The 72,089-nt window shown below is 41.9% G+C and overlaps 1 protein-coding gene across 1 annotated transcript; it reads right to left on the bottom strand.

The window, feature by feature from the left end:
• Positions 1 to 34,483: 34,483 nt before the first annotated feature.
• Positions 34,484 to 66,027, bottom strand: TNFSF11 (TNF superfamily member 11). The gene is made up of 5 exons (XM_045867535.2): positions 65,730 to 66,027; positions 59,066 to 59,233; positions 40,166 to 40,211; positions 39,987 to 40,085; positions 34,484 to 36,035 (listed from the first exon to the last, which is right to left on the bottom strand). The coding sequence occupies exons 1-5, from the start codon at positions 65,967 to 65,969 to the stop codon at positions 35,614 to 35,616; spliced, it is 975 nt and encodes a 324-aa protein (XP_045723491.1). The 5' UTR covers positions 65,970 to 66,027; the 3' UTR covers positions 34,484 to 35,613.
• Between the last annotated feature and the right edge of the window lie 6,062 nt (positions 66,028 to 72,089).

The raw sequence follows: 72,089 nt of genomic DNA, 5'->3' as shown, positions 1-72,089 counted from the left end.
GTGGGAGAAAGCTCTGCTTTCCAGGGCTCATGTGACTACACTGGGTCTAACTAATTCAGGGTAATTTCCCATGTGAGGGTCAGCTGATTTGTAACTTAATGACACCTGCAAAGTCCCTTTGCCACACAGCATAGCTATTCAAGGGTGAAACACCAGACGGTGAAGGTCACGGGGGCCAAAATTCTGCTGAACACATCATGTGTCATATAGAATAAGAATATAGGTTCCTCCACTTTATCTGTTACAAATGCGGAATTGGAAAACGGTGTGAAATTACTATGATCACCTAACTGTCCAGCGACAGAACCAAATAGCCCAACTTCCCTCTAAATATTTCTGATAGCCTTGTCATCTCCACACCGAACATTCTGGATCCTACTCTCTCCTCAATCATATTTCCAGCCTCAGCATCAGCCACCCGCTTTTTTATCTGCCATCTTTTAATTCAATTCAATGGCAAGAAAAGTAAAATTCAAGAAATAAAAAACCTCAGTGCCCGCTGTCGAGACCACCGCATACTCTAGGTACACAACAGACAGTGTGCCGAACAGTGGGGAACAAGGAATCTACTCCTTCATCGTGTCTCCCTGCTCTGCCACTTCTGTTCCAGAAGGCAGCCCCCCCACCCCCCAGCCTTGCTGGAGCCGCTGCAACCACAGACAGACAAGAGCCAGGACCCGTGGTGCTGTCGGTCCCGAGTGGCTTGCCCCAGGCCCCTTCTGGCCAAAGCGGCCCGCCCCCCCGGCTGTAGCAGCTTCTCCCCACCCCACATTGCACCCCAACTCCTGCCACCCCCGCCAGCAGCACTAGGTTCCTGGGAACCTGCCTGGAGCTCAAGTGGCTGCTGGGAATGTTGTGGTGTGTAATACTAAGCTGCTAAATTTGGGGCTAATGTGTCATATGACAATAGACAACTAATAGAATGAATAACCTTGCGTGGATTAACAATAAAGTACTCATCCTTTTAAAAAAAAATTCAGTTTTCTTAAATATGATTTTGTCACATAAAAAGTCAAATATCAAATCACCACGTACAATTTTATTTGTCAATTATACCTTGAGAAAGCTGAAAAAATAATGAAGTACGTATTTTCTCTTTGGAGACTCAACACTGGAGATAGATTTCAGGGGTATGACAGAGTCTGTGTCAATGTTCTCCAAATGCTCTTCATGAAAACACTTTCAGAGAACCCCACGTTCTCTGGAATATTTTCTGAAAGTCACGGGGCTGAGGAAGCCCCATTCCCGGTCCTTCCATCCACAACCAACAGCATGGTAACCTCTCTCTGCTGAGCCAGTAAGAAGTCTGAGTGTAAAAAAAGTTGACAACAGGTAAAAAGGGAAGATCTGGGCTAAACACATGGAATCAAAGAGCCCCAGCACTTCGCCTAAACCATAAAGTTGATGTAGACATGTGTGTGCTAGGAGGGTTCCAGAAGCAGGTGACATTTAATTATTCATGAGAAGGAGAAGAGCCCCCCTCCCCCTTTCAGCTCTGTGCCTCTTCAGGAAAACTGATGGCAGGGGCGGGGAGGGGCGTGGGATTTCAGAGATGTTACAAATAAGGTGGGAAATTTCCCAGAAATGTTTACCTGATTTTTGAACTACCATATTCTTTAGGTAGTTCAGGAAACAAGGCCTAAATTGAAAATGTGGAAAGAGGAAATTACCCCTAAGTTCCCAGCATGGAGCCTGGTACACTGGCCTCAAACACTGACTCTCCAAGTGAGCTGTTTGGTTCCTTCAGGAAAAGGGTCTTGGGCTATAAATCTGCTTCGCGAAAGGTGCATTTTACATCTTACCACTTGGAACGCATGTCCGTACTAGCGGACAAAGGCCAGACCAACTCTCTCCTGTTTATTTTCTAACAATACTTTATTCTCTTGGAAAACAAACATCCCCGAAGCCCCCAAGAACATTTGCATTTGGGTTGATAATGTGGTCACTGAGGAATACTCTTGTTTACTTTACAAGTAATTGCTTTGACTCAGAGAACACCTGTCTCTAGAAAAAGACTCCCTTCCTCAGAATATTGTCTGTGTTTCCCCAGGGCATTATTGATAAACCAAGTCACAAAGGCTAGACACCCGGTAGTACAGTGTTCATTCCCCATGGGGAAGAGCTATCCAATGTAAAGCAAAGCTTGGATTTACAAAAGTAGCCCTAGTGATAGTTCCTGAATTTGGAGGTTGTATGAAGCAGCATTTACCAACTACCATTACAAACAAAAAATCAAAAATCAGTGGCACGTGAAAAGAAAAAGTTATATCTCATTCTTGCTCCAGGCTGAAATAGGAATTCCTTGTCAAGTATTTCTCCTAGATGCCTCTCCTTCAGTGAAGACTCGGGGATCCAGCCTCTACCTTGCTTTACCAGCCTCTAAATCCTCAGAGTTCTCCCCACTCAACTGGCAGGTGAAAGAAAACAAGAGAGCCATTGTTTCCAAATTGTGTACCAACATGCCCTGGTGTGTGGCAGGGTATTCACAGGGGGACCACAAGCTATTTAAAAATATTTGGGGAAACCCAGCAAAAATCAGTATGGGCTGGACACTGCAAAAACGACCAGCTTAAGGTTAATTGCAATTTGATCCTTAAATCAGGCTACACTCATTTATACAATGCTACATTATTTTATTGAATATAATTGACATAGAACTTTGTGTAAGTTTTAGGTATACAACATATTGACTTGATACATTTATATATTGCCATCTGATTACCACTGTAGCATTAGCTAATACCTTTACATCACATAATTATTTTTTGTTGGGGGAATACTTAAGATCTAGTCTCTTAGCAACATTGCAGTTTATAGTAGAGTATTGTTCACTGTAATCACTATGCTATGCATTAATTCTCTAGGACTTATTTATCTACTGATTCCCCAGTTTGTACCCTTAAATATCATATCCCCAATCCCTCCACCCCCAGCCCCAGTCCCTGGTACCCACCATTCTTATCTGCTTTTGCAAGTTCAGCTTTTTTAGATTCCACAAACAAGTGATATCATACAGTATTTTTCTCTGACTTATCTCACTTAGCATAATGCCCCCAAAGTCCATCCATGTTGCTGCAAATGGCAAGATTTCCTTCTTTCTTGCGGCTGATTAATATTCCAGTGTGTGTGTGTGTGTGTGACGCACGCATGTTCGTGTGTGTGTGTATAGATATTGATATTTATATCGGTATCTCTCTATATATTACAACTTCTTTATCCATTCATCTATTGGCAGTCACTTAGGTTCTTTCCATAATTTGGCTATTGTGAATAATGCTGTGATAAACAAGGGAGTGCATATATCTCTTTTAGACTTCTGTTTTCATTTCCTGGTTATATATTCAGAACTGGAATTGTTGGACCATATGGTAGTTCTATTTTTAATTTTTTAAAGGAACTTCCATTTGTTTTTCATAGTTGCTGAACCAATTTACATTCCCATCAACAGTGTACTAGGGTTCTCTTTTCCCCACATCCTCGCCAACACTTATCTCTTTTCTTCTTGATGATAGCCATTTTAACAAGTGTGAGATGACATTTTATTGTGGTCTTGACTTGCATTTCCCTGATTAGTGAAGGTTAGCATGTTTTCATCTACCTGTTGGTCGTTTGGATGTCATCTTTGGAAAAAATATCTATTTAGTTCCTCTGCCCATTTTTTTATTGGATTTTTTGTTTGTTTGTTTGCTGTTATTGTTGTTATTGAGTTGTATGAGTTCTTAATGGTTTTGGATATTAACCCCTTATCTGATATATGGTTTGCAAATACTTTCTCTATTCTATAGATTGGGTTTTATATTTTAAAAATTGTTTCTTGACAGATGTTGGCGGGGATGCGGAGAAAGGGGAACCCTCCTACACTGTTGGTGGGAATGCAAGCTGGTGCAGCCAGTCTGGAAAACAGTATGGAGGTTCCTCAAAAAGTTGAAAATAGAGCTACCATACGAGCCAGCAATTGCACTACTGGGTATTTACCCCAAAGATACAAATGTAGGGATCCGAAGGGGTACGTGCACCCCGATGTTTATAGCAGCAATGTCCACAATAGCCAACATAATAACAAAAATAAATAAATAAATAAAAACTGTTTCTTTTGCTGTGCAGAAGCTTTTTAGTTTGATGTAGTTCTATTTGTTGATTTTTGCATTGGTTGCTTGGACTTTTGGCATCATATCCAAAAAGTCATTGCCCAGTCCAATGTTAAGGAGTTTCTTCCCTATGATTTCTTCTAGGAGTTTTACAATATCAGGTCTTATGTTTAAGTCTTTAATCCATCCCTAGTTAATTTTCATGAGTGGTGTAACATAGGGGTCCAATTTCATTTTCCTGCATGTGGCTGTCCAGTTTTTTCAACACAATTTATTGAAGAGACTATCCTTTCCTCATTGTTTTTTGTTCCCTTGTCAAATATTAGTTGGTCGTATATGCAGGGATTGATTTCTGGGCTCTCAAGTCTGTTTCATTGGTCTATGTGTCTATTTTTATGCTGTACCGTACTGTTTTAATTACTATAATTTTGTAGCATTGTTTGAAATTAGGAAGTGTGATGCCTGGCTGCTTCTAAAATTCTTTATTTTTGATTTTTGACAGTTTCATTGTCATGTGTCTTGGAGAAGGTCTTTTTGCATTGAGATAATAGGATGATCTATTAGCTTTGTAAACCCTGATATCCAGTTCTTTCCCCAGGTTTGGGAAGTTCCCAGCTATTATTTCTTTAAATAAATGGTCTCCTCCCTTCTCCCTTTATAATACCAATTATTCAAATATTTGTTCTTTTGATGGAATCTCATAGATCATGTAGGCTTTCTTTGCTCCTTTTCATTCTTTTTTCTTTTTTCTCATCTAACTGGGTTATTTCAAAATTCTTATCTTCTAATTGATTAATTCTCTCTTCCATTTGCTCTACTCTCTGCAGATACTCTGTATTGCATATTTTTATTTCATTCATTGAGTTCTTCAGCTCCAGAATCTCTGTTTGGTTCTTTTTTATGATTTCTCTCTCTTTGGAAAAAATCCCATTTTGATCATGTATTTGTTTCAAGATTTCATTGAATTATCATTCTGAGTTTTCTTGTAGCTTGTTGAATTCCTTCAAAATAAATATTTTGAATTCTTTATGAGCGCGATCATAAAATTCTGTGGCTTTGAGCTCAGCTATTGGAGAATTGTTATTTTCTTTTTGTGATGACATATTTCCTTGGTTTTTCATGTTCCTTATAGTTTTGCCTTGTTGTTTTGCATTTGAAGTAGCAGACACCTCCTTAAATCTTTGCTGGTTACCTTCAGACCGAGTATTCTATTCCATGATTTTGTTATTATCTGGGGTTTTATCTTTGTATGAGTATTCCTGCCCCACTTCTCTTGCTTCTTCCTCTTGTAGCAGGATTCTTAAGCATTTAGGTCTCTGGTTCTCACAAGTCACCAGGCTGGTTACTGGAATCCTCCCTTTGCTTTCCAGAAGGTGGCACTGTAACTCAAATTTGTGGTTTCTCCATTGTCTGTTTTCTAAGCACGCTCTCCCCACCGAACTCTTACCATCCCGCATGGGAGCAGGCACAAGGAGTCAACCACAGAGTGGGGGGAGGTGTGGGTTTAGCATTTGAGGTATTGGAGTGCCTGCAGACCCCACTGGGAGATCCACCAGCATGGTCCTAGCGGGGGCTCATGGGTGGACTTTCTGCCCAACACAGTCAGCTGGAACTAGGTCCTTATCTGCCTCATTCCCAGTCACCACCACCCGTCCCCAGAGTTCCTGTCTCAGGACTCTGAGTGCTGCTGGAGAGAAATGGGTTTCTCCAGCCATGACCAGCACAGCTGGGGTAACTAGCCACTTACAACTAACCTTCTCCCTTGGAGGAGAAGTCACCATTACCAGATAAATCGATCGTGTGCAGTGTTGCCTTGGGGTGATGGGGGCTGGTAAACTCTCTTTTACCAAAATGTTTGCTGTGACAAAGTTCATATATTGTTTTGCTTGAATGTCTTGCTGTTCCTTTGGATGGTTGGATTTCTGCAAATTCTCTCTCCTGCTTATGTATCTGCCCAGGTCAGTACTCTTCTGGTTTTTTCCTGACTGCAGCAAGAGGGATCTGGGTAGTTTTGGTGGCTCCCCTGATTCTGCAGCCTATCCCAAGGTCTGTCTACTTATTAAGTTGCTTGGGCCTAGCCACTTTATAACTGGAACTGTTACATATTTCTTCAACCAAGAAGTAGCATAAAAAATTTACTAAGATTCTAAGAGCACCATGAACTGAGAGTGGAGGCTTGTGCTAAGAAATATTTAAAGGTCAAGCCAGAAGTAGTATACATCACTTCCATCTGTATTCCACTGGCCAGAATGGAAAATGTAGTCTAGCCGTGTCTAGTCTCAGAGACTAGAAAAGGAAAAAAAGGAGAAAAAGGAGAAAAAGGAAAGGAGGAAAACAATCTGATGAAAAACCAGTCATTCTCTACTGCAGAAATGAGTAAGCAAAGGCACAGAAGTGTTCCACATTTATAGTCTGAGTTGCCCTGAAAATTGATAGAGCATATATTCTCAGTAACTCAGCATCCCCACCATCCTTTCGATTCTACAGCTCTTGGCATCCACAAAGCACATAAAAACCATTGTTCCACTTATTTCTCACAACCTCATGAGCTGGGCAGAGCAAGGATTGTCTCCCAGATTAAGAAATAAATTGCAAACAACTGGATTCCTTTAGGTCATCCAGGTAGTGAGGAACAGAAGTCAGACCCAAATCTGAGTTTTATGCCACCTTAAAAGTTCTTTCTACTGTAGTCGACTGCCCAGCCAGTGAGAAGTCACTGGACAGGGGGAACTTGTGTTTAGCCAGAGGGATGTGATATGTTTGGCAGGGGACTGGGATAAGCAGGAATGGGCTCAAGGATTGTCAGACGAGCAGCCCCTGTTCTACAAGTAGAAGATGGTCATGTCCTGAAGGGGACAGTTCTTGGAACAGGAGACACTGTCCTCCAAGGTACGTATGTTCTTTGGCTCCTCCCACACTGGGCAAGCTCACAGAAGGTGTCTGGCCTCACCCTCTCCCAGCTCGGAGGCTTGCACAGGCTTTGTACTGTCAGCTCTCAATTCCAGTGACAACTGATCAGGGAAAGGAGAGAGAACTGTCACCCAAATCTTATATACCAGTTGAATTGCCTTATCATTTGAACAAATTTGTCTTGAGGACTCTTTTCTAATATAGTTGAATTATATTAGAAGTTGTCTTTCTCTTTTTTAAGCTCATCACTATTAATGGGAAAAAAAGGAAGCTGGCAAGAGCAGGGAAAAAACCTTTTTGGGGTCTGGAATCTACCAGTGAAAGACTCAGAATGTGAATAATTTTTCTATAGTTTATATAAACATTTGTCTAACAGAGGCGGTTGTTCAGCCTCTTAAGTTCTCTTCGGCCCCTGTAAACAAGAGGTAAGAAGCCGGAAGCACTGAAGCTGAAGAAGTTTTCTTGCTATGAATGGTGGGCATGCGGCGAGAGATAAATGAACTATTGAAGATAGTCGAGAAGGAATTTTCTTGCATGGCCAATCTTTATGTTATTGTATTTTTTGTTCACATTTATTTTCTTCTTCAAGCTTCAAATGAAAGTCATTAGAGGCAGGGATTTCATCACTGGGTTAGGTCAGAGGCCAATTGACTTTCTGGTATATTCCCTTTTTTGGCAGTCAGCTAAAAGACGCCAGTTTGGGGGTGTGTGCTAAGACATGATTTGAGACCAGGCTCTGGGAAGAAAACTGAGTTCCCTTATGCTTATCAGTGATTTATTGCTACTTGAACCAGAACTAGCTTGCCTGCAAAGCTATACTTACTGCCAGGCCATTGAGTCTGACAGGGCCAAAGCTAAAATTATTGATGAAAGACTAAGAACCACACGTGAGAAGTTTATTCTTTTGCTGTGATTTCTGGATGTGCATGCAAGTGGCTCACACAGAACATTTACACCCTGCAGGTTTCTCTCGTCAAAGACACAAGCACTTTGGGCTGGCGTGTGGAGTGCAGTACAAAGAATTCCCAGTTTTCTTTGCTGCCATTAAAGAGAAATCTTGTAGACATTTTCATTCTTGCAAGATACCTTCACAGGAATTCGATTTGTGGTACTAGGGGTCCACTCTGCTCATAAAGATTCTGGAAGAGCCAGGGAAACAGCATGGTCCTTGTCTCTAAATGTCGAAAAGAAGAATCCTAAAGAGTTCAGCGATTTGCTTGAACTCATTTTGTTGGGAAGAGATGATCACAAACTAGACCAGAGTTTTCAAGGCCTAAAGAGAACTTCCCAGTGCTTTTGAGCTTTGGTATAACCCCATCCCATTTCGCTCATTCCTGCACTCGCTCAGTAATCCATGCTGTTTGAGAACTGCCATTTCCTATTTGCCTGCTGTGTTGCGACATGCTTTACCTGCATTGTGTCATTCAATCCGCACAGCAACATGGAGGGTGATGATGACACCAATGCTCAGTGTGGAAAGTAGTTGCAAGAGAGGCAGATTTGAGCTATTTGACTCCAAAATCCATATTCCAAACTAGCATAAAGCACTGCCTGTTTTGTCAGGCTGAAACAATAACTTTCCACTTCTCTTGGGTTGGTGACATATTTTCTCAAATAACAGAATTTTTGGAGGTACCTTTAAGGGACTTTAAGATTTAAAACTGCACAAATTAAGTCAGAAGTCACTTAGATATCCATATTAGATTATTTCCACGTGTCACAGATTCCAAAGAGAGTACCCACAGTTACCATACCATTCCCCCGGCAGACCTTCAGCCTTGGGTCAGTCAGCGTTTAAACAGAACTGCTGTTGCCCTGACTAAGAGAGCAAGTTCACACATACTCCCAGAAGCACCGGGCTCTCTGATGTTGCCTTGTTCTGCTGTGCCTTGTATCCCGGAGTAAATTACGCTCTGCCCGATGTGTAGCCACACCACAAATACAGCACAACGCTCCCACTGATGGTCATCATTGCGACTGGGTATGTTCTTAGTTGTAACAAAACATTTTTATTATAACAAAAGGTTGATGGCGTTTGGCTGCCTACCTGAGAATGTAGGACTGTGCTCCTGCAGACCAAATAAAACCCACTGGTCTGAGGTTCAGCTGGAAGTCAGCCAGGTGAGCCCTCCTCCTTATGTTGTAGGGCAAACAACTCTGTGAAAATGGCCCTTGTCAAAGCAATGGTCTTACCAACCAAATGCAAAAAACCCAAGTTTAATAGCTGAGTTTGCTTAGTGGAGAGGCGAGGCGTTTCTTTGTAGGACTAACTTTGTCTCTCCATATATGTATATGGGTTTATACCATGAGTATGCGGGGGGTATGTTCATGTTGTTTATACGCCATGCTGCCATGTATCATAGTGTGTTCTTTACATGTGACTTCTAGCTGTAGAACCCTTTTGTCAACTCATGAAGAGAGTAAGAGGTACCTCCATTGCTTTGGCATCCCTCTTTCACCCTTCATCCTAGCCATGATTTACAGTTCGGGGATCCGTATGAGATTCAGGATGTTATTGAAGATTGAATGTCTTTTTAAAAAGATTTATTTATTATTTATTGTAGAGAGAGAGAGCAGGGAGAGGGGCAGAGGAAGAGGGAGAGAGAGAGAGAATCTCAAGCAGATTCCCTGCTGAGTGCGGAGCCTGATCCCACGATCCTGAGATCAAGACTTGAGCCGAAATCAAGAGTTGCTTAAGCGACTGAGCCACCCAGGCACCCCTTGAATAATGTCTTTTAAGGCAGCACAGCATAGTGGGATGGTGAAGACTTAAAGACAATATAGCCCTTTAAATTATAGAACCTTGAAATTCTTGAGACCTGGACGGTTTTGTGACATTAAAATTATTTCATGTCTCTGAGTTGCCATTTCTTTATCTGAAAAAAATAGAAGAAATAATGTCTACCTGGTAGAATTGTAATAGGAATTAGAGTCAAGTGTGATGTCTGTCAGTAGAGTAGTTCTCCAAAAGGATCCATTACTGAGCAAGTGAGAGAATGAATGAAGTGTGATGGGTTCCACCAGCCAAAGCTCTCATGTCCTGCATCATTCTCTGTGATCATCCCTTCCCAGCTAGGGGAGTCCAGACAAATCCCTGACAACAGGGTGAACTGTTCTTGTTTAACTTGAATTTTTTAAATTTTAGAATTTTTCTTCTCAGGAATAAGGACCATCCTGTTTCCCTGGCTCTTCAGGGATCTTTATGAACACAGTGGATTACTAGTAACACATATTGAGTTCCTTTGAAGGTAACTAGTGTGGTAAGTGATAGTAATTCTATTATAATCACAGACTGAAGCTAGCTGAGAACATCTCTGGGTTTAGGGTAGTGATCAAAGACAATAAAAATGTTCAGTGGTTGAAATAATTCTGAGGAGCAAATATTCAGGATTATTTTTGTATAAAAAAATTAGGAAGTACCAATGACTCTTGGTTAGTTAGCAACAGTACTTAATCACTTATGTGTACCAAGCCTCTGGATTTAGGGTGGAAGAAATATAAAAGAAATAAGGATCATGATGACTTCAGAACAGTTATCAAATAACATAAAATACCCTTATTTTATAATACATAGTATTTTATATATATATTATGTATTTCATGTATTTTATAATATATGTTACTCCTATGCATAATATATATATGTAATTCTCATATATACAAAAAATATACCATACTATAATACTGTAATATATACATTATATATATTGCTACATATATTACTATATTACTGTATATTACATATGTATAATATTCCTATGAGATTAGGCAGTGCAAGCCAAGTGGCTATTTATTTGACAGATATTTACTGAGCACCTACTATGTGTCAAGGGCTATGTTACATGGCTGAGATTTGATGATGAGCAAGGTATATCTGGTTGCTGACCTCCCTGAGCCCAGAGTCTAATACAAGATAGAAATAAACAGAGATTTTCTATCTAGGACAATACATGATGCTAGGCTAGGGGTAGAGTAGAATATTGCAGAAGCACAGAGGAGACATGTGTAACCCACTGGAAGGTGGGAAGGTGGAGGGGTTAGGACAGACTTCTTGGCTGAAGTGATCTCTAGGTTGCAACCTAGTGAGTGAATAAGAGTTACCCAGGTTGCAAAAGATGGAAGTGTGTTCTAGGATATCGGAACAGCATATTTGGAGGACCGGAGATAAGGGATCCAACCAAAGGACAATTTGAGAAGATCAAAGATGTTCAGTAGGTGAAAATATTGCTGCAGAAAACCTACACATGAATGTTTATAATAGCTTTATTCATAATCACCAAAACTAAAAAGAAATCAAATGTCTTTCAATAGGAGAATAGATAAACACACTCTGGTACATCCATACACTGGTATGTAAGTAAGTAAGTAAGTAAGTAAGTAAGTAAGTAAGTAAGTAAGTAAATAAATAAATAAATAAATAAATAAATAAATAAATAAATAGAAATGCACTAACAAGTCATGAAAAGACCTGCAGGAACCTTAAATTCATAATACTAAGCCAAAGAAGCCACATAGCATATGTTCTAACTATGTGACATTCTGAAAAAGGCCAAAATATGGAGATAGCAAAAGGGCATTTGTTGCCAGGAGCTCAAGGGAAGGGAAGGATGAATGGGAGGATTCTTAGGTCAGTGAATCTATTTCGTATAATAATTTAACTGTGGATACATGTCTTTGTACATTTGCCAAAACCCATAGAATATACAACACAAACAGCGAACCCTAATGTAAACTGTAGACTTTAATTAATAACAACATATCAAAATTGGTTCATCAGTTACAAAAATGAACCAAACTAACGCAAAATGTTAATAATAGGAGAAACTGTGTGTTGGAGGTAGCAGTTAAGGGCATAAGGGAACTCGGCTCAATTTTTCTGTAAACTTAAAATTGCTCTAAAAATTAAAGTCTATTCATAGACAATTATCATATGATCTCACCGATATGAGGAATTTGAGAAACAAGAGAGAGGATCATAGGGGAAGGGAGGGAAAAATGAAACAAGATGAAACTAGAGAGGGAGACAAACCATAAGAGACTCTTAATCTCAGGAAACAAACTGAGGGTTGCTGGAGTGGAGGGGGGTGGGAGGGATGGGGTGGCTGGGTGGTGGACATTGGGGAGAGTATGTACTATGGTGAGTGCTGTGAATTGTGTAAGACTGATGAATCACAGGCCTGTACCCTGAAACAAATAATACATTATATGTTACTAATAAAAAAATTAAGGTCTATTCATGAAAAAGACATTCAGTGTAGCTGAATTCCTGAGTGCCAGGTAGGGTGTGTTTGCTGGGGTGGAGGGGGTAGGGAATCATGTCAGGAGAGAGATTGGGAATATAGGCACTTTTCAGATCACGAAGGGGCTGTGAGTCATTAGACTTGACCTAGAAAGCAAGACTTATCCACTGGATGGTTGGATAAGAGAGGAAGAGGATTTTGAGCAGATCGTGATAACTGTTTTTAAAATCAATCATAAAAACCTCATATAAAGTGTAAAAAGCATGCTTGCCAAAGAGGCTTCTAGAGGGGGAGAAAATGTAGGCACGTTCTTCAAGAGGCCATTTCTCTTCCCTGTAACTGCCCACTCAGTTGGTCTTCCTGTGCTTCAGCAGCTGCCTGAAGGCCTTCCCTGGTAATTATTCTTCCAGTTTTCCATGAAATGTGAAGTATTCTGATAGACGTCCACCAAGTGTTGAACAGGTCTTACGGCATTAAAAGATAAGAAAAAGCACTTAGAGCTTCCTCCGGGCATTTATTTGGTCTAATGCTCCTGGCTTTGAAAAAGCTGTGGCTATTGGACAAAATACTAAGAGTTAAATGTGAGGAAGGGAAATGAGGGATCCATGCTTATTAATCTTTAAAAGAAAATAGCACATATTGGTGCCTTAATTATAAAAATAATATATATGCAAAGTAAAAAAGTAGAAAATATGGAAAAACACAAGGAAGAAAATACAACTATTTGTATTAACACTATTCAGAAATACATGTTTCAATACTCAGTATTTCAAGTTTTTTCTATGCACCCATGACTTTTTAAAAAAATTTTTGAGTTTGTAATGCACTTATTATTTTGTTTTGTTTTTACCTGAACAACTGAGTTTTTAGGGTAGGTTGAAAGTACTGTACAAAAAGACCCCGAACTATAGTGGTTCCATCAAGATAAAAGCTTTCTTCTCTCTCATGGGTAAATGCAGAGGTGGACAGGAGTTCCTCAGGTCCCCAGGTAGCTCTGCTCCTACGGCTGCCTGGGGACGCAGTCTGTGCACATCCTTGGGGACACTGCTGTAGTCCAGGTTGGTGAGGCAGGCCTGACAGCCCCGCATCACATTTCAGCCAAAGGGAAGGAGAAACAGAGCGGATGGAAGGCAAACCGCTTCCTCTTTTAAGGATGTGACCCAGGAATGGCTCACTTCTTTTCTGCCCACTTGTCATTTGCCAAAATTCAACCACATGGCTACACTTAGTTATAAGGGAAGCTGGGAAACTGGTCACCCATTGCCCAGCCGCAAGCTTGCAAAACCACAGCATGGGAGAGCTTTTACTAAATGCCAGGAGGACTGAATACTGAGAACAGTTCCAGCCTCTGTCTCAAGTCCCCCAGTTACTCATCTGTGCCCTCCTAACCATACATAGAACATACTCCTGCCCCGAGGAGACAGCCTAAAGAGCCACCCAGTTACTAAATCCAACTCAAAGTTTAAGAGTTCTGGGCGACATCAAGTCTTTCCCATCAGAGTTGAAGGTACCCTGATCTGGAGACATTTAAACTAACAGGCATGTTTTCTGGCACCTTCTGCATACTTACTGTTCGATAGTGAAGTCAAACAGCATAGCTGCAATAAAAACTCCTCTTTTGGAAAAAGGGTGAATGAGACAGAATCGTTATGGTCCTTAAGAATGATGACATCTCACTGGGAAGGAACTGTGACAAGTCTGCCATAGCGAATAACAAAAATTCCTTGGCCAACAGACACTGGTTCCCTCCCCTCTCTGGGAGAAGGTCCTTTGTCCACTGACCTCTCAGAGACTCTGCTTGTCCATTCAGTTCTGTGGCCACAGCTACAGTGAGTGTGGGAGAGCATGCCTTCCTTGGGGATGCACAGCTTTCCTGGGGGTTGCTTTAGGGATCAGAAAATTACAAGCTTCTGCGGGCCAGGTTTGTGGTTTCTTTGATCACATAGTACTTGCAAAATTCTTAGCTGTTTTCTGGACTACTTGCTACCAGTCATTTCCATAAACATGTCAGGATAACCAAAGATCTTTTCTGCATAAATCTTAAGTGTATGAGCACTCATTTGTTTACTCATCTCTCTATTTGGACTATTTCCTCTCTAACTCAGTAGCAACTCTGAGGCCATTGGAAATAACAGGCTTGGATGAGTAGACACTATGCCTAATTCTGTATTTGCCAGTGGACTGCCTCCTAGGGTTCAGCAGACCCCGGAGAAAGGTCATAGACCTAGTATTATCGCTTTCTATTCATGGTACTGAAGCTGCTGTTCAATTTCCCAGCTCCACAAGGTCTGAAGTACTGGACTGCTAGTCAGTTCAGACTGCGGTCCCCCGCACAGGGGACATCCCCATCTGAGCTCTGTTTCCTTTCGTCTCCGCTGAGATGCTGATGAATTCTTGCCAAACTTCACCTCTCTTTCTCATTGCCTACTAAAAGCTGCAAGGAACGGCCAACAGAAATCAACATTCTGATTTTGTCTCACTGTTTCCCCCAGAGCTCCAGGCCTGGTAAGCGTGTAAACTGCCTTCAAAGTTATCATACGGACCAGTTTTGGTTTTTTTAAGACTTTTTTTTTTTTAATTTGTTAGAGAGAGATTGAGAATGATCAGGGAGAGGGGCAGAGGTCTCGAGAGGGAGAAGCAGTCTCCTCACTGAGCAGAGAGCGCAGCGTGGGGCTCTATCCCAGGACCCTGAGATCATGATCTGAGCCGAAGGCAGATGCTTAATCGACTGAGCCACCCAGGCGTCCCTCACAGGGACCAGTTTTGCCAAACTCTGTGCTGTGATTTGATAAAGGTCTCCAGCTTCTCAGCCAGCAATATCTGTTTCCTTGCTGCCTATTGTTAAAGGATTAGTTATAAACACAATCAATTTTAACACAATTGTTAAAAGATCACATACTTATTAAAGTGATAGAGTTTACATTTTTTTTACCCCTGCAGGATACTACTTCTGATACCAGAAGTAGTTTATGTTTTGTTATGATTCAGACTAAGCTACTGTTACAAAAGACCCCAAAATGTAGTATTGCAAAACAGATCGAGAACATCTTTATTGAACAGTTTTTAGATACATCTCTGGATGATTTATTTAAGAGAGATATACTTAGAAATGGAAATGTTATGTGTGAACACTTTGAAGGACTGACTATTTGCCTTCTAGAAAGATTGCAGGAGTTTGTAATTGCAGTTGCAGTATGTAGATCTGCCTCCCCACATAATCTCCAATACCTAATATTTTTATATTTTAGAAATCTGCCCCAATTTAATACATTCTTGCCTTTAGAAGAGATTTTTACTGCAAGAAATGAAATCCTGAACTACACATATTTACTGACCACCTATAATACTTTCTCTGAAGGACCAAGTCAAATAGGGTGATTTTTGAAGGCTCTTTGTCTTCAAAGGAAATGTTTTGGGAGGAGAGACGAGTCAGGTTGGAGAATCTTAAATTTTACGTTGTATGTGTTCGTGTGTGAAACTTGTTCTCTGATTTAAAAAATAAATACAATCTCACTGTGAGAAATTTAGGGAAAAAAACCAGAAAAATATAAAGAAAATGAGAAATCGCTCCTAATTACACCACAATAGAAAATCACCTTTTAATGGTTTATTGCCCAACTATTCTTCTTCCTGAGTATTTATACTTACATTCATATTCATATTATTTACACACTTATTTTATTGATGCCTATATCATTTTAGATGCTTTCTTTTTCACTTAAAAACATTTATACATTTTTTCATGATATTAGAAATCCTTCAAAAATCATTCAATGACCACATTATATGGCTATAAATTAACAGAAACTAGTATTTATTAAGTACTTATTAAAATAGAGGCAATTGAACCTCATCATTTGAAAAACAATATAAGGTCAACAATATTATAACCTTCCCAGTGGCAGACTTCATTACTGTACCCAATTCTTCATCCCTCCCTACAGAGTAGTGGTTCTCAAGCAGGGACCAATTTTGTCCCCTAGGGAACATTTGGCAAAGTCGGGTGACATTTTTGGTTGTCACAATTATGGAGGTGCTACTAATATCTAGGTTGTAGAGGCCAGGGACGCTAACAAGTCATAGGCTAGCCCCTCACAAGAAAGAACTATCGGGTCCAAAAGGTCAATAGTGCAAAGGTTGAGAATCCCTGCTGTGGAATCCTAACCTTACTTGTGTGATATTTTTTTACATCTTGACTTGAGGTTTGGTCAATGCAACTTGCTTTAGCCAAAAGAATGAGGTGGAAACTTCAATGCAACCTTGTCTTGTGAGTTTTCACATTTCCCTCTTGTGGCTCTTCTATCACCACATGAAGTACATGCTTGTCTATCCCACTAGGATAAGCAAGAAGGATGAGAGACTAATGGAGCAGGGCCCCCACCAAGCACACGGACCTGCAGGGAGGAATGGAGGTGCCCAGCCCAGCCCCGCCTACACAGGGCCAACCCCAGCCAACCTGTGCTCATGGGAGCTATGATAATTAGTGAGTGCTGTTTTAAGCCACTGAGTTTTGGGGCAGTTTTTTTATTTAGCAATAGCTAAATAATACATTAGATGATAAAACTAATTGCTTCAGGTCACAAAATTAGCAAGCCAGCCCCATTTCAAATTCAGATCTAGTCGACTCCAAAGCCTAGTCTTAAACCTTGAGAGTATATTGTTTTTCTAATACCATCATTTATGTAATCATTCTTCTGTTGGATAAATAAGTTATTTTCTGTGTTTTGCAGTTGTAAATAACGATTCTTTGGTAACCATTTTTTTACATGTATGTTTATCTTCCCTTTGATTTCTCCAGGCTAGAATTTCTCTGTCAAAGGATATGGACTTTGATGAGGAACTTGATGCATTTTGACTGTGTAATTTTTTATAATATTTTTTAAATGATTTTATTTATTTTTATTTTAGAGAAAGTGAGAGAGAGAAAGAGAGCAAGGGAGGAGCAGAGAGAGAGAGGGAGATAATCTCTAGCAGACTCTGCACTGAGCACAGAACCCAACGCGGGGCTCAATCCCAGGACACTGAGATCATGACCTGAGCTGAAACCAAGAGTTGGTCACTCAACTGACTGAGCCATCCAGGTGCCCCTTGACTATGTAATTTTTAAAACATTTGAATCAGCCAAGTAATTTTATTAATTTAAAAAAATCTTAATAATCAAATCACAATATATATCTGTATGACATCATCATATTGTACACCTTAAGCTTGCATATGTTCTATGTCAATAATACTGCAACAAGATTAGAAAAAATAAAATGAACCCCCAGTTCTATTAATTAGAATTTAAATAATATAGCTCATAGCCAGCATTATAATTTTAGATAAAATATACAATGCATAAGAAATTACTCTTAGGCAATATTTATAAAATTTAAACTGGAAGCTTACAGTTCTCTTAAAGATAACCATGCAGTTTCATGCAAGATGCAATATAACTGTGCTTCTAAACTATATTATGCATTATTTGCTGCACCTATAGTCAAATACAAGTTTCTTCTCCTTTTTTTAAAAAGATTTTATTTATTTATTCATGAGAGATAGAGAGGCAGAGGCAGAGGGAGAAGCGGGCTCCCCACTGTGCAGGGAGCCCGATGTGGGACTTGATCCCAGGACCCCGGTACCTGAGCCGAAGGCAGATGCTCAACCGACTGAGCCATCCAGGCGCCCCTAAGTTTCTTCTTATAACTGGAAAAACGCAACCCACTTCTATGGAAATTTATTTAGAGGAACTATTTTTAACAATGAATCAGGACTAAAAATATTTTTTACAAATGGACCTGTCCAAACAAGGCACTCCCTGAAGGTGAAGTTAGCGCAGCTGGATGCCAGCACAGGAGTTAAAGCTGACTAGAGGCTGATGTTTTTCAGCGATCCTGTGTCTAATAAAACACACGTCAAACACAGTGGCACCTGAATAATGTTACTTTGCCACTGCAACCCTGGGTAAAAAATATAGATAGTTGTAAATGGCTCCCTAAAGCCAGCGTGTGATTCCAGTGCTGAAGGCAGGATTTATTAGTGTTTATTTTCACTTAGCATAACGACTTCAACCCTAGAACATCAATGCCAAACCCTTCCTCCCAAAGGGTAGTGGTCAGCAAAAGGCAATGCAAAGACTATCCAGGTCTCCTTACAAAGGGGGGGATGAGGAGGCTGAATCAGAAGCTCGGAGGCTGGGAACCTAATCAACGTTCTTTTGACCCTGGGACTTGGCGTTCTGAAACTCGGGCTTGAATGTTGCTTTTAGAACAGGGCAGGGGCTGGGGCGCCTGGGTGGCTCAGTCGTTAAACGCCTGCCTTCAGCTCAGGTCATGATCCCAGGGTCCCATCGAGCCCCGCATCGGACTCCCCACTCTGCAGGAAGCCTGCTTCTCCCACTCCCCCTGCTTATATTCCCCCTCTCTCTGTCAAATAAATAAATAAAATCTTAAAAAAAAAAAAAAAGAACAGGGCGGAGGCTGCACCAAGCCCACCCCAGCAGCCAAGCCGGCCTTGCTTTGCTGTAGAGCGCCAAGCTCCGCTGTGGCAGGGAGCAGGGTGCACGAGAGCAGCAAGGTCTCACTCACGGGCCCTGCATCCAGCCCACCTGCGCTTGGGGATCGAGGCTCTGCCCGCGCAGACTTCAGGTTCTTAGTAATTGTATCTTTTAATTGCATTGCTTTACAGGGGACGGTTGATGGATCAATGGAGCATGCGCTGGGGGCTCGGAGTGTCAGCGGACCCAGGGTCCCACCTGCCACTGCCTTGCCTCTCCTGTCCCTTCTGCCTGCCTCATCCTCTCCCGCTCCCCACGGGAGACTGCTGCAGCCCCCACCCTGAGGACCAGGTCGTGGAGGGGGTGGATTGGGAGGGAAGGGAAGCCCACTTCTGGCCCTTGGCCTCCACCCCGAGCGAGCACCTGGAGGGGGAAGAGGAGGTTAGCTTGCCCCATTGTCATTTTGTCCTTGGCCGCTGTGTGGGAGGTTCCTGTGGCTCTCGCATCCTCTTCTCACCGCGCTGTCACTAAATTTCCTAATTTGGTATCATCAGTGGTCAGAGGGGTCTGGTCTGAATATTGTCTTCCTCTGCGGGGTCACTGCCACCTCTCCCTGTCTGTCCCAGCAGTGATGCGCCTGTCTGTTCACTCACTCTCTATCCCTACAACCCCACAGCCCTGAAGATAAGTCATTCAGTTAAAGTCCTAGGATCTTCATTTTAGAATTTATCCTGGAGATTAAATGGCGTGTTCAGGGTCACAGAGGAGCGATGGCAGAGCCTAGACCTAAACTAGATCTCGTGAGTCATCCAAATTCCAAATCCAGCCCTCTTCCCACTCCAACATCTGCTGAGGCCCTTGATGTTGATAAATGATGTTGAAGCCTGGCTTCTGCCTGACCTCTCCTGTCTAAACATAGTGACAGCATTTTGCTCTCATTAACTTCTGCTGCTGGCATTTAGCCAGGATATGCACAGAAAATGGGAGAAGTGTGTATCTGGCCATTGTATTGTACATAATAGAGTGTTGAGTAGTTGGCCTCTGGCGTATAACTGCCTGGGTTTGAATTCAGGCTCTGCCACTTACTGGGTGCCCTTGGCCAAGTTGCTGAACCTCTCTGGCCTCAGTTTCCCCATCTATAAGGTGAGGGTAATGATAGTAGTCATTTTGCAGAAACGTTAGACTTGATGGCACTCAACAAATCTCTCAAAGGTGTTAATTATCATTATATAATAATAAATAATTATCATTATAATACAGTCTTCTGCTATTTCATAGCTTGGCGGGGATGGGTAAGTTCCCATACGTCCTTACCACATTTGAACATCGGTATTTCAGATGCTGAAATCTGACCTTGCTGCAATAACCTTCTGCTTGCTCTCTCCACACTCTTCCCCCTCACCCACCCTGTATCTCTACTTACTTAGCCTCTAAAGCGATACCGTGTAAGAAGTGTAGCCACCCTGGGACGGCATACTGTCAAGAAGCCTAGGCCGTTTTGAGAAGGTATTTGAAGATGCTCTAGCCAACCGCCAGCGTCCGTGGCCAGCCACAAGTGAAGGTATTTCTAAATGATTCCAGCCAAGAGGGTGCTTTATGCAACTACGTTTGGGGTGGTTTGTTACGCAGCAGTAATAACCAGGACAGTGGTGCACATATTGAAGTTATCAAACACATCAAACACAGATTAAGCAGTGTAAAAAATAGATGGCGGGGGGGAGAAGTTCAGCAGAAAAGCTAGAACTTCTAAAAAAGAATCACATAAGAATTCTGGAACTAAAAAATAAATCACTGAAATGTGTGTGTTAAATGGGGTGAGCAGCAGGTAAGATGCTGTAGAAGCTAGGGTTAGCGAGCTAGGCAACAGAGCAGTAGGAGATACCCAGACTGATGTGTGGGGACCAAAAAGGGTGGAAAGTACAGAAGAGCATAGGGGGTGCATTTGGGACCAGTAAAAAGGTCTAATATGTCTGTAACTGGCATCTGAGAAAGGGAGGAGAGAAAGAATACGTTAAGAAGCGGATTCGGGAAAAAACAAAAACAAAAGAACACTAACAATAGGCTGATCATCTGACTCCTGCTTTCAGGTTCAGTGTGGTGTGAAAACAGGGGCATTCTCTAGTGTTGAGCAGTGACACCTAGAGTTCAGAAACAACCAAGAACTAACAAGGAGGGGGAGTTTATGATGTGAGAAAAGAATCTGGCATCTGAGGTATCCAGAGGAGAAGACTGAGATAACTAAATTGTAGACTGAAACTACCGAGGGCTGGGCCTAATTCATCTTTTTAAAATATCAGTGACACTTGGCACCTGAGAAGAGAGTCTTGCTAAAATATTTACTGAGTAAGAAGCATCTGTTCCACAGAGAAGAGAAGGTTGTTGCTTGTCTTGAGGCTGGCTAGTAAAGAGCTGGCTGGGGCAGCTGGATACCCTCCAGATGCTACATTTTGGGTCCTCTCATTACCTTTAGACTTCTTTTTTCAAGATTGATTTTTTTTATTTATTTATTTATTTATTTATTTATTTATTTATTTATTTATTTGAGAGAGAGCATGAGCAGGGGAAGGAGCAGAGGGAGAGGGAGAGGGACAGAGAGAGTCCTAAAGCAGACTCCATAGTGAGTGCAGAGCCCTACAAGGGGCTCAATCTCATGACCCTGAGATCATGACCTGAGCCGAAACCAAGACTCAGACCCTTAACTGACTGAGCCACTCAGGTGCCCCTCAGGCATAGTGTGGAGAGGCCCAGGGTAGAGATTCCAGGAGAAAAACTAGGAAAAAGAGGTTGATAAGTACCTCTTGCTCTCCCCACACTCTCCCCAACTTAATCTGTTGGCTCAGAGAAATGATGTAAGGCTTTGGGACGAGTGAACAACATGACCATAACTGTGTTTGATTGATTGATTGATTGATTGACTTTAAATTGTCCTGCCCGGCACCATGGAGGAAGATTGGGCACAGCACAGAGGTGGAGATTGCGTAGGAAGATCAGACTAGGGCTTGACCACATCCACCTGCTGACCCGAAATTGACTGTTGTACCACTGAAACTTGTTTCTTAGCCATTTTAATGACCAGTTTTTGCAGTCATGGAGGCCAGTTATGCAGCTGATCCAAAGCGGCTGTTAAGTCATCTAGGAACGCAACATGGCTATCGATCTCATGTTATAAGTAGCCAAACAAGTTTGGAAGAACAAGTCCTGAATAGGGCTGATGTTAAAAGAACAGAAAGCTTTTATACTGGATCCTCAGTGTATTGGCTCGAGCAGAAAATTTAAGGAGGATTTCAGATTTCAGAAACGTGTGCATGTTAGAAATCCAGCCCCAAAGTGGTACTTACAAGCCAAGTAAGCAGAGTAGCAAAGATTCAGGTGAAGGTCACAAAGCTGTGAGTGGATAGTGCCCAGTGGAGTTTGCTGCAGAGAAATCTTCCAGTTTGAGTTCTGCACACAAATGTGGCATAAAAATCCTTAACAATATGGCTTTCCATAAGCTAAGCATATAGCTCCCTCTGCTCTCGTCTGACTTCTGTCTAGAAGCTGGTTTGTGGGAATTGTAAAACTTACTCTCTGTGCCCCTGGGAGCCCCCCAAGGGCACCGGCGGAGCCTGGGCCAGTTATGCTTATTATTTCTTCCCTTAACATTGTTGTATTGGAATTTGATGCCTGGACCTGCTGTGACTGTTTTGCTAGCGAGAGGTCAACACACGAAGGAGGACAGATCAAAGGGAACCATAAGAAGCAGATTTGGAGTCCTGGTGTACTACACCTGAAGCCTGATTCACCGCTAGATTTCTTATTATGCAAGGAAACAAATTTCCTAATCTCCTGATTGTTCAAGCCACTTTGACTTCGGCTTGTTTGTTATTTAGAGCTACAAGCATCCGAAGCTACACCCACCAAATACACACAGGCACACACGCACACAAAATATCTCTTCCCTAACCAATGCTTGCTGTCTGAAATCCTTCTCCTTAGTGAGCCATTCTTTTCACTGGGGAATTTTCTCTTTACAATATCCACATATCTCTGGAAGATCCTCTTTAAATCCTTTCGTTTTTCTAAAAATTAGTTTAAATGTTGCTTACTTTTTATTGAGTCCTTACCAAATGCTAGACCCTTGGGGTTGTGAGGATTTGAGGTTAAAGGAAGGTGCTAACAGATGGGGATGGTCTTTAAAGACTTGCTTACAATAAATGAAGGAAAATTATCTAGGCCACTGTCTTCTTGGACTCCCCTCACTTTCATGACTAGGCTCACCACAGGCTGATGGGCTCCACCAGCCAGAGAGAAGAAAGCAGAGAAGTGCCCAGTGGAGAGGGAGAGCGAGGTGGGTTTGGCCCTGAGACTCTAATTCATTGCTACTTGCCTGCAGGAAAGAGAAAATGATCCATCACCACCGTGATTAAGGTGTACTTCTTTTGCCTTTCCCCTTTCTCTTCCACTTTAGAAAAGGGAAAGGTTGGAAGAGATAAACTCAATCTCTAGAATGTGAAACCAGAGTTCAACAGGAGGAAAAAGTTTTGAAATGTCAAGTCCAAGTAGAATTAATTTAAAGACTAATGTGTCACCATTGAGAGCAGGGCATGCATTGAGCCCATGACCACTAAAATCTTGCCCAGAAATGCTTGTGGGTATGGGGGATGGCACCAGAAGGGGTATGCTTGAGCTGGAGGAGGAAAGCAGTTTTGGGGAAGATACTAGATGCCAATCAGGTCAAATTGTGTAATTGTTCTGTGTAACTTCAAGAACAAGGACCCTATCCAATCCATATTACAATTTATTCTTTCTGACATGTTTGCACATTTTTTTTACTTGAGGTCTCAAGAACACAAGACAGGTGAGGTACTATGATTATTTGAATTTTGTGAATAAAGAGGTCGAGAAAGGCTAAGTTATGAAACAATTGTTGAAGAGGCAAGTCTAGATCTTTATTCTCCCAACATCAAATTTTCTCATCTTTCCAGTCTGTCAAACTTCCCTGCCTTGGGATTCTATGTAAGAAGGTACTACACCTGAAAAAGCTCATCATGACAAGTGGCCTCTTTGGCTCCATTTCCCCTTCCATCCCTCACCCAATTCTATGTAGCTCCAGCAAGAAATGAGGGCAAAAATTCAAGGGGAATAAAATTAAGAGCTATATGACAAATACTGGGCTGTGGATGCTCACAACTGACAGAAGACACAGGTGAATTCATTAGTCACATGTTCAATAAACTTGTATTGAGTTCTTCTTTTCCCCTGTCATCTGCTAGGCACTTTTGGGAATAGAAGAGAAGCACACCGAACACACTATCCCTATATTGAACAGCACACACTCCTCTTAGAAGGCAAGACCAAGACCTAGGAAGCAATCAAAAGGTGATAGGAGATAAGAGAAATTGGATCATAGGTCCTGTGGTTAAAATTCAAAGAACAATAGGAGCTCCCAAGGAAAATATGCCTGGTGGATTAGGGGGAAGGTGGGGCTCACAAGGACTTGAAGATGGTGAGAATCTGGCCAGGTGAAAAATAGGGAGGATATTCAGGCAGAAAGAACTACATTGTCACATTGTCTGCAGCATCAGGAGTGCAGAAGAAAGTCTGGTGGTCTTACATTCAAATCCCAAACATACACGTGTACACACACACACACTCCAGATGTCACTTATTATTTATGAGTCCATAAAATGGGATAATAGCTGTCAGTACCTAGAATTGTAATGAGGGTTAAAGAGACTATGTGTGAGAACAGCCCTAGCATAATGCTCAGTATATAGGAAGTTCTCAATACCTTTGGCTAAACCTGAAAAGAAGCATGTCTTGCTACTGCCCAATCCACGATTTTTAACCATGAGTTGAATGCTGGCATTGATTTCCTAGAAGAGAAGAAACAAATCTAGATATTTCTTAACCATAAATCCAGGCAAAGAAAAATGCATGAAAATGCATTATTGACTATTGATAATCTTTGACAATTTGATGTAATACAGTCTATCATTATTTTTCGTGAAAAGACTAAAGACTACAGTGCTATGTTTTACAGAGCCATATTGTGTGGGCTGGAGGGGCAGAGACCTGGGAAAGTTGAAATGTAAGAAATAGAGATGGAGAGAATATATTTACTTCTCTGTATGCCAGGAAGGAACTCTTTTTGGCCCCAAGGGGCAGGTTCTTCTAACAAAAGGGAGATGATCAGCTATTTGGGGGGATTGTGATGAACTTGAAGAATCCTTTTCCTGAGTGTGATATGCAACTTTGGGCCAGATCAGAACTGTTCAGGATGGCCCAGAGGAGGCTTAATGCTGCCACCAGCAGCCCGTCCTCTGCCCATGCACATCAATCACTCTCCTCTCTTAAACAAAACTTGAACAGATATGTTTAAATATTCATTTAAAGTGGGATAAATTGGTCTACCCCCTGTGGTGTGGGACCTACAGTATAGTAGGTATAGAACGACTCATTCCTTCCAGGTGCACCAAGGACCCCACAGATCTAAGTCCCACATATAAACAAGATTATGTCATAAAGGACTTTTATTTATTTTTTTTAAAGATTTTATTTATTTGTCAGAGAAAGAGGGAGAGCACAAGCAGGGGGAACAGCAGGCTGAGGGAGAAGCAGGCTCCCCGCTGAGCAAGGAGCCTGATGTGGGACTTGATCCCAAGACCCAAAGGTAGACACTTAACTGATCAAGCCACCCAGGCATCTCTCATATAGGACTTTTAAAAAATAATTTAAAGGCTATTAGGAGAAGGAAGGGATAAATGAAGGGGGGGAAATTGGAGGGAGAGATGAACCATGAGAGACTATGGACTCTGAGAAACAAACTGAGGGTTTTAGAGGGGAGGGGGGGTGGGGGAATGGGTTAGCCCAGTGATGGGTATTAAGGAGGGCACGTACTGCATGGAGCACTGGGTATTATATGAAAACAATGAATCGTGGATCACTACATCAAAAACTAATGATGTATTGTATGGTGACTAACATAACAAAATAAAATTTAAAAAATAAGTTAAAGGCTATAGACATAATATTAACAATACACAACAAATTCTGAAGGATTTGATTGTAAGGCACAAACAAGAACTATTTTCTAGCCATGTTTGCTTGTTTTCCTCCCTTTAGCCATGGTGTTGGGCCAGAAGCCTACCCCTCTTTTCAGTCCAGGAGATGATGTCGACATTATAACTCGCATAGTTGGATTTCTACGGGCCAATATCTGAGGCTTAAATAAGAATTCTTAGGGGTGCCTGGGTGGCTCAATTGGTTAAGTGTCTGACTCTTGATTTCAGCTCAGGTCATGATCTCAGAGTCCTGAAACCAAGCCCCACATCCCTGCTCAGCCAGGAGTCTGCCTGTTTCCCTCACCCTCTGCCCCTCCCCCACCTCATCCTCTTTCTTAAATAAATAAATCTTAAAAAAAAGAATTTCTAGGTTTTGAAATAATAAAGTTTCTATTCTAAAGGAAAGCCTTTATCACCAAACCTTATATCACAAACAAAAATACTCAACTTTGAGTTCCTTTTGACATTTGAGAAAAAAAAGCAACAAAAAACCTTATTAAACAGCCCTGCCATAAGGATACCATCTTTGTCCAAGCAGCTTGCATGCTAAGGGAACATTTCAATTAACTTGTCTCTGTCTGTCAAGCTTACTCCCTTGTTGAGGGCAGAAAACAAGGTGAACAAGTTGTCAAGTCATCTTTAAAAAATTAACTCTGAACCTCTTGGGTTTAAGGTGTTCAGGAAAACATTCTTCTTTGAAACTGTCCTGCTTCTCATCTTGTCTTCTAAAAGCAGGGAGAGTGGTGAAAAGACAAGTGTTAGGAGGGAATGATGGATTTTAAAAAAATTTCCTGCAGGGTTATAGCCCCTAATTCTGAACGCAGTCTAAGTTCAAGGCTGTGAACAGTGAAAGGCAACACTCGGGGGAGAAGTCACTTCTTCCCATTCTAAAAAGCCAGCTTTTCCAGCTGATGCACTTTCCACAAACCTCCAGGGCTTCCTATTTCAAAAGGAAATATGCATATTTCATGCATAAAACAGACTTTGCATATGTGGCTCTAGATTCATTTAGCACCAAAAGGTGCAATATCGTTTCTCTTTTGCAAAGATTAGTTTTAATGCTGTTTATCACTGAATTCAATGGCAATATAACAATAGGGACATTTTAAAAAGAAGAAAAACATCTATGATTTGATTTCCCTACCACAGCAACATTCTCATACATGTGTATCCCCTCTGGGATCTGTCTCATGCATTCACATTTTAAGAAAGTTGCAGATCGAGGGAATTTGTATCATCCAGTAGTTCACTTGTTAGTTGTTTTCCCAGCCTCAGCCTCTTCCTGTTGGCTTCCCTGTCCCTCCATGGAAGCCATAACCCCAAAGAGAAGGGTATCAGGGTGACTGGCCCCATTAATAATTGGTATTTGGAAACCTACTATGTTGAATGGTGGCCTCAGAAAATGTCTACATCCTAAACCCCAGAACCTGTGGATATGACTTTATTTAGGAAACGGGTCAGTGCAGATATAATTAAAGATCTTGAGAAGAGATCTTTTTCTATTATCTATTATTATCCAGGAGGACCCTAAATCCAATGACAGGTGTCCTTATAAGAAACAGAAGCAAAGAAGACCCAGAGAGACGAGAAGGTCACAGGAAGACAGAGGCAGAGCCTGACATTAAGGAACCACGGGAACTTGTGGATCCATCAGAGGCTAGAAAAGGCAAGGAAGGATTCTTCCTTAGGGCTCCTGCTGGTGTCTAGATTTTAGATTTCTTTCTTTTTTTTTTATATAAGATTTTATTTACTTATTTGACAGAGAGAGAGAGTGCGCACATGTGCACAAGCAGGGGGAGCATCCGAGGGAGAGGGAGAAACAGACTCCCCACTGAGCTGGGAGCCCAATGCGGGACTCGACCTCAGGGCCCTGAGATCACCACCCGAGCTGAAGGCAGACGCCCAACCAACTGAGCCACCCAGGCGGCCCTAGATTTTAGATTTCTGATTCCAGAAATAAGTGAGAATAAGTTTCTGTTGTTTAGAGCCATCAAGTCTGTGGTACTTTGTTCAGCCCCTACAGGACACTAATGCAGTATATCAGCCTTTCACAGGGCCAGGGACAGGACTGCATGGCAGCTTCCAGACTCTTCCCCGCAAGGGGAGCCCATCTGCCTGTCAGACCCATTCTGCCCGAGGAACATGGGCACTTGGGGTTTCTTTCCATCCTAGGGCTCCCCGGGGTCTTGGCACCGCCTACCTCCCCTCCCAGGCAGCTGGGATCTGACCCTCTTCTGGGGGTCTTGCCTGTCATCTTTCAGAGCTGGATCCCTGCTTGAGCCCCTGGCCACACACTAAAATCATATCCCTGAACTAACTTGGAGACTGGGCCCAAGGTGCATTCCTGTTTCACTCCCATGGGCCAGATACTCCTCACCCCTCATGCATCACTGACCTGTGCCTGAACTTGGATGGAATTTGCCTTTTGGATCATGGGACACTTGTGTTGGTGATTTTGTAGGAGAGAAGGGGGTGGAAGGTGCTACCTCTCTCCCTGGTGTGTAGCTGATGCTCTGTGGTTATCTCTTTTTTCTCCTGCTGTTATAGATAATGTCTGTCTGAACTTCGGGATTTAGGTCAACTGCTCTAGAGAACCCTCCCCTATTTCATGACTTATTTCCTCATTTAGGCATTTTTGGTAAGTCTTACTTATTATTTGTGTTTCCCCTAGAGTTATGTGTAAACTTGTCTTTTTTACCTATTAGGGTCTAGGATGTTTTCCTTCTAAATTTGAACACACTACTTTTTTTTGAAGATTCCAAGTTATGTTTTATTTTTTTTAGAGAGGGAGAGACAGAGAGAGAGGCAGAGAATCTCAAGCAGACTCCCCATCCAGCGCAAAGCCCAATGCGGGGCTCCATCTCACACCCCTGAGATCATGACCTGAGCAGAAATCAGGAGTCAGACGCTTAACCGACTGAGCCAGCCAGGCGCTCCGCAAGTTATTTATCTTTTTTTTAAACAAATCTTTTTCCCCCTTTTTAAAAAATATAGTTGACACACAATGTCACAATGTTACATTAGTTTCAGGTGTACAAGATAGTCTATAAAGTTCTGCTCTGCTCAGAACTGCTCAAGTGTAGCTACCATCTGTCCCCATACAGCACTATTACAGTATCATTGGCTATATTCCCTAAACTGTGCCTTTTGTTCTAGTAACTTACTCATTCCATAGCTGGAAGCCTGTGTCTCCTACCCGCCTTCATCCATTTTGCTTATCCCCCATCCCCCTCCCCTCTGGCAACCATCAGTTTGTTCTCTGTCTTTATAGGTCTGATTCTGCTTTTTTTTTAATAATATACTACTTTATACCTGACCTCTGTGTCCTCAGTGCAGACTTCCCTGCCCAGAGAAGGTTTGAAGACCCCACCTCGAAGTACCAGCACCTTCACCCTGAGATCATGGCTGAAGCCCCATACCTCCCTCTGCTCCTGCTTTGGCAGGCCGCTCCATTCTACATCTCACTGGCTCCCACCAGAAAGGCAATAAAAACAAATTCCTAAGGATGCTGGTCACTTTAGCAAAGATTTCAGGGTCCCTGATCTCTCACCCCCTGCCCTTCCTGCCATCACCCATGTGACTGCCCACAGCCCCCTAGCATGCAGGCAGAGCTCCTTGCTAAACACCAGCCCTGCCAGCCTCCCTGAGCAAGGCTCCATGAAGCTGGGGTGCCTCCCTCTGAGCTCTGAAGCTTTGGGAATGTAACATTTTCTCCATCATGTTCCTTTTAACTCCTAATCCTTGAACAAAGCCACATTTCCCACTGGAAGGAAGAAGCAAACGCAAATCCTGTCCTGGCCATCGGCAAAGCCAGGCTGCCCTGGTGCAGGTCAGGAGCAGAGAGGGAGAGACGTCACAGGGAGGGAAGGTGTAAGAGGGCTCATAGCAGCCTGTTCTAATCCCAGCATAGTCTCGTGAAAATCAATAGCCAACACAAACACTTGATACTTAAATCCAAATATGATTTCCTTCATATTTCAATGAAACAAACCCTCAGTGTGTTGGATACATTCAACAGTACCATTGCCCATGCTTCTATTATGGCATTAATTTATTCTAGTTTAGTTATGACTTGGTTTTCAGATATTATTTCATTCTTGAACTCTATGTCCCCCGCTAACTGTACTGGGTTGAATAGTTTTGCCTAAAAATTCATGTCCACCCAGAACCTGTGAATGTGACCTTATATGGAAATAAAGTATTTGCAAATGTCATCAACGTAAAATGAGGTCATACTGTATTAGGGTAGGATCTAAATCCAATAACTGGTGTTTTTATGAAGAGAGGATGATTTGGAGACACACAGGCACATGGGGAAGAAGGTCCATATGACAGTAGAGGCAGAAATTGGAGGAATGCATCTACAAGTCAGGGAACAAGACTGCTGAACCCATCAGAATCCCAAGGAAGGGGGCACCTGGGTGGCTCAGTCAGTTAAGCGTCTGCCTTTGGCTCAGGTCATGATCTCAGGGTCCTGGGATTGAGCCCCACGTCGGGCTCCCTGCTCAGCGGGAAGCCTGCTTCTCCCTCTCCCTCTGCTGCTCCCCCTGCTTGTGCTCTCTTGCTTTGTCTCTCTCTCTCAAATAAATAAATGAAATCTTAAAAAAAAAAAAAAAGAATCCCAGGGAAGGAGTCTTCCCTAAAACCTTCAGGGAGAGCATGGCCTTACCAACACCTTGATTTCAGATATCCAGCCTCCAGAACTGTGAGAGAACAAACTTCTGTTGTTTAAAGCCACTCAGTTTGTGTAATTGTTACATATTGCTGCCCTAGAAAATTAATTTTAATATCTGTCCTAGTGTCTCTTATAATGCATAGCACAGCGCCTTGCTCAATATGGCCATGCGTGGCAGCTATGGAAAAAAAGATAAAATATGTGCTTGACTCTGGGGCTAAGGGTGTAGCAAATGGGATGGGAAGATAATAATAGTGGTCCCGATTTGTTGAACCCCTCCCATGTGCCAATCCTTACAACCTCTCAATGCACATAGGTTGACTCCTTCACAAGGCAGGAAACCGAAATCCAAATGGTGGCCACCTGCCTGAGGTTAGAGCTCAGACTCCAATCCTAGGTCTAGCTGACACCCACGTTTATAATCTGTCTTCTAAAAGATATGTACATTTCATGAGGAGCTTTCATTCCACCAACATAAGATTTTTTTTTTTTAAGTGGAGCCCAATGTGGGGCTTGAACTCACAACCCTGAGGTCAAGACCTGAGCTGAGATCAAGAGTTGGTTGCTTAACCAACTGAGCCACCCAGGCGCCCCCCACCAACATAAGATTATTAAGATCAGACCTTTGAGAAAATGAAGCTTGTGCAGAATCCATACAGAAGGAAAAAAAATGGGTTTTACCCAAGACAGTGACATACCATGATTTTAGGACCCTCATAAGAGAGCTGAAAATAGGTGGTGCCTGGGTGGCTCAGTCGTTGAGCGTCTGCCTTCGGCTCAGGTCATGATCCTAGGGTCCTGGGATCGAGCCCCGCATCGGGCTCCCTGCTCTGCGGGGAGCCTGCTTCTCCCTCTCCCACTCCCCCTGCTTGTGTTCCCTCTCTCGCTGTGTCTCTCTCTGTCAAATAAATAAACAAAATGTTAAAAAAAAAAAGAGAGAGAGAGAGCTTAAAATATCTATTAGGTTTTTGTTTGTTTCTTTTGTTTTTTAGGAGAAATTACTGTCTCTGAAGCCAGTCCTGATCCCCAGGTTCTTAGTTCTGCATGCTACTAATGGAGTAAGTAACATCTAACTCATTCCTTTGCCAAAAGGAAGAGACACCTCCAAATTTTCAAAACAGAAGATTCTACAAGATTTCTCTATAAACATTGAAAGCCAGTAGCAATATAAATAATGTTATAACTGGCCCACATCTGATAATATCAAAGAGATTGTCACTACAAATAGCTGGAGTACTGGTCAAGATGTGGTAACAACAAACTTCTGAAAAGAAAATAATCAGTCAACAAAGGAGAGGGGAGGTGAGGGTAAATGATTAGGAAATAGAATTTTTCAATTATGAGAGTAGAAGAGTAGAGGTATCATAAAAGTGTTACTAATCAAAAGGATAGATTTCTGTTTTATAGCTAAAATCTAACACTCACTGTGTACAAATTTTTTATTGTAAAAAGCGACACAAGCCTAAATCATAATAATGTGAATCAATAACTAATTAGCATTTATAAATGCAGTTTCTGGGAAACATATTTCAATTTCATAGCGAGGAAGCTAGAGAATCGATTAACAAAGCCAAAGTGAAGCCAGCACATGCTTGGCATGCCCCGAGTGACTCCACGGGCTAAATGTGCAACTGCACGCTGAGTCAGAGGTGTGTCCCCAAAATGTACAAGTGGAACCCCATGCCGCTGTCCCAAGCCAAATCAACAAGTAGACACAGAGAGACAGGATGAGACACGAGGTGTTCAGGTTTCCACTGGAGTCATTGGGGAAACAGGTCATCTTCCCTGGGAACTTTTCTAAGATGGCCTGATGGAAACAAATGAAACAAAAGAAAGCAGAAAGAGAGGGAGGAAAGCGACTCCACTGAACAGGAATTGCTGCACATGTCGTGTTTTGGAAAGACGCAAGTGTGCATGAATCTGGTGTATTTGTAGAAGCTGACTCATGAAGACAGAGGACTTCAAATTTTGCATGCTTTCCTTCCTTCAGATTTGGCATGTGGTGGGAAGAAGATGGAAAGGGGATGTTTACAATGAGCAGACAATTCCATTTGCCAGAGCATCCAGTATGTGTTGGTTTCCTGACATGACCTTGGCAGGACATTCACTTAGTTGTTGCTGAGTGTTGACGTGATCTGGTTCCATCTCAGTCAGATACAGCAGCCTCCTTCTTCCTCACAGGCCACTGGAGAAATCAAATGGTCCTCTGAGGCAAGGGCCAGGGATGAGGGGGAAAAAGGAAAAGGAAAAAGAAAAACATTAAAACAAGAAGAGTGGAAGTGGGAAAAGGGGTGAGTGAGAAGAAAAAGCAGGAGTAAAAGTAGTGCGTGAATGGAAAAGTTGGGTATTGAATCCTGCATTTTAGATCCTTCTACTCAGATCCTGGAAAGCCTTGAGCATCACTGGAAAAGAAAAAGCCTTTCCCATACCTCCATACTCTTGGCACATCCACTTGTTATAGTTGACTCCTTCAAGGCACGGGCCAGTTCCCACTAACATTTCATTAAGTCATAGATTCATTCCAACAAAGCTCTAAAAATCCCTAACCTACCAGGTTGTTAACATATGCAAATTCACATTACAGTCAGGCTGAATTTTCAAGCTTTTCTGCAGAGGTCGCCCTTAGCCTGGCAGACCATCCGCCATGTTAGTTCCCTAGTCTGGCTGGTGCCACCATGTGTAGACTCACAAGATCCTGCGTTCTTTTCATCCCCAGACTTTGGATTTTAGCTCATCTTTGAGAGATTGCAAGTTAGTTGTCTCTAAGTTAAAAAACAGTAATGGATATTCCACTCTCTATCCACTATGGGAGCCTTTCAGCCCACCTCGTATTCACTCCAGTTTAATTTCCAGAACATCTGTGATTCCCAAGGTTGGGTTCAATGGCCCGCTCTGATGCCACAGCATGCTCTACATACCCTGGAGCTTACCTACCACGCTCTTAGGAGGCTCCTCCCCACTGCTCTGCATACCCTGGAGCTTACCTACCACGCTCTTAGGAGGCTCCTCCCCACTGCTCTGCATACCCTGGAGCTTACCTACCACGCTCTTAGGAGGCTCCTCCCCACTAGAATGGAAACTCTTTTAGGTCAAGAAGAACACCGTAGGATCCCTAGTGCCTGATACAGTGCCTAGCACATAGTTGGTGCACAGTGAATAATGTGGAACAAATGAATGAATATCATTCACCTATGGAAAGACAGAATCACATTCCAGGAGCCAGGGCAGCTAATAAGGTTCTTTATATAACAAGATTTTGTGTCAACGGAGAGTGGAGAAATTCTGATTGCATATCAAAATTCATTTTTCCTTAAGCCAAGGCTCAGCAGTTGGGATATGCAATCATATTTTGTGCCAATCTACCTCAGATTTACTGATAGTTTTAAAACAAGAGGTGTATTTTGGACAATGATTGAGTCCTACAATCATAGCTTTGATGCTTAAAATGTATAATTTCTTCTTTAACATCTGCTATTTCTTTCCTTCTTCCATTCTTCACAACCATCAAGAAACATTTATCCACGAATGTCTAGTGCCTTAAATTATGGCTTCCGGTGCCTTCCCAAGTTGCTTGTTTTCTGCTGTCTCCCTCACGTGAGTAACCAGGATGGGCTGAGACAGCTCCCCGACAGAAATTTCCATGAGGTGGAGCATCTAGTGCATTGCTGATGCTTCCTCACCATGGTAAGCTATAAAATGTTCAGGGGCTCCTCCAGGTCAGTTGTACCTCAGGGCATTAGGAACTAGTGAACAACACCATTTTTTTTCTTACGACAGATGCATAACACAAACTTTTCTTTTTTGAGTGAAGAAGCCTCTCTTTCCTATCTGGCTCCATTCTTGCATACATATCCCTTGTATATTATTTTTCAAATTTGGAGGTTCATTAATTTAATTGAATCTGTTCCTAATTTTTAATTAAACCTGCATTTCTCCCAGTAACCTTCGGAAAGATGGAAGCCACAACAGCATGTTGGAGAGAATGGGATCACAGAGTAAGACAGACATGAAAGAGAAGCACAATATCACAAGGCAGGTCTTCTTATAAATTTATTTTTGTACCAAAAAAATTAACATTCAAAGGCAATGTTTTTACTGTACAGTAGAAAATATCATCAACTATATTAAAAATGGGATTTTTTTTTTTTGCTGGTAAGCCACTGATAACTTTTCCATAAAAAAAAAACAAAACAAAACACAAAATTTACAATTTGCAACACTTGTAGAAAAAAACACCTGTTCAATAATTATATAAATACTCTTGACAGATTCCAGTAGCCCATTATGTATACTTTTTGGCAATGTCAGCTTTCTAAAGTCAATTAGCTTCTAAATTTGAAAGGCACCTGGTGGCCAACATCCTGCTTATTATTCAAGGCAGCCATTTTAATTTTTTGCACAGACTTGACAAGTCTGAAAAATCTATTAAGTTAAAAAGAGTAAAGAAATATAATACAGTTGATATTAGCAAACAACATTTTTTTTTTCCCTTAGCTGCAAGTTTTCCCCAGGGGATTTACAAAGTGCACCAGTTAAATATGTCTGTACATTTAAAACATTAAATATGTCAACAGCAAGACATTTTTAAATATTTGAATCAAATACTATGGCACAAATATAATTTACAATACTTTGCACAGAAAACATTACATCTGAAATATAACTTTAGATATTATATAAAAATACATATATTTTCTCTCCTCATTAGAAAAAGTATTTATTTGCAGGTTCCAGCATGATGTAACAATTCAGAGGAACTTAACCCTTCTGATGATCATCCACTGTCAATTAGATGACACCCTCCCCACGTGAGCTGCAAAGTGGCACATAACCACAGGCTAGAGCCAGAGAATTAACCCCTCCCATAGCCCAAATGCAGTTTCATATAAAGGCAATCATAATTGCTCTAATCTGGTATAATTTTAGGAATCCATTACAAAATTTAAAAGCCGTTATGTAAGAAAGCCTTCAGACTGTAACACACTTTACTCCAACATCTCCTATTGGCTATAAATGCACATGCTCACTACAGAGTCAAAAGCCTGGAAAGAGTCTTCTTGTACCATTGTGGGTCATGCCCCGTAGTAGTCTCACATCTATATACATCTTTCTTGGCTTGTTTAACATTTTTTCCCCATACATCCTAGGAAGTACAGAATAATGCTCCACAAAATGGGACTCAATCTATATCTAGAACTTTAAAAGCCCCAAAGTATGTTGCATCTTGATCTGGATCCAGGAGTGATGGGTTGGAGACCTCGATGCTTATTTCCTCACCAGATCGTAGCTTAAAAAATCCCCCAACGTTTATGGAATAAAAGTGGAATTCGGAATTCCCTGACCAGTATTTGGTGCTACCTCCTTTCATCAGGGTATGAGAACTCGGGATTTTGATGCTGGTTTTAGTGACATAGACCATCAGCTGAAGATACTCTGTGGCGAGGTCTCCCGAAGTTTCATGATGCCGAAAGCAGATGTTGGCATACAGGAAATAAAAGCCATCTTGGTTAACTATTAGTTTTCCATTGCTGAAAGTCATGTTGGAGATCTTGGCCCAACCTCGGTCATGGTACCAGGAGGACAGACTCACTTTGTGGGAACCTGAGGACAGGAAAGGCACATGATTTAAAATCCACCCCTTCAATGAGAAGGACATCCTCGCAGTTCCATGAGGTTGGAGAAAAACATAACAGTTATTGTTCCAAAGGGAGAATACTTCCTCAGAATTTATTTTCTAAAAGGGCAGAAATGCATTAAGATGTGCTTAGTACTCTCTGCTAGGTACCTGAGAGAGTACAAAGACAAAAACTCAGCTTTCCTTCCCTCAGGAGCATAGAGCACATGACCGTTAGGTATGGTGTGTGTTCAGTTAAGAAGCAAGGCATGAACCCTGAGAGCCAAGGTGCAGATAATTGCTATGGGAATTCAAAGGAAAGAGAGTTTAATTCTTCCCAGAAGAATCAAGAATGACTTTGTTGAATTGTTACTGAACCTGAGAACTTAAAATAGGTACAAGATTCAGTCAACAGAATCAGAAAGATCACTTAAGGTTGAAGACAGAATAAGCCAAAGGCAGTTGATACAGAAAAGCAAGAGACAAGTATAAGAAGAGAACTTCCAGACTGCTTGATTCCAACGGTTCCGATCCCTTCCAAGGACAGTTTATTTCCTGAGCTCCAGAGGAGGGCGCTAGAGTGAGCCTGAGAAGCCATTTCAGGCACGCATCCTCTTTGCACTTTTTCTTTTTCATTGGAGGTCCTACCTCAGGTCATACCAGATTAAAGCATCCAGAGCGTAAATATCACCCCAAATGTAAATATCATTCCAAATGTAAATATCATCCCAGGGTCCCAAGTGAATCAAGATGAGACTGCAAGATTATTCATCACAGCCGCACAAACACTAGTAAAGTAATTCCTCCAGGCTGGTAAACAGTCACCTAATCCATTGACAGAGCAAACAAAATTCAAGATGTTTCCCATCTAAAGTTATCACATGTTTCTCTCTTACCCTTCTCCTGTATTCAGTCCTTCTCTCAATTAATAACTTGTCTTAGAGTTTATCTCCTATGATGACTCTTAATAGAGAGAAGCAGAATGACTAAGGTAAAGTCTACTCCCTCAGTGGGATGGATCAGTTAGTATTAGACCAAGGGCTCATAGGTATAGCCTGGAGAGGCGAGAAAGGAATAGGAAACAGGGAGGGGAGAAAAGACAGAAACCTTGACCACATGCCACTTCCACCGTTAGCTAGTGAATTGGAAGGAGTGTCCATATTCCCTACTAAACATATCTCTATTTTTATTCATCCATTCATCCATTCATCAGTTCATCAATTCATTTAGTTGATCAGTCATTCAATAAATAACTGTGCGGGGGTTTCTTTGGAGATTCACTCTGCCCATAATTAAGAATGTTATCAAGCAGTATCCTCTCGAGGCACTTAGCATTAATCGTGGAGAAAATAAGAAGTAGGCATATAAAGTGGAAAACATAATATTTTCATTGCTGCATGTCACACAGCACTTGGTTGAAGTTCAATTAAGCAACTGCCAAGTGAATGCTGCAGAAGTGAATGGCAATCAGGAGCACTCAGCCCAATGAGGGGGACACAGGAGCCAGGGGACAGGGAGGACTTCAATCAAATGTGGATGGGCTGAGAAAGGGGAGAGCGTAGTGTCAGCGAGGGAAACTGTTGGAGCAAATAATGGAATGCACACAGCATGCAGAGGAGAAAGGGAGTGTGAATGAATGTGAAGACTCAAGAATAGAGAAGAGCGGGAGACAGGGAGAGAAAAACACACTACTATCCAGTTGAGGGACCTCACATGGCAATCCTAGGTTTCCATGACTAACAAGGCACGCTGATGACCTTTTACCCCAGCCCCTCATCCCCTGTGGTGCCATTAGGCGCTAGGGAAGAGGCGTCTCCAAATATTTAGCCTGAGCCACCCCCTTAAGAAATCCATGTAGTCTGGCCTCACAAAATACTTCTCGATGCATTTTATTCAGGAAGCGAACAGTCAATATAAGTCAGATTTTGATTTTTTTCTTATGTGTAAATCAATATAAAACAGAGGCCAAAAATGAACATGGTAATTAAAGCCATCTTCCTCTGAAGAACGCAGTACTGGCCAAAACTGGGAGATAAATGGACTCAAGGAGTTGTTGGCTCAGCCAGAGACGCAAATGCTATTTTCTTAAACAGAAGCATACACCACTTCATTTCACTCAGTCACAAACTCAATAACCGTCGGAAAATAACTAGGAGTTTTGCCTTGTTTTTTGGCAACGATTTGCTGCTAGGTGCCTGAAGAGAGAGCTTTATAACTAAAACTCGCTTGCTATTGCCAAACAGACTTTGGCACACGGTGTAATGTAATATTTATCATATGTCATTTAAAATGCACTGAAAAGATAAATGCAGAGTACATTCCTAGCACAAACAGCTGATATATCAGTATTAATTTGATTGCATTTGCTAATATGCAAAATAGTTTTCACTCAGAAAATTAGTGTAGCTTCAATGTAAGGCACACATACACATGTGCGGAGAGAAAATTTGTTTATGAAGCAGACATCTGGGGCAGGAGAGATGGTTTAGGAGAATGTGCGACCGAAGCGCTGATTTCTCAGTTCCCATGTCTGCAGTTGGAAATACCTCTCTGGGAACCCATGCTATGAGAGTGGCTGCAGAATCATTACTAAAACTTGGGTTGTTGTGGTGGTTTTTGTTTTTGGTTTTTTTTTAACTCCAAGAAAAACTAGCCTTAAATCATTTTTAGAACAAAGTGGAATATGTATAATCATTTAATAAAACTCAAATAGTAGTAACAAGTTGCATTTACGGAGTGCTTACTACATGTCAGCTTCCATGTCAGCATGCTCTGACATTGCCTCGTTGAATCTCCATGGCCCCCCCATAAGGTAAATACGATCTCCATCCCCGTAAAGAAACTGAAACACTAATGATTCCAATAATTTGCCTGAGGTCACACGGCCAGTACGTAGTACCGTGGGGCTTCATACCCAGGCAGTCAGATTATGAGCCCCTGCTATTAAAACTACATTAATCTACTTCTTATGGGAAAATAAGAACATAAGAGCCCCGAATTTTTTTCCCCTCTGACAAAGCCAACTGGCCACAGGGTACTAATATGATGGCCTATAGTGTAAAAACCATGGACTTGGAAATCAACCAGAGTGGAACTCAACTTCTAATCCTACCAGCCCTATGACCTTAAGCAGATAAACTATGTGGACCTCAGGTTCCTTGTCTGCAAATCTGAATGAGAATCACTTACCTTGCAAGGTTGCGGTAAGGAGTGGAGACAATGAATACAGTGAAATGCCTGGTACATTGTATGTTGAACAAATGGCATGATAATAATAATAATGTCAATTGACACTCTATTGTAATGTTCTTTTAACCTTTGGATGTTCACCTATCCCAAGGTAGAGTCCCAGTGGGGATTACATGGTGAAATAGCTGAGGCCCTGGTTAGATGTAGGCACAGAGCTCTGGGTTTCCTCATTTCTAAAACATAATCAGCCCTCCAGGGCATTGAGCTAAATTCTGATCCAGAGAAAGTGATAAGCCCTTGGAGAAGGAGGAGTATGTCTTCTATTCTAGAGGGCTACTGACTCTTAAACATTACTCTGTTAAGGCCCTACCTGGAACTCTGCAAGAGATAAATCCATGCACTTTATAGGTTGGCAATGGGGGTGTACCAACTTTGGTTTGGGAAAATACAGATGAACAGAACAAGGGATTGTGCTTCCCAGTTCTGCAACCTCAACTGGCAGTCATTAAAAATAAGCACCCATTTTGATGATCTGAAAATGAAGAGTGATGACGTCCATTCTGGCAGAGTTGAGAATAACTGTTTCCACAATATAGATTATCAACTGAATACCAAATGATCTTTCTTCTGGTCTAGAAGTTAAGGGCTCTCAAAAATTTAGTAACCGGCTAATAATAGTTTGGAGTATTCAAATGGACTGATAAAGGACTCTTGAAATCTTTTTCAGGCTGGATGCAAATGGAACTTACCTGATGGGATGTCAGTGGCATTAATAGTGAGATGAGCAAAAGGCTGAGTATGAGGCTTGCCCCTCCTGGCCAGGTCTAACCATGAACCTTCCATCATAGCTGGAGATGAGAGAAACAATGTTAGCCCCAAGAGTACTGACCCTATATGATTTCAGATATTCATGCAGATCCATGCTTACCTTTTTCTGCTCTGATGTGTTGTGATCTAACAATATGTTGTAATTCCTGAAATAAAAAGACAAAAATCTTATTTATATATTCACTCTTCCAGTCAAGCCATAAGAATTTAGGATTGTTGGACATATGATAAATTAATCTTCTTTCCTTCAAAATATGCCAGACATACATAAGCAGTGAAATTCTTTGGTGTTCTAGGTAGATATCAAGAGAAGTTCAACCTGGGGTGCCTGGGTGTCCAACTCTTGGTCTTGGCTCAAGTCATGGTCTCAGGGTTGTGAGAAGCCCTGCATCAGGCTCTGTGCTCAGTGGGGAGCCTGATTGAGATTCTCTCCCTCTGCCTCTCCCCCCACTTGCATGCTCACTTTCTCCAAAATAAAAAAATCTTAAAAAAAGAGAAGCTCATCCCAAAGAATTATGTTGATATGCTTAAAAATACATACTATCTAACAAAATACTTTGGACAATAAGAGGAAATAAAAGACAATGTAAATTATAAAACCTGGAATAATTAAGCATAATTAAGAATTTGTAGCAGATACACAAACGAAGATGAAGTTAACTAGGAAAATAAAAATTACCACAAAATATATGACCCTCTTAAATCTTTAAGGAGGTTCTTTTTATGTCTATTTTTTTAGTGAATTCCTGTTACCACACTGAAGTTCAGCTCACAGGAAAGCAAATAATGCTTAGCTCTCAATGGTTAATTTTTTATTTAAAAAAAATCACAGTGCATTTAAAGTACTATATGGAAGTCTAAGAGCTTTTAGAGTATCAATAATTAAGTTAAAATACAGCCACAAATAGAGGTTTAGAAACTCAATCCAGAATGGGGCATCTGGGTGGCTCAGTCGGTTAAGCATCTGCCTTTGGCTCAGGTCATGATCCCAGGATCCTGAGATCAAGCACCCTGGGCACCCTGCTCAGCGGGAAGTCTGCTCCTCCCTCTCCCTCTGCTCCTCCCCAACCCCTGCTCCTGCTCTCTCTCTCAAATAAATAAATAAAAGCTTAAAAAAAAAGAAACTCAAACCAGAAAAAGAAAGAACACAAGTATGTAAAGAGCACAGGTAACTGCATATCTCGACTTGAGCCCTGAAATGAAAGATCGAATAGGTAAGTAACTGCATGCCCATCTGAATCAAGACTTTAGCTACCATTAAATATTAAGATAGAGTGGGTGAAATGTCAGGTTTAACTTCAGTTCAAATCCCTTATCAGCCACCTACCTGTACTAACCATATTAATAGCACCTCTATCATAAGGTGGGGATTAAGATTAAATGAGGTAATGCATGTAGGCACTTAGCAGAGTGTCTGGTAATTCAAATACCTAGATACTAGAAACACTCTTGGAGAGATTCCTAATTTCTCTATGATTGGGATGACCATCCATGCTAACCGTTTCCCACCCCCCCGCCCAGCTCCATCCCGTGATATTTAAAAAATTAGCCACATAACCTAAATTCTTTGAGTGTCTGGAGATAAGGGCTTTGAGATGGATGATAGATAGATAGATAGATAGATAGATGATAGATGATAGATAATGGGTAGATAGATATAGAGATGATAGATAGATAATAGATAAATAGATAGATGATAGATAATGGATAGAGAGATAGATAATAGATGGATAGAGAGATGATAGATAGATAATAGATAGATGATAGATAATGGATAGATAGATAGATAATAGATGGATAGATAGATAATGGATAGATGATGGATAGGTAGAAGTTAGATAGATAGATGATAGATAGATAGATAGATAGATAGATAGATAGATAGATAGATAGATATAGATAGAGGCAAACACAACTTCAACTGTTAACAGTTGGAAGGATTCTAGAGACGATAACATTGATTTTTCTCTCTGTCTTCAGGACTCTCAAGAGAGATAAGAATCTATTCTATTTTTAAAAACGCTTGGAGGAGATAGCAAACTGTTTTCTGTTACCTAAAGAAGTCACAGTGTGACTGACTTTTACAAAGAAACCTTGGGCACTCATCCAGGGCTAACTTCTGCCCTTGCCTTGACCCCCGGCACTGCCCTGCAGAACTCTGGAGCACTGTTTGTAGGAAATTCTAGGCAATTGTGGCAAGTGGCGCAAGGCAATGGCCCTTCCCAGGCCTTATCCTTCCCTCTCCATCCAAGATTTATTTTTCTCCCCTGCTGACCTCTAATATCCCAACTCTCTTCTTATAACTTCTGGATTCCCAATGGTACTCTGATTTCTGGAATTTCCTGGTTTAGTCTCCCCTGTATTTATAACAGATTTATAGAGGCACAGTGTGTCTTTATACATTGTGTGTATCTTTACACATTTGTATATATAGTATATCTTTTACATGTGTATATCTTTACAGTGTTAAATATGTGTGTATATATATATATACACACACATATACAATGTATCTTCACCATATATACATTTATAATAGAGATATACATTGTATATATATTTATACATTTACAATATAATATCTTTATACATAGTGAATATCTTGATACACTTATATATACAAATGTTTCTTTACCTGATTACTATCTCTTAAAAGATTGGAGCAGGATCCTTGATGACAGAGTAATTCGGGAATTTAAAGCTACCCTTCATTTTCCCTCTAGCCCTGATTTGCCTCATCCTCAGAGGGGAGAGGGAAGAGGGGGAATGAAGCAAAGCTAAGTATGGCATATGTCTACAAATGTCTGCTTCGTGCTTTTCTATGGAGAAAAACACACCTTTTATTGAGAAAAACAAGGGAAGAGCTTATGTGCTAGCTCAGCAGTTCTCAGGCTTGAGCATGCATCACGGTTTCCCAGAGGGCGCATTGAAACAGAGTTTCTGACTTAGTAGGTCTTGGGTAGGGCCTGAGAATTTGCATTTCTAGCAGGTAAGCGAGTACTGCTGGCCTAGGGCCTCAATTCGAGAACAGCAATCCCCCTGAAATCCCAAAAGATTTCAGAGATGGGCCAATCTGACATTTGTTTGAAGGTTGAGACTCGGGCAAAAGAAGCAGCAGACTAAAGTCACTGATGAAATGGGCAGGGAAAGTTTGTTCTTTCCCACCTGGGAATAAAATTCTCCTGTGGCTTCTAGGTCAGAGCTGTCACAGAAACTTTTCACAAGAAAATTCAATAACCAGCACCATTCAGAAGCACTTTCAATGACTGCTAAAAAACAAAACAAAACAAAACAAAAAAACCACAACAAAAAACAAAGAAACCCTAATGTGTCCTGACCCAGGATGAATTAGAACTCTAGCTAGAGACCCCTCACGTAACGCTGCTTTCATGTTATACCTGTTCTTAGGTACCCAAAATTGCAAATCTTCTCAGAAATCCTATAGAGAAGTTTCCACGTGAAAAGGCAATGCATGATGTGTCTACAACCTGAGGCTACGAAAAATGTATTCTTATTATCTATTCTTGTATCCCTACCTCACCCCCAATTTTTTGAACTCTAGTTGATGTGCATAGATGCCAACCATAAACAGAATATTCTTCTAAGACTACATCTTGGGTGCCCAGGCCCCAACTCCACCCAAACTAATGCAATTAGTCTGATATTAATTTGGTTTTTTTTTTTTAAAGGAATCTCTCCAGGTGATTCTAATATAGGGCAGGCATTGACAAACGTTATTACTAATTGAGTGCTCCCATGAATGGCTATTTGGTAGTCTGTATTTGGCCACAGATTTATTATATTCTCATAACTTACATATATTCCACATATTCATGCTGAAAATTAAATAATCCCTTACATGTGTAGCTAACAGAGTATTTTCCCTTGGATATCGTATTTGATTCTTATTAGAATCAGAGGCTGGGTAACTATCACTAACCTCATTTTTTGGACTGGTAAATGGAGGCTGAGAGAATGAGGACTCTCCTAATAAAAGCTGGGACTTGAACTTCTGTCTCTGACTCTCCCTTTACAAGAGGTGGCCATCGAATACATGCCTGAAAGCTGGCAGAAAAGTTTCAACGGTCCTTCATGGGGTTCAGAACATGCTACTCCAAAATATAAGGCCTCAGCATATTGAATAATTTAAGCTGAAGGAATTTGAGAAGTGGCAGGTGCAGGAAGGACCCTCGTCCTTCTCCTCTGAAGCAGTCATAAGACCCTTGTGTGAGAGTTGCTCTCCTCCTAACTGGCAGAAAAGAGCATCCTTATCTCTAAGATGTAAGGATGCTAAGAAGAACCTGAAGCAACAGGCCCTTTTGTCCTGTCACATTTTCCCACACCTTTCCACTCTCCATCAAACCTAGTATAAAAACCAGTCAGGGGGAGCCTGGGTGGCTCAGTCGTTAAGCGTCTGCCTTCAGCTCAGGTCGTGATCCCAGGGTCCTGGGATCCAGCCCTACATCGGGCTCCCTGCTCGGCGGGAAGCCTGCTTCTCCCTCTCCCTCTCCCCCTGCTTATGTTCCCTCTCTCGCTATGTCTCTCTCTGTCGTAAATAAATAAAATCTTTAAAAAAAATAAAATAAAAACCAGTCAGGCTAACCATTTCTTCAGGTCTTCATTTCTTTAGGAAACATACATTCAATACATGCATATGCTTTTCTTTCATTAATCTTGCTTTTATCAGTCTAATTTACAAAGCCCCAACTGGAGAACCTAAGTGGGGAGAGGGGAAAAGATCTTTTTTCCCTGGGGCCTGGGTGGTTCAGTAAGTTAAGCGTCTGCCTTCAGCTCAGATCATGATCCCAGAGTCCTGGGACTGAGCCCTACATCAGGCTCCCTGCTCAGTGGGGAGTCTGCTTCTCCCTCTGCCCCTCTCCCCTGCTCATGATCTCTCTCATGCTCTCTGTCTCTCAAATAAAGAAATAAAATCTTAAAAAAAAAAAAAAGATCTTTTTTTTTTCCTTCCCCTATGCCTGTCAAGAAATCCTTAGGGTTTTTTTTCCTCCCTGAAGTAGAAAGTCTGAAAGGAGGCTTATCTTCACTGGGGATCTGACTGCTGAGTCCCTGCAGGTTGCCTGGAAAATCTGACAAAAAAAGAGTTTGACATCAGGAAATATGGTCTCCGAATTTCCAGGGTCTTCAGCAAACAGGCTCAGAACTGGCTGAGTCATGTTCGGGGCTTGGCTGGTGAAGTGCCCGAACCAGGGCCTGCAGACCCTGGGCATGAGGGGCATCACATCTCCAAATGTGACTCTGCTGAGTCCACTCCACACGGCAGGAGCAAATCTGTTTTGTCATTTTTCTCAAACAACAGATACTTGGCTATGTATATGCTAAGCATGGATCTTTCTTGAATGCCCCCCTAATATTTTTAATTTTCAAGATTATAGGAAACCCTTCTAAACGAGTACTGAAACTTCACCCCAACTGACAATTCCATTTATTTTCTAAGCAGCGCATTTACATTTATTTTCATCCACTCTAGTCCTCTACTTCTGTCACACTAATTAGAGTGTCCTAAAATGTACAGTTCTTTATTCTCAGATCTTATCATTCAGACATTGCTTCTGGTTTCTTTGAATTCAAAAAGTTCTGATCATCTAATTTGGGGAAACACTACAAAGAATATCCAGCTCCTTTCCTATGAACAAATTATTCAGATGAAAGAGATCTTTTTTAGAATATTATGTGTGTTTATCGTATTTTAAATCCAGCTGTAAGTTAAAAAAAAAAAAAAAAAGCTGAGTGTCTGGATAAACATCCTGTGCATATGTGGTCTACACGATCATAAAGAAGGATAGGTAGCTTTGACACACCTCCCAGCAAACAGCCTTTAGCAGGAGCCAGAAACATTTTCCAAGGTGAAAAATCTGGGCAGAGAGTCCTCCCTAAGGTCTTCCCTAAGAGCCACAAAAGAGAACCCGATGTCTGCTCCTCAGGAAGACCAGCGATCTGCCTTTTCAGAATACAGTATGCTTAGCATCTGTTACTTGCAGGGGACAAAAAGAATTGCCCCCTGGTTTCTATAAACTACCCACGACAACTAGGATCATTACCTATAAGTGACTAAGAAAACTCACATGAATGAATGAATTGATTTTATGATCACACTGTAACAAGTAGGCTTTTCAGCAGAATTATGCATTTTTAGATAAGCGTAATGTGGGCCTCGATTATGATAGCTTCATTTAACCCTTCCAAACAAACAGAAAAAGCGAACTACTGGTAGGCAGCCAAAGAAATTGCTGCCAATTCAAGAAAAAAAGAAACCCTCTGACATACCGCCACCTAGTGAACGCTGTCCAACACTGACAAGCCTGGGACGCCACAGCCAGGCTTTGCAGACCTGATCGTGCAATCGCCCCCACTCCAGAGTCTCAAAACAATACAGCGGAGGAAATTTCACAACATTTTTTAATCTTCTCATTGTGGTATTTTCCTTTTGAGACTGCACTGATGTTTCATCTTTGCTGTCAGAGTCCATCTGAACAGACAAGAAAACAACCGATACAATTTTTTTTTTTAATTTCGACTTTTATTTCACTCATAGAAGAATGTTGTGATTTCACAATTCCTCCACCAGGAAAGAAAGCACACAAAAGATCGATTTTGTGGTTGTGTAACTGTGGTGTCTAGGATTGCTTCTTTTCGACTTCTCCCGAACTCAACATCCAAGAAGAACAATACCCAGAGTGTGGTAGGGTAAATTTGAAGAGTGCAGACCGGGTCTTCAGTCTGTTGGCGCAGCTCTTTCAAACATCTTCTAAAATATTTTAGGGTCTTTCGCCAAACATAGGGAGGTGGGAGACCTCTCAGAACTGGCTCAATCTTGATAAATCAAAGCCACTTAGGAGAGATTGTACTCTATAAGAATAAATACAAACACCTATGAGTATTTTCAGCTCCTTTGTGGAGTTATGAAAATTTTGCTCCAGGTAATTTCAACATTTCCAGCAAATGTTAAGCTTTTGCAAACTCAGTTGGACCACTGCCCCAAACAAGACTTTGATAGCCTTCCAATTCAAGAGTGAATGTTATTAAAAAGGTCTTATTTGCTCGATGGCAGTGTTTTCGTATCTTACGAAATGACAGAAGTTGATTGAAGCTCCCATGGAGGACATTCTTAGCTGTAAAAATTCCCCGGAAAGGTCAAGTTACTGGAGGTTGAGCTTCTGAGACTGAAAATGCCACCTGTGCATTGGGACGTGAATTGTGTGATCCATGCGGTGCCTGTCAGTCGGAGCATAGAAGAAGGAATTTGTACAGCCAGATGCTTTGGAAACCATTGGCACCAGCTCATAGCTGGGGTCTCAGGTGGCTGCCTCCCTCTGCAGTACCCACAGCAGCTGCAGGGACATCTGGCTGGTTGAAGGAGGATTTAACACCCCGTTTGCCAGATATAATACAGGGTTCACACACTTGTTAACATATGTAATGCATTCATTTTAACATCTTAATGATACCCTTCACGTAATTCTTCTCCAACCAAGTTACAAGAATAGGGTATTCATCAGCCGAGTTAGCACATGAATGCCACACAGGGGTTGTTTCTGAAAATGAATAGCCAGTTTCCCATTCCTGCAGAGAAGTCCTGGAGACTTCCACCACATAAACAGCTCAAAGAGCCATCCCCTCCTCTCTCCGCCAAGTACAACTGCCTTCCTTCAAGCTCTCATCATTTCTCGTTAGGATTATGATAATCGCCTCCTACCTCCTCTCCCAGTCTCTTGCTGTCCTCAAACTGACCCATTGCTGCTGGAGCATCCGAAAAAACACAGAGGAGCTTGGTCCTTCTCTGAAAATCTTCCAGGAGTCACCCACAGGCTTCAGGAGGAAGTCCACATTCCTCACCTGGGCTTAGAAGGCCCTGTGAGATGTCCTGGTTACTGCTTCAGCCTCCCTTGCTATCCCCCGCCCTGAGCCCCCAAACCCACCACTGAGGCCCCTGTGGGACACCACAGGTCTACCAGCCACACAAGCTACTTATAGTCAGTATCTTGCCCTCCGGTTCATACCGACATGGTCTCCAAGTGCTCTCTCAGAGAGACGTCTTACTGTCTGATCAGTAGCTCGTCTTTATTTGGAAAGATTTTATTTGCCTGGTATTCTTGCCTTACAAGGCACAGAAAGCATGCGCAGCCCCAGAGAGAATACCCAGGCGTCGTGCAACAACTAAAGAGACAGCATTAATACAGATGTCTCAGCCTCTTGCTCTCCTCCCTCCCCTAAAGCTCACACTGGCCTTCTAATCCACAGGATATGGGGGAACACTTTATAGCACCTGGATGAAGGGGGGGGCCCGTAGTTCCTAATGAGCTGTCTGTGGTAACAGTTCAAAATAACCTCAAAGCAAAGAACTTTAAGAGCAGGATCCACTGAGCGTGCTGTCACCTAAATACATGTTATGAGGGTAAAGCAGAGTCTGGGCTTCTCGGGCCATGTGCCTTGAAGCCTTCAGGGCACCAGGACAAGAGAGGAGCACTGGTGAGGGGGAAGGGCAGCTCCTAGCCATCCCCATGGGGGGAGGGGCGCAAGGGGAGGAGGACTGGGTCCAGTGGGTCCAGTGGCCCAGCTAGCAGCAGGAAGGGGAGCCGGCGGGTGGGGCACTGGGCCCACTAAACCTGAAAGGAAGAGCCATCTCTGTCTCATTCGCAACTCGACATTTTGATCCCTAAAATTCTTGATTTCTTTTTTTTTTTTAAAGATTTTATTTATTTATTTGAGAGAGAGAGAATGAGAGAGAGCACATGAGAGGGGGGAGGGTCAGAGGGAGAAGCAGACTCCCCGCCGAGCAGGGAGCCCGATGCGGGACTCGATCCCGGGACTCCAGGATCATGACCTGAGCCGAAGGCAGTCGCTCAACCAACTGAGCCACCCAGGCGCCCCAAATTCTTTATTTCTTAATATAAGTTATTGATTTACAGAATTCACCCAGAGCAAAGTTTTCTCAACACAGATTCTATCCACAGCCCACACCCCAGCACCCTACCTCTTAACCTCCTAATTTGTTTGCCTCCTAACTAAATCAGCCACCACCACCCCACGACCACTTCTGGAAATTTCTCAGTGAAGAACTTTACCAAGATGTGCGTTGGTCTCCTCCTCCCAAGCATAGTCACCGGGGGGCTCATTTCTCCCAAAAGAAGTCTGCTGATTGGAAAAGATACCTCTTTGCAAACAGAAAATGTACTCTCCCCACCAAAAGGCTGAGGAAGAGCGTGCCCTTGCTTTCCTAGAACAGAGTGATGCTTTCCTGGCAGTGTGCTGGCTATGCTGGGAAGAGAAAATTAGTTTTTACTGCTTAACCTTCATGGTTTAAATGAGGAACCTTCTGCCACTGTTAAGGGTGCCCTAGAGTTTTCCTAAAGTAGCCTTATGACAGCAATATTAGTCTTCATAAAGAGCCCAATCTCAAAATGTCTTGCACTATAGTCCTCGGTTAAGAAGTTTAATCTAAGGGCCTGGAGGAGTGACTGCAGTGCGGCATCTTGGGCGAGGCATGCTATCTATCCTGTCTCTGCTGTCTTCTGTCACTTGAAATACTAATGCCCCCTTGCACAGACAGAGCTTTGATATCCACAGAACCTTGTGGCCTCCAAAGGAGGCTTACCCTCACAGACCCTCACCAAAGTATCGGACTACTAGGAATATGACGCCAAGGGGAACAGAGGTACCAGACCAGCCACTGAGAACAAATGAGGCCAGGGAGGAAGGGGCAGGGTGGCTAGTCAGGGTCCTCCAGCCTCAAGGTCCTTTTAATGTGTTCATGCCCCAAAGGCAGAAACGGCCCCCTCCAAGAAGCAGGACAAGCATCACACTTGGGAGTGACCTCCAGCCCTTTGTGAATCTTTCTGAGCATACATAATGTGGCTAGCTTCTGGCAAGAGCAAACCAACAGCCATCTGATGACACCAAGAGCAGGGATGAGCAGAGCTCACTCACTCATTAAGCCAGTTCTTCAAACTTTCACTGAGCACCTGCTGTGTGCCTGTCACTGGAGAGAGAAACTAAACATCACACAGTCCCTGTCCTGGAAGGCTCACACTTGAGTGAGTCAGCCCCACACCAAGCTCCTACAATGGACGCCCTGAATGACAGGAGTGAACAAAGAAGCTCTGGGCACACACACAGGAACAGCTTCTAACCCAACGGTGGGCAGGCAGGCATCAGTGGGGGCCTCCTTCAAGAAGTAATGACTGAGCTGAATTTTGAAAGACAGAGAACCGACTACACAGGAAAGGCCCGGAATAACATATAAAGGACCAACAGAAACGCCCATCTTTCATTCACCCATCCATCCATTCCACAAAGTTTAATGAAGGCTGCTGGGGCGGGGGGGGGGGGGGGGGTGGCGGGCAGGCATCCTATGGTGTGTTGAAGGTGCTGTGTTTCTGGGAGAGATATCATCTTTGCCCTCACTGTGCTTTGGATCACAGCAGGGAAGCAGAAGGGGAAGGGCACAGCCAGGTTAAGGAACTTCTAGCATTTTACTGTGGTAGGGCCCCACTGAGCACAAGCTTGGTGGGCGATGGAATGGCACACAAGGTAATGAGCCTGGAGAGGCAGGGGTTGGAATGAGGGTTTCCAGAGCACAAAAGATTCTGTGTTATATGTTCAGCAGCTCAGACTTTATCCTGTTGGTTACTGGGGTCCACTGAAAGATTATTTAAGCAGGAAAGTAAGGGACATGTTCAGATTTGCATTTTAGAAGTCACTCAGCTGTGGAGAGGATGGACTAGAGGCAGTGGGACTATAGATGGGGTGGCCACCTGCAGTGATCCAGGCAAGAAACGATGCTGGTGACACCTGCCTTAAGGTGACAACAGTAGGAACTAGGTAGAGAGAAGTAGTTGAAGGTTTTGTGAAGAGGTAGAATTCACAGGATGGGGGCCAAGTAAAGAGTTAGTGATGGAGAGTGTGAGACGATCTTCTGGCTTCTAGCTGGGGGGATGGAGATGATAAGATGGTCCTTCACCATGAAAGGGTTCCAGAAGATAAGAAGCAGGCATAGGCACTGGGAGGAAGAGGTTCTGAGCTCACCAAAACTTTCTGATGAATATGAGCCCCCTGATCTATAGTTATCATTATCATATTTACCACCACCACCACCAACACCACCTAGTGTTCTCGAAGGGCAAAGATTGGAGGCTAGGGCAGCACCCAGTGATGAGAAAGTGATGTGAGAACAGAACCTTCTCAGACCCTGAATCTCAAAAGATTCAAGCAAACATCTGTCTCATCATCTTAGCTGCAGACCGCTCTCTGCAACTTTCAAAACCCACATTTCTATACCATAGGCTGGCTCCTTCTCTTCACATCCACCACTTAAATTCACCAAAGGCTTCCCTGACTCTGCTGGCTCTCACATCTTCTTAGGATGCTTAGTACACCTTCTTGGTCCCAGGTGCTATCTCTGTTCCCACCCTGAAGCCTTCCTTTAAAGACAGGCCAGTCCTTCTCGGAGAGGATTTCTGAAATCACAAAGTCTACTACTGAATTACCAAATCTTTGTGACCAATCTGGTTTATTTATTTATTTTTAAAGTAAGGTCCCCAAGGGATTCTTAAGCAGGCTTGGGAAACACCGTTCTAGGGAACATCACTCTTCAGTTCCACAGGCTCTATTTCCCCTAAGATGAACCACTCTGTGGGGAGCAATACAATCTATCCTTTGCCACCTTCCCTTCTAACCAAGGACCCCGAGTTTTATTCACTCCTAAAATTGTAGGTCAAGATCCCAAGCCACATAGTTAGATGCTCTCTTCCAGGTATGTCTTTCCTTATCTCTTGTTTCTTTAAGAATGTTGTTCCAAAATATCTTTTCTTCCATCCTAGGATACTTCTAGCACACAGATAAGCCCACCTCTGATGATGCCACTCACTGTTATTTCCCTCTTGCAAACCCTCCTACCTTTTGCCCTGGGTCTCCCTGAGACTGAGCACATCATCACAGCCAATGGCCTATTGTTGGGTCAAGGGCAGTAGCTGGCCTTGGTTTTGTAGGAAAATTCTGTGGGTCTTACTTCAGCTTTCCCATAAAGGCAGTTTTCATAAATGCTAAATATGATTGGGGTTGATTGAATTGCAGTTCCCAAAACTGTTACGGCACAGATGAAATCCCATTGGAAAACCACTACATGACTAACATCTTGATTTGGGAACACCAGTGCCCCCAAACCCCAAGTTTCTTTGTGGGTTTACAAGAAGCTTTCTTGGGATACATATGCACATACAACAGCAAAGTGATAATGAATGGGGTTTAATTTTTCTCCTTGTGTTTGTTATGTGTGTATTTAACTAAAAAGCAAGTGAGAAATAATGGTATATAACAACTCTAGAGAAATGATTCTAATGATTACAATTTCATAAGTAGTCAAGATCTACTCAAATTTTAGTTGATTTCTTATGTACTTTAGTTTTAAAAATGGGAAGAGTCTTCTTGTAATAACAGACATCAGAATTCTAAAGAATCAGCTCTCTCTATGGAGAACACAACCACTTAATCTGATAAACTTTTTGGCTTTAAATTAATGTTCTTGAATCCATAAAACCTACTAAAAACTGTGTAGGTGACAATCAAGGTTCATTCAGAGATCACAGATGTGGGGATGTATATGTCTAAGCAAATCTTTGAAAGTTCCTTCAAAAAATGCATGCTGTTAAATCCACTTTTAAATTTCTCTGTCTCCTGGAACCCAAATAATCTTAAGGTACTTCAATTTTAGGAAAACAAAATCTTAGCCATTCCAATTTTTCATAGACTTACTGTATTGTATTCACAGAGTTAACTCTGCTCATATAGTGAGCCTATTTTCCTGCCTAGACAGGGTTTAGTGAATATTGGAGACTGGTCACAGTCCCCTAGAATGCAGCTCTTCTCTTCCCAGTGAGTTATGGCAACCCCCTTCCTCAAGCCTTGGTGCAAATGTCTGCTCAGCTAGAGATAATATTGTGCTGCTTCCCTTACAGCCAGGCATGGTCTTATGAGTAACTTCCAGCCAAGAGGATGCTACTAGAATCAATGGTATCTCAGCTCCCAGGTACCACTCTTGGCCTTTTCTCTCCCTTTCCTCTGTCTGGAAATGGCAACAAATGGAAAAGCCAACTTGGACCAAGAGATGGAAGGTACAGAAGGTATCAGTTGAAGATGGAGGAGCCTCCCTTCTAGCCCTGGACTGCTCACCCCCGGATTATTGCACAGGAGAGGGGAAAAGCTCCATCTTACTTAGTTCATGAATGAGGGTTCTCTTTGTTACAGCAGCATGGACTGTGCCAAATAACAGTGACTAATTCCTGAGGGATCAAAGCATTGAATATCTTTGGGTACGCCATTCTTAATATAAGGAGATAGTTTTAATTTACACTGTGAATCCTGTAGGAGATGAGAGCAAATATGTACTGATCCCCAGGGAATAAAACAAGAATTCCAGGTAAGAATTAATTGTTCAATAATGTTGGCTCTGGTTTTACTCCCCATTTTCCAGTAAGCCTTTGGAGGCTCAGAGGTTTCCTGACTCCAGGAAATGGTTAGTCAAGAACATGCCAACAAAAGATAGTTATTGGTAGTCATTATCATCCTTGGCTTTTCGTATTCTGCAGTGAAATTGCAGAGACCAGAGGAAAACATGCCTAAAGGAAAAAGTCTGGATGGAGATAACTCTCAACAAAAATTATTGGTACTTTTGTATCTGTACTGAGGTCTTACTGCCTCAGGTGACAATATTAATAATTATTCACCATAACATTGGTTAAGACACCAGATAAATGGGAAGCAGGCTACTAACACTCTGGCTTTATGAGTTGGTCGATGACCCATGTTTATTTAAAAATATTAGTTCACAGAGTTCCATAAGTCATCATTTATTTGTTCTTTTCCTTCATTCTTGAGACTACATTATGTGTGACATACTCAAGTGTGAGCAAAACAGCTGTAGTTCTCGTCCTGATGGGAGTTTGCAGGTTTGTTCTGTGACCTCTAAACACTTCTGATTGTACAGCTCTTTCAGGGAAAAAGTTTTAATGCTCCCAAACATACATATTTATTAAGTTAAGTATTGAATAAAATATTCCTGTATACTAAATACATTATAGAATAGTCACTAAGATGTTTTAAAAGCTAAACCATGAGAGACGATGGACTCTGAAAAACAAACAGGGTTCTAGAGGGGAGGGGGGTGGGAGGATGGGTTAGCCTGGTGGTGGGTATTGAGGAGGGCACATTCTGCATGGAGCACTGGGTGTTGTGCACAAACAATGAATCATGGAACACTTCATCTAAAACTAATGATGTAATGTATGGGGATTAACATAAGAATAAAAAAAAAAGCTAATATTAAAAAATCCATGTACATGTAAATCTTCATGCTGCCTTCCCACATCCTGGACGAGGGGGTCATCTTGAATGCACTAAACATCCCGCATTGATCTCTCTCCTCCACATCATTCTTTCAAATACTTTTCATATTGAGTTTCAGGAAGTTTTTCACAAACAGGTACTTCATGTGAAATCAACAACTGGGCATACTAAAATCATGCCGAGTCACAGCCCAGAGTGCTCAGAATGTATATTTAGTGCCTAAACACATGGTTTTCCACTGAGACTGGCCGAGAGAGCTAAGGGCCAAGTGCCCCTGCTCAGGGCCTGAGCTCTCCACTCCACTCAGGCTAGCAGAGGCCAGAGAGGCTGCCAAAGCTGGAAACAAGAATTGCTTTATAAATTGGACACCATATTTGTACTAGTGTTTTCTTTATTGTCATAGACTGTTATGATAGACTTTGTAAATTGTGGTTGGTAGATCTGGATCACTAAGAGGCTTTCAGAGTTCTGTGCTAAAGGGGAAAAAAAGCCAAGAAAGCCCAGCCACAAACAAAAAAGGGGGAAAAACAGCATTACTTGTCTGACCAAAGACGGGCTGGGTAAACAGCACTTTTTGCACACATATAATGGAATATTGTGCTTATGTCTAGCATTTGTTACCACTGGATGGGTTTGATCTTTCAATAATGATTGCAACCTCACATGTAATTTTGTTTTATGGGTTCAGTCAATATCTATATTAGAACTAAAACTAAGATACAAACCTACTTTATGAATGCCTGATACTTCCATTCTATTTTCAGCATTGGCAAGAGAAATGAGAAATCTGATTATTTTGGCAAGATGTAAAGAATGTCATATTAACCAATAATTCTCATCAAAGGATAACACAGCTGGTAAATCACTCTTTGGCGAGGGTAAGAGAAGAGTAAGTCCTTGGGTATAGGAAAAATTATGGCAACGTGCCTAGCACGGTATGTGCGCTTAATAAACATGGCTTGATTCTAATGATAAGGTATGGATAACGCTCGTCTCCTTCCTAAAGATCCTCTTGTCTGGGGTAAGAAATGGCATGTTCTACCTCCAAACACTCATGGGTATATTATGACAGCTCCTTACTCTTGAAAAAGGATTGCCTGTGTGTAATGTTATTACCCATGAATAAGGGTAAAATCTTATTAAAAAATGTGCTATTAGCAAAATAAAGTTCTCCTCATCCTGTGAGTCATACTAATCTGTAAATATAATTAAAACCGTGTGCCTTTAATGAGAAGAGTTGATTATTCTTGTTGGCCCACCAATCTTTCTCCTTTGGCTGGCCAGGTACTGAATCTCTTATAATGAGTGTTGCTTATTTGGAACGAGGCACCAAGTCCCCAGGGCGCTCCTAAAATACTGAAAATTCTGCCATTATTGCTTCTTTTAAGTACAAACCGGTTTGTTGTTCTATCTAGAGAGTTCACTTAGAAAGCTCAAAGGAAATGGGACAACAAAGAGGTATTAAGTTTTGATCAGGCAGGTGGGGGCAGAAACTGAGGCAACAGAAGGTGTAAGATTGGAGAAGTGATTGGGCCACCAACACTCTCTCCAGCAGGATTTGTCTCCACTTAGGACATGAGGTAAGGCTATTACTTTTTAAAGATTGTAAACAAATCCTCCCAGTGCCATGTTCGAACCATTCAAACCATGCCCACTTATTTAAAATAATGTTATAAAGTACTAAATTACATACACACACACACACACACACATCCAGTAAAGTCTACTCTAAGGGGTTTGGTCTCCCACGGATCAGGACTTTGCATAGTTACGTCTTTCCCTTGTAAATGCCTCTGTAGAGTTTTCTAGTTTAATTTCCATAAGCTTTATCTGTGCCTTGTTAAGTTCATTTTTAGGGCTGTTTAAACAATATGAATGGAATTTTTCATTTGTGTTTCCTAATTGTTGTTTGAAATGGGGACAGCTAGTGATTCTTACTTACTAATTTTTGCAAACTGATTGACTTTGCTTGCAGCCTTTTAGTTCTTTCGAATTTACCCTAGTACACAATCATATCACATGCAAATTTTGCCTTCATATATGTGTATGTATATATTCATATATTTTCTTATTTTATTCTCTCATATGATTACATTAGCTCGTATATTCTGAACAATGTTAAATAATGTGGGGGACACTAGGCATCTTTGTGGTGTCCCTGACTTTAAGAAAATGTTTCTGTTTTTCATCCCATTAAGCTAACTTTTAGTTTGAGGTATTTAGGAAAACATCAAGAATCCATCTGGTTCTGTTTTCTAATGGATTTTAAACATCAGAAATAAATATGAAATTTTGTCAATCACTTTTTTAGTATCTACGAGATGCTAATGTTTTTCTCTCTTGACGCATTAAGATGAACCACTTTTGCATTCTCTTAAATAAATGTTAATGGTATCCGTTTTTAATATTTTTTTATTTTCAAAATTATCTTGGCTGATCCTATTCTTCCAGAAAAAAACCCTGAAGGATAATTCTTAAGAACCAGGACACCCATGAAATTAAAAGCTTATCTCTTCATTGTAAGGAGGTACAATACGGGTCAATTCACACAGAAAATTAGGAGATAGTAATTTACCTAACCAGAATAACCTTAATTAGGGGTTCTGTTTTTAAGTAATAGACTACCTCTAGTACATGTAAATCACTGTTTATAGATAGATTACCCAACATTTGGGAGATGGGATAAGAAAGTAGACCAATGAAAATGAAACATAAAACAAAACAATAAAAATGAACAGACTAGCAGAGTTGCTGTTTCTATACCCCAAAAATTACAATATAAGACAAAAAGATCAAATTAAGCCCACGCTTTAAAATATGTATCTACTGCTAAAGCTAAGCACCTATACATTAAATTATAACAAAAATGTAATATGTATAACTGGTATGCTCTTATAGATATTAAAGCAATATGTATTTCATTGCTTCTCTGATGCATTTTTTTTTACATTTTAGTAACTCTGAAATTAAGATGCAAACAGAATCTATGATGATCATGTTTAACATATTTTTTGAGATTTTATTTATTTATTCATTAGAGACAGAGAGAGAAGCAGAGGGAGAGGGAGAAGCAGGCTTCCTGCGGAGCAGGGAGCCCGATGCTGGACTCGATCCCAGGACCCTGGGATCATGACCCGAGCCAAAGGCAGATGCTTAACCGACTGAGCCACCCCGGTGCCCCTGTGTTTAATATTTTTGTCGACATTTCTTTCTTTCTTTGTGATGCATGAAATAATGACATAAGTTCAAAATTGGTGGTATCTTAGATTTGACAAAATACAGCAAATATCAACTTTAGATACAAAACAGCTTCATCTCCCTACCTCCAGCACATATCCTCTTTCCTTAAAATGCTATTATTATCTGTGAATCTTTTAAAAATAGACTAAATTAAAATGCAATTTAGATTTAAGGAGTTTGACAACTTTAGGATTTACCCTAAGATGATCAGATATAGCCCAGGGAGTTGCATACTAGAGGCTGGGATAAATGGGTCGATGCGAGAATCCACACAGATGTGCATGTTAGTATGCAATGTGTGCAGGCAGGCTTGCATTGGAGTCACTGGGTTCTACCCAGTTTTTGGTGGAGTCAGTAAGTAAAATAATTCCACAGCCGCAAAATTCTCAAGTGGCTTTATTCAGAAAAGTAGAACACGCAGTTATTAATTGCAATGTTTCTCACTTGGAGCTGTCAGTGTAAGAGAAGTCACTGGTCTCTCCCATCCCCATCTCCTCCCTTCTCACTCAGCTCTCCTGGAAGATGAGAAGATGGACACAGAATTTCCACCTTGCCCACCACGTCACTTCCTGCTCTGCCTGCTTACCTCCTCACCACAGATGACAACAACGGACCACTTACAATTATTTTTTTTTTATGCATGAGCTTGGTTTTTTTTATTATTATGTTAGGTTAATCACCATACATTACATCATTAGTTTTTGATGTAGTGTTCCATGATTCATTGTTTGCGTATAACACCCAGTGCTCCATGCAGAACGTGCCCTCTTTAATACCCATCACCAGGCTAACCCATCTTCCCACTAGAACCCTCAGTTTTTCAGAGTCCATAGTCTCTCTCTCATGGTTCATCTCCCCCTCTGATCTCTCCCCTTCATCCTTCCCCTCCTGCTATCTTCTTCTTCTTCTTTTTTTTTTTAACATATAATGTATTATTTGTTTCAGAGGTACAGAACTGTTATTTTTAACAGAGTCCTGGACCAACAGATGTGGAATAGGAGATCCTACCTTTACAAAACCAAATGTAAAGGAAATAGCAGGGTGTCCTATAAATTGAGGGAATGGTTTCTAGCGCAGGGAGTTCACACCAGCAAACTGACCCATTAACTACCACAAACTATCTTTGTCCTCCTTCAATGTATGAATTTAAATGACTCCTCTTAAAAAAAAAGAAAGAAAAAGAGAAAGGAAAGGAAAGAATATGTGCATGAATGTCTCTAGTCATCATAAGAAGCCACTACCAACTTCAAAAGAATTCTACTAATCTTTTAAAAATTCTCTTTAGCTCTTTTACAAATTATAGAAATGAAAAAGAACAAAGTCAAAGCACTCAGCCAGTATTAATTTTCGGTATTAGCAGGGTCAGTGCGGACCCTTGACTTATATCCTTATGTGGACTCACCTTTTGTACAGCTGCTCGGAAGGCCTGTTTAATGCTCTTACACGAATCAGGTATTAATTTTGTTTCTTGACTCTCCAGAGTTGTGTCTTGCAAATCTGCGTTTTCGTGGAGTTTGAAAATTCTATTAATGCAGTGAGTGTCATCTTCTGATATTCTATTAGGATCCATCTGAGGAAAAAAAAAAAAGGACGTGGAGTAATTATCATTGATCATTCTGCTATTCAATAAAGTGTGACTGACTAAGGACAAAAAAATTCATTCTTACAAGAGTCTTTATGTCCCCAACAATTAATAGTGAGTACAATTCCCCTCAAATTGGTGAAACATTGACTTCTACTTCATTTTTATGAGCAGCTATGATTCGCAACACAAGTATACATGTGTGAATCGTGGGGAAATGATCAAAATTGTCTGCCAACGTGAAAGTCCTCATAGGGGGGAGGACCGTCGAGGAAAATCACGTGTGGTCAGTGCAGGTAGAGGAAGCTTTTTCTCTTTAAGTCATACCCAGCATGCTAGGTAGGATGATGAAACTCACTTGGATATTCAAAGCATGAAGCCTACAAAAATCAGGTGAAATAAACACCATCTTTAGCCACCATGTTTGTCTGGCCTTTCTCCCTTAATCAATGTATATTTTAATCAGCCAAAGAAGGGAGGGGGAAATCCAGTTCCTAGGTCCCCCAAAAAACCTAAAGCCAGAAGCATAATTTCCCTTTGTGTTGAAACTCTAATCAGGGTTTCTTAACCTGGAGTGGTATGTCTGTCAGGGGGCAAAAGTTAATGTCACATGGGATGAAGAAGGCTGTATGGGGTGAACAGGTTGTATGGATACTTGCAGGGGGGAGATGCGAAAATTCCTACAATGTAAGGGATTGTCCCACCCAAAATATCCCCATCGAGTTGTTAGCTGGTTGTCTGCATACACATCTCTTTAAGTATTACTCTTTTCTTGCAATTGTCTAACCCTTCTTCCTGAGGTTCTGATAAGCCCTTGTAGGAGTTTCAACTGCCAAGCAAAGGGTAGAGATAATTAGCTATCAATTGTTTTAATAATAATTGTTTAACTTATTGTCCTCTTCTTTCAAAAATTCAAGGTACCTTGTGTGCATTTGCTCATTAGTAGGTACAGACTGGATGAAGAAAGGAAAAATTATAGTTTATAATATAAGCTCGTGAATTAATACCAGCTCTCTCAGTGCCTGATTTATCTTCTTAAAAGTAATCAAAAAAGATGGGTAGGTTTATTAACCAACCATCAGAAATAAACTGGAAAGTACTCTATCCATATCTGAGGTTCTCAAAATGAATGATAACCTTTCAACACACGTGCACCCACTAATACAGATTTTATTATTTCAGTCTTGCATATGGGAGAGGTGTCCTTAACAAAGCAAAACTATTTGTAATCTATATTTATTTTTCATATTTTCTTTACAATAATCAGTATAAATCAGAATATGTGAGTTTTTATATAAGGAAAGCTTTTCAATCACACTTTTTTTTTAAAAGCTCACTTATGCCACTAAGTTTCCCACAAAATCAGAGAAGCCTGGGCAGCTGATATGAAGGGTCATTGGGTTCAGACCTCAAGAAGGAAGGAAGAATCATAACAAGGCCTCAGTTGGCTCACCACCAGGGAACTGCTGAGCTACAGGAACAATGTGGTGTTCGCGGGGAAATGCCTGGGGACCCTAAAATTGGTTGAGCTCCAGGCCTGCTTACAGACTAAGTGCCATCAACTGGAAGCAGTGTTGTCCGCCATGTTGTCACTCCTGGAAGTAGAGTCCGAGCACCTGTAGCTTCACGGGCTCACTCGGAGCTCCTTAGAAATGCAGACTCTCAGGTCCCTGGTGCACCGCCTGAGTATCTGCATCCTAACTAGATCCCAGGTCCTCCCCAAGTACATGAAAGTTGGAGAAGAAATGCTTTCAAATATGAAATGTACAAATATAGATTTTCTGCTCTTAAAAGCTCTTGAAATTTCCTTGGACACCAATTTTAATTTTTTTTTTCACAAGCAATAGCAGTTAGTACAAAACTCTTGTGACAATAATAATGGCTAGTGATCTGATGCAAAGAAATATAACACAAAGATTTTGTCCCCTGTCTCTTAAAAAGTCTCCACTTTTTGGTGGCCCAGATGCCACCCCCAGCCAACTGAACCCCCATCCCTGAAGGTAGGGGCCAACTAAATCTCTCTCCCCAAGAGCTTCAAATGTGCGCTGGAGAACCACTGTTTAGGAAGGCAACACGAGAACTAAAACATATATAAAAGTCATCAGTTGTTTTCCCAAAAGAAAGCGTGGCATAGTTAATTTCGATAGTCATTTATTTTGTTTACTTAGAAATGTCTTGTTAACCTGCAACCAGACATCTTTCTTGTTCCAGTGTCTTGTAGCTTTCCCTTGTCCAAAATGGAGACCAGGAGAAAAGAGACGAGTTGAGGGAGTGGGGGCTGGCAGAACACACACACCAGTGGGGGCCTCTGCTCTGGGAGTCTCCATGCGGGGAAGACCCTAGGGCAAGGTGTGGGGCACTCCACGGTGCTTGGTCCAGGGGCTGAACAGAGGACTTTCCTATCCCACACCCTCTCCCTCTAGTCTGGAGAGAGAATTTGCATGACTGAAGAAAATGCTACTTTTTAGTCTAGTTTAGCTACTCATTAGATAACTTCCATACTGCAAGTTTCTAGTGTTGTGAATCATTTGAAAAGCTTCTTTAGTAAATTGAACATACCAGGCACTGGGTTCAATGCTGCCAATGATGTAGTGAGCAAAAGAGGCAGTCCTTCCCTTCTTGAACATACGGTACACAACAGAGCAACGCAGAAGCTCATCAAAAAAAATTACTGTGAACTGAGTTACAAATGACTTCATTGTACCTAGAAATGTCTGAACATATTCTATAAACCTTGAATATCTGATTTAAAAGACTTTAAAATGCATTTATCAGATGATGTAGTTCATCTGAAATGAAAGTCCTTAAAAAAAAACACACTTCTTTGAAATGTGATCATGTGTAGGGTTAAATGAAGCAGGATGCTTGACATTTGTGCTACTTCGTTATCTGTTTTTTCAAACAGGCAGCCCGCACACCTCCACATGAGAGTCACACCTCCACATCAGAGTCGCAGTAGTGACTGCTCTCTAGTTTGGGGAACAAACACCCAGGGAGGTTGGTGTGCATACTGGGCGTTTGGGGGAAGGAGTTCAAAGGGCAATGGAGATTGAGTTTTCTGAAAAGCTTACCTTGTAGCTAAAATCCAAACTTTGAATATGGTTATATGGATGTTAAAAGAAAGAAAAAGAAAGAAAGCAAGAAAGAGAGAGAGAGAAAGAAAGAAGAAAGAAAGAAAGCACGCCCATCAACTTTTCAAGCAACTTTTTGGAAGTTTTTTTTTCTTCTTCTTCTTTGCAAACCAAAGTATGAATACTATGTGGTAAATATATAGCACAAACCACATGTTATTTTTTCTTTGGCAAGGTTGGTGGAGGAAAAGCCAATCTACTTTAGATCTAGTACTTTTTTTTTTTCTTTTCAATCTGGGCACAGGCAATCTGCAAACACTTGGGAGGCTGATTCATTTTTAACTATTCAAACATGAGTTGAGAGAGAAGGAGAAACATCTTTTAAAGTCACTGTAATTTTTACACTATTCTGGGCATTCTTCTAAATGCATATAAAACTAAATTAAGTGGGGGTTTTTCTTGAAGAATTACATAGCAACCCCCCCCCAACAAAAACAATAGAACTGGCTCCTTTTTCTCTTTTGTTTACTATAAACTGCAAACATGTTACTTGATCCTAAATGATTTCATTCTAATTCGGATGCATTCAGAAACCCCAAGTAGTTGACACTTACAACTTTAGTGGAACTAAAAAAGGTATCTCTTATTTGCTAACAAGTTCTAATCTAAAGGAGTTGACATGAGTAAAAATGTTATATTAGTGATGGGTCAAATCGAGTCTACTCTCTTAGCTAGTAGAAATTTGAAAGAGGGCCTCTGGCATACGTAAAAGTGGAAAGAATTGTAGAATGAACTCCCACAAACCTATCACCAAGCTTCAACAATTATCAACCCATGGCCAATCTTGTTTCATCTATAAGCAACCACTTCCCTACCCCGAACCCTCCCCACCTATTATTTTGAAACAAATGCCAGACATCACAGCATTTCACTTGTACCTTACTTCAGAAAGTATCTCCAAATGATTAGGACTCCTTTAGGTCAAAAGTAGATGCTATATACTCAATAAAACACAACCAAATCCAGTGGTGTCTTCCTATGAACACATTGCTCCTGGTATAACTTCTTTCTAAAGAAGATGCCCCTTTAAAATTGCAGTACAAAAATGGGGTTCAGGAGTAATGGCTAATATATTTGGCCTAAGTTTTAGAGAAACCCATTCTTCATGGCATTTAGGAAAACTATACCTATAAAATCTGATGACATTAAATCTACAAATGAAAATTTTCTAGGTAGGCTTACTAATTGGCCTTTTACTTTGGAAAAGGGTGTTGAGAGCTTCACTATTACTCATGTAACGTGGAGACTGCTAAATTACAATAAGTGATCATCAGACAGACCCCCGAGCCTACCAGACCATTAATATTGCTGTGGAGATGCAGAACGTCTCTCCTAAGAGCCCAACATGCCACTCTTTTCTACATGGCCACACCCATTTCCATGGTCCCCACCAATCTAACCTGCTCATCTTCCCTAGAGCTCATTCATTCCCCACTGCTCTTTCGATGCTGAACACTCACTTCACAATTACTGCTACGAAAATGCCATATTCCTAAGGTGTTAGAAAAGATAAAAAGTAGTAGAGAATGATTGCATCTTTTTTCCTTTTTCTGAATGCTGCTCTCTTGTTTGACTAAGAATTTTAAGTCTTTTGTTATAGGTACCAATCTGGCACCACGCAATGCACATAGTAGGTGGATATTTTATGAATTGAATTAATAATCCTTAACTCCCATTCCATAGCACTTAATAGTCTCATCTGCAGTGTAGGCACTCAATAGATACAGACTTTACACGGAAGGAGAAAACTGGGTGAGAAAATGGGTGAACCACTCATTCTTTTTTTTTTTTTTAAAGATTTTATTTATTTATTTGAGAGAGAGAGAATGAGAGACAGAGAGCATGAGAGGGAGGAGGGTCAGAGGGAGAAGCAGACTCCCTGCCGAGCAGAGAGCCCGATGCGGGACTCGATCCCGGGACTCCAGGATCATGACCTGAGCCGAAGGCAGTCGCTTAACCAACTGAGCCACCCAGGCGCCCTGAACCACTCATTCTTGACTGCATCACACTCTGAAGAACGAAAAACATTTCATCACTTTGATATAGATGTGTGTAATCTTTGCTGCAAAAGTTGTTTTGTTAAGAAAAAATATATCAATAGGCAAAGATTATTTTTATTAAGATGCAAATACAAGTGTCCTAAAGTATTGCTTATAGTATTTCTACCTTTTTTTAAAAGTAGATAATCAAACTTGCTCTATAAAACACAGAACAGTGGATAATGAATATTTAACAAAAAGCCTATGATTACAAGTAATGGAGTTCAAGACTCTGGCACATGTCAAAAACCCATACAATCCAAGCAATGCCGTGTTTTGATGCATTCAATTTGGTTTAGTAATAACCTTTGAATCTGAAAACCAATGAAGTCCAAACCCAACTCTCTTTTCCCATAAAAAAAAAAAATGCACAGTCAGCCCTCCACTTCCTCTGAGAAAGAGTTCACAGCACCAGACAAGAACATTTGAATGAATCTAACCAACTGCACTGCAATTTCCAAGAAAACACAAGAGCATAAACCACCAGAAAGCATAATATTACAGATTTACCCCTTCCTTTCTACTATCTTTCCCTGCAGTTCCCAGCCCTCTTTCTCATCGTTTCGAAGTTTAGTTATTTGCTAGATTGTAGCGAGGCTGTGTCAGGGGTGAGAACTTCACCACCATCACACACCTTGCTTCCTTCTTCCGCCCACCTCAGTGGGAAGGCACGGGGTCCTTCCCTCCTCTTGCACCCCGCGCGAGCGGAGCCCCTGTCCCGCAACCTGTCTCGCACGGTCACTTGGCCCCTCAGGCGCCTTGGGCATCTCCACTGGGTGCTCCAGCGGCTGCCTGCAGTGCAAGCACCGCGCGCGACCTTCGGCTCTGCGCTCCCCTCCAGCACGGCGGCCCGGAGCCCAGCTGCAAAGCAGCCAGCCCCACGAACCAAACCCTCTGCAGGTGGTGGGCGGGCAGGGAAAGGGGTGCCGCCTAAGCGCTCAATTTTTCCCCGAAGTAGACGTTAAGTTAATTCTTAGCTCCAGATTCGAAATGGAAGGGGTTGTAGGGGGAGTGTGCAATCATCCATTAGAGGTGAGCGGCCAATGCTGCGTCGCGGGGGAAATTCAAACGCAACAGGCCGGGCGAGCCCAGCCTCGGCCCGCTGCGGGGCAGGGGCGGGCGCGGAGAGCAGAGGCGAGCGCGCCGGGCCCCGCGCCGGGCTGTCCCCGGGCCGAGCCGGACGCACCCTCTTTAGAGTCACTCTCCCCTCCCGAGTGTGCAAGCTCTGGGGAGCCGAGCCGGGCGGCCGGACTCAGTTTCCCACGAGGGCTGAAGGGACGAGGTGGGCGGACCCCCGGGGAGGCGGGCACTCACCTGAGCTCTGAAGTAGAGGAACAGGGCGACGCTGCAGACCACCTGGCCCAGCCCCAGTCCCAGGAAGGCCACGAACATGGAGCGGGAGGCGGCGGCGGGCTGGTGCGGCGCGGGCGGCGCGGGCGGCGCGGGCGGCGGGGGGACGTGCAGGGGGCCCTCGTGCGGGGCGCCCGAGCCGCCGCTGCCCATCTCCTCCGAGCCGCGCAGGTACTTGGTGTAGTCTCGGCTGGCGCGGCGCATGGCGCTCGGCCGGCTGGCTGCGGCGCTCGCCTCCCTCGCTCGCTCCCTCGCTCGCCTCTGCCCGCGACCACCTCTAAAGACGGCGCGGAGCCGGCGCGGGGCCAGGCGGGCCTCGACGTGGGGCGCTCAGAGCCGGGCGCTGCTCGGGGGGCGCGCGGGCGAGCGGGCAGGGCGCCCCGCTACCCCAACTCTTATAAACCGCTGGCGAGGGCTGGCCTCCGGAGCCAATCAGCCCCGGGCGAGGCTGCCTCTTCCACTCCCACCTCTGGCTCCCCTTCCTTCCTTTCTCCTCCCTCGCTTTCTTACTCTCTCTGAACGGCCTCCTCCCCATCAGCGCTCTCAGAGGATAAGGGCTGTGGGTTGTTCCAGCGGAGCCAGACGCCACTTGCTCATCCTCAGCCGCCAAGAGATGGGCCGGGGGGAGAGGCAGATGGTGCCTCGGCTAAGGATAAGGATAAAGGTGACATCACAGACGGGCGGTTAGCATCCCTGAGCTTCAGTTTCTCCTATAGGATTTAGGAAGTTGGACTTGGTGATCTCTTGGTGATCCTGTCCTCCTTTCCATCACCCCGAAAGAAATTCAACAAGGACTATCCTTGGGGATCCTGAGGGTGCGGCCTCTATCATGGTTCCAAATATAGGTTCCGAATAATTTTGGCAGCCTTAGAAAACCAGAGCCCAGGTCCCAAATCCCTGCTTCTGCACCCTCAGAGTGGCTTTGAGTAGGGCAGGTTTTGAATGTGGGAGCAGAGAGCCTATAAGCACCAACTCTGAGCTAGGAAAAGAAAACAGTACAGAGAGAAGGGTAGGCTCCAGTAGCTTCATATATAGGACCATATATTACATTCCGACAGGGTTCGTCACAAGGCATTCCGACTGCTTGACGGTTATTTTCCTTCAGTATCCTAAAGATAAGAGGGTATATACTAAGATGTAGGGAGCCCCAGGAGAGCTCATGACTGTGAATGGAGAAAGATGAATGTTACACAAGGTTGAAGGTGTAAGTTAAATGTTAGTTTCATTGCTAAAGAAAACTTTGAAGGGTTTTTAAAAAGCCCCTGTTCGGAATGGTGCCCCTCGGTGAGAAAATGAAAATATGGACTAGGCTCACAAATTCTGATACATCTTCAGCAGGAAGTAAGGCAAGTGGGTGCTGGACAATTGAGACACCTATGAAAATTCCACCTTCGTGGTGTTCTACATTTCATGATTCCTTTTTAACTTTGTGTTCTCTTTCTGCATAGTTCTCTAATGGGTTCTTCTCTAGGCAAGATTTCTCACAAACGACACATCTCTAAGTTAGTAAAGCTCGTGCACTCAGGTGAGCACTTAGAACATAGCACATGTTAAGGAAGAGCAACCGGGTTGGATTTAAAAAAGCATCTGTACAAATGAAATGGTTTGTTCAAATAAAAAAAAAATGCTTTTAGCATTTATGTGTGTATGCATAACAAGTTTGATAGGAAAAGAGAGGAAAAAAAATTTCAGACTCCAGTATAGAAGTAATTAACATTAATTTTCTACTCCATGCAGACCTGGGCCTCTCCCTACTTTTTGTTTGTTAACTTTGAGAAGACTCTTTAGTCTTCTTTTGGAAAACAATTCTATATTTCATCTTTTTTGTAGATCTTTATTAAGATCAAAGAAGTTTAAAATGCATTATAACATCTAAACCCTGGGGCACATGGGGGGCTCCTTGATTTCGACTCAGGTCATGATCTCAGGGTCCTGCGATTGAGCCCTGTGTCAGGCTCTGCATTCAGAGTGGAGCCTGCTTGGGATTCTCTCTCTCTCCCTCTCTCTCTGCCCCTCCCTCCACCTCGGGCACTCTCTCTCTCTAAAATAATAATAACAACAACAACAACTAAACCCACAATGACCTCTCTGTAATCCCTTCCATTTTTTCCAGTGTTTTACACACATTTTTGTTCCTTGCCATCATGATCCTCAGATTACAAGAGGGTCCTTCAAATCTCTGAATCATGTTCAGGTATGTTTGACCCAGTAGCTTCATATATTAGACCACATGTTATATTTGTACAGAATTTCTCATGTGACGTTCCTACTGCTTGGCTCTTGTGTTCCTTTAGTACCCTAAAGATTCCATCTCATTGTATTCTGGCATGCATCGGCTGAATTGGAAACCACTGTCAGTCCATTTGTTGCTTCTTTGAAGGTAATGAACCTTTCCAGCCTCTTTATTTGCTTATTCATTCATCAGCATTCCACCCCTTGATATATAAACTCCACATGTTCAAGAACTTTATCTGTACTATTCATCTCTATATCCCCATGTCCTAAAATGTTGCCTGGTATATAGCAGGTGCACAGTAAATATGTGTTGAATAAAAATATGATTGAAGGAGACTGCCACAATCCCAGTCCAAGTCACATTGTTTTTTTACCTAATTAATCATGTCACCTAAGTGGTCCCACTTCCTCCAGACTTGCTTGCCCCTGAACAGTTCTGCACACACTGACCGGGATTTCCTTTTAAAGCAAAAAGATGTATCATTTCCCTACTTCCAACCCTCTAATGGCTTAGACTTGGTATAAAGTCTAAACTCTTGAGATAAAAACCTCCAATGGTCCTTCACAATCTGGCTCAAGACTCCCATTCTACATCAGTTCCGAATATTATCCTTCACTGTAGTGTGCTTTTCTCCCTTCTCTCCATAGTGGGATGACTCTCCTACTCATCCTTCCTCTTTCTGCTCCAGTATCATTTCTCCCGTAGTCCTCCTCTCTTCCCCTGACCTGGGTGGGCTCCTTCTGTTTTATGCCCCCACAACACCCTGACTCCTCCTATCATGACACTCATGCACTCACTCACTCACAGATACATTACTGGAAACCTACCATATACCATGCACCAGGCTGGATCCCAATGACGGAGTGATCAAGATAAACATGCAGCTTACAGTCTGGTGGGAAAGAAACATATCAAACAAATCATCAAATAATTAACTAAAACTATGATGAGTGTTCCAAAACCAAAGTGCTAGAATGATGAGAACATTTTAGTAATGGGGAGGGGGACTAACCTATTCTCGAGAGGCAAAGATAATGATTAAAACTGATACTTGAATAATAGCTACCAAGGGAGAGAGTGACCAGGGGTCTATCTTAGGCAGAGAATCATTATGTTATTATAATTCTTTGTTTAATACATCTTCCCAATTGAACATGCCTGTCTTACTTACTGTGAATTCATAAATAGATCTATTATTACCTTAATATAATATACCTTAATATATCAATTAGCCAGTTACTTTGTTACTAAAATTGCAAAATAATTAAGTCAGAGCCCTAGTGAACTAAGGTATTAAGAGATGTCAAGACCAAAACACAGTTGAAGATTCAAGTTTATGTCAATACTCAGCTACAAACAACATGATGATTAGATCAACATTTCTCATGCTGCATTTCCTGGTACCCTAGTGTATTAAGATGAAAATCCTTTGCAGTCAAGGGACAATTTTTTGGTGCATGTAGTTGAAAAATGTAGCATTAGGTCTAGATTCAGGCATGGTTGGACACAGGCCTTCATCAAATGCCTTTCCCTTGAGCCAGGGGATTGAGTTAACCCAATCGGAACCTATGGGCTGAGAGGAGAGGAGAGGAGAGATAACTCCCAAAGGAAAATTAAAGTACAACGATCAAAGACAAGGAATTGATGCTGTGTTGCTGGGCAGGCAAAAATACCAGTTACTCACGACCAGTGACTCTGCCGGGTCAGCGGTGTTCTCGCTCTTTGGTTTCAGGACCACTTTCTATTCTTAAGAGTTAATGAGGACCCCAAAGGACTTTTGTTCATGTGAGTTATATTTGTGAATATTTGGCATAGTAGAAATCTAAGCGGAGAGATTTTTTTTTTAAGATTTTATTTATTTATTTAATTGACAGAAAGAGACACAGCGAGAGAGGGAACACAAGCAGGGGGAGTGGGAGAGGAAGAAGCAGACCTCCAGCGGAGCAGGGAACCTGATGCGGGGCTCGATTCCAGGACCCGAAGGCAGTGGCTTAACTGACCAAGCCACCCAGGTGCCCCTAAACGGAGATATTTTTTTAACCTATTAGCATGTTAACACTGTAAAGTTTTATAAAAAATAACCATTTATATTTTTTTAAGTAGGGAGAAAAGTGACGCTGTTTTACATTTTTTTAAATCACCTTACTATCTGGCTTAATATATCCTCATATCCATTTCTGTATTTAATCTGTTATATTACTGAACATCATACAGCCTCTAGAAAATTCTACTGTATACTCTTGGGAGAATGAGAAGGAAAAAGGACCATAATGCTGTAGTTTTATTAGAAAATACTTTCTTTTTTTAAGATTTTATTTATTTATTTGGGAGAGAGAGCATGAGCAAGGGGGAGAGGGAGAAGCAGACTCCCCGCTGAGCAGGGAGTCCAACATGGGGCTCAATCCTGGACCCTGGGATCATGACCTGAGCCAAAAGCAGACGCTTAACCAACTGAGCCACCCAGGCACCCCACTAGGAAATACTTCTGACTTCACAGAACCCCTGAGAGAATCTCAGAGACTCTTAGGCATTCCCCAACTACACTCTGAAAATAGCTGCTTTAGATGATATTGGACATTCACTTAAATAAAGGAGGAGGTCCCATGGTCAGATTATCTTGGAAATAAAATTGGGTGGTGTTTGTTTAATGCAGATCTTATCAGTGGCAGTAATGTACAAAAGCATATTGTAAATCTCCAGAAAAGGGATTTGATATTCATTGATTTTCAAATATTCTAGTTTGCAGGGAGGAGGAGGATGGGGTGGGGTGGGGTGCCTCATATATCAAGGGTTTAATGAACAGGATTTGGTAAAAATTTGATGAGAGACACCTGTAGGACACAAATGGTCCATACAACACAAATGGCCTAAGTGTCAGTACAAAGGTCAGCAGGCAGGGGAACATACAGAGACTGATGGAACAGGATAAGGAGGGACAAGACACCAGACCGTGGAGAACACGGAAGACTGGCAAACTGGAGAAAAGCATTCCTATCCATTATAAGGCAGCGTGCTAGCCATACAAAGCATTCCCACAGTCTTGTGGCTTTTAGTCCTTGCCAGGGCTTTGTGGCTTCGTTCTTAAACTCCGCTGGGCGATCAGATGACTCTCAAGCTCCTTCCCATGTTTCTAGCATCTTCTGGTTCCTACTTCCCTCATTGCCTCTTTTCACCCTCTAGCTTTTCAGCTTTATGCCCCAGCAACACAGAATTGCTTGCGCCCTCCCATTTTTTACTTCTATATTTGGGTCATTCAGTTTGCCAGGATTGACCTTCCCCAGATTTTTCATCTGATTACCAGCTTATCTTCAAACACACAGTTAAGGCCCCCCTGTCTTTATGAAGCTTTTCTTGATACTTTTCCAGAGGCTGGCCATCACTTCTCTAGGATTCTTTGTTACACTATGTCTATACGTTGTCATATCTCTGAAATGTTTTTTATAATCTTTCATTTACTTCTCTGTCTAACCTACTAGGCTGTTAGCTCCTGAGGGAAGTTACCTTTGTATTCCTACTGCCTTAACCCAGTGCTTAAAGAATGTTTGTAAAATGAATGAAGAAATAAAGAAAAGAATATGCAAGACAAATACCTTATGCTTTTACTCGTATGTGGAATTTAAGAAACAAAACAAATGAACAAAACAAAAAAGAGACAAACAAAAAAAAAAAACCAGACTCTTAACTATAGAGAACAAACTGGTGGTTGCCTAAGGGGAGGTGGGTAGGGGATGGGTGAAATAGGTGAAGGTGATGACGAGTACTGAGTAATGTACAGAATTGTTGAATCACTATATTGTACACCTGAAACTAATAAAACACTGTATATTAATTATACTGAAATTTTAAAATCATAATAAAAAATAAAATAAATTAAAAAGAAGGAAAGAATATGCAAATGATTCTGGCATTCTAATAACAAAGGGCTGAACTAGGGAGAAGATTGAGTGTTAAAGAGGGAAGTACCCAAATAATGTCACTCTCTAAATCTCTTTAATACCGGGACACCTGGGTGGCTCAGTCGTTAAGCGTCTGTCTGCCTTCAGCTCGGGTCATGATCCCAGGCCGGGATCGAGTACCGCATCGGGCTC

The sequence above is a fragment of the Mirounga angustirostris genome, unplaced genomic scaffold (genome assembly GCF_029215605.1).
Source record: "Mirounga angustirostris isolate CCGP_5_RB_7025 unplaced genomic scaffold, mMirAng1.0.hap1 SCAF_3, whole genome shotgun sequence".
Lineage (NCBI taxonomy): Eukaryota > Metazoa > Chordata > Mammalia > Carnivora > Phocidae > Mirounga > Mirounga angustirostris.
The sequence above is the reverse complement of the archived record's forward strand: the minus strand, read 5'-3'. Positions and strand labels throughout refer to the sequence as shown.

Excerpts from the sequence above, each read along its gene's own strand:
- TNFSF11 (XM_045867535.2), bottom strand. The coding sequence starts at position 65,969 with ATGCGCCGCGCCAGCCGAGACTACACCAAGTACCTGCGCGGCTCGGAG. Across the intron at positions 59,234-65,729 it reads TCCTCTACTTCAGAGCTCAG|ATGGATCCTAATAGAATATC; the intron begins GTGAGTGCCCGC and ends TTTTTTCCTCAG. Across the intron at positions 36,036-39,986 it reads TGCCACTGACATCCCATCAG|GTTCCCACAAAGTGAGTCTG; the intron begins GTAAGTTCCATT and ends TCCTGTCCTCAG.